This window comes from Mus musculus, chromosome X (assembly GCF_000001635.26).
Source record: "Mus musculus strain C57BL/6J chromosome X, GRCm38.p6 C57BL/6J".
Classification (NCBI taxonomy): domain Eukaryota; kingdom Metazoa; phylum Chordata; class Mammalia; order Rodentia; family Muridae; genus Mus; species Mus musculus.
In genome coordinates, this window is record NC_000086.7 from 101,776,923 (window position 1) to 101,838,905 (window position 61,983).

General features: G+C 44.8%; 2 protein-coding genes, 1 non-coding gene and 3 pseudogenes across 13 annotated transcripts; 3 read left to right on the top strand and 3 right to left on the bottom strand.

Moving 5' to 3' along the window:
- On the top strand, positions 10,844-11,720 carry Gm9095 (predicted gene 9095; annotated as a pseudogene).
- Gm4779 (predicted gene 4779) lies at positions 13,410-17,546 on the bottom strand. Of its 7 annotated transcripts, none has more exons than NR_164367.1 (7): positions 16,015-17,523; positions 15,259-15,415; positions 14,639-14,721; positions 14,317-14,362; positions 13,922-13,976; positions 13,685-13,726; positions 13,427-13,601 (listed from the first exon to the last, which is right to left on the bottom strand). NR_164367.1 is itself a non-coding variant. In NM_001374240.1 (6 exons), the coding sequence occupies exons 1-5, from the start codon at positions 17,371-17,373 to the stop codon at positions 13,686-13,688; spliced, it is 1,686 nt and encodes a 561-aa protein (NP_001361169.1). In that variant the 5' UTR covers positions 17,374-17,523; the 3' UTR covers positions 13,427-13,601; position 13,685. The 7 variants fall into 7 exon arrangements, 1 of the variants encoding a protein (NP_001361169.1); NR_164366.1 differs by having other exon boundaries at positions 13,913-13,976; XR_387015.4 differs by having other exon boundaries at positions 13,410-13,601; positions 13,685-13,976; positions 16,015-17,546.
- Positions 17,547-17,631: 85 nt separating this feature from the next.
- On the top strand, positions 17,632-21,736 carry 8030474K03Rik (RIKEN cDNA 8030474K03 gene). Of its 5 annotated transcripts, none has more exons than XM_017318680.2 (7): positions 17,632-19,166; positions 19,756-19,915; positions 20,438-20,520; positions 20,794-20,839; positions 21,180-21,261; positions 21,420-21,461; positions 21,545-21,736. In XM_017318680.2, exons 1-5 carry the CDS (start codon positions 17,832-17,834, stop codon positions 21,194-21,196), a joined length of 1,641 nt encoding a protein of 546 aa, XP_017174169.1. In that variant the 5' UTR covers positions 17,632-17,831; the 3' UTR covers positions 21,197-21,261; positions 21,420-21,461; positions 21,545-21,736. The 5 variants fall into 5 exon arrangements, with proteins under 5 accessions (XP_017174169.1, XP_006528430.1, XP_030107236.1 ...); XM_006528367.3 differs by having other exon boundaries at positions 21,180-21,243; XM_006528368.4 differs by having other exon boundaries at positions 17,640-17,844; positions 18,832-19,166; positions 21,180-21,461.
- Positions 23,492-24,368, bottom strand: Gm9097 (predicted gene 9097; annotated as a pseudogene).
- Positions 41,274-44,894, bottom strand: Gm3858. Its single transcript, XR_387012.2, has 5 exons — positions 43,623-44,894; positions 42,818-43,004; positions 42,270-42,352; positions 41,961-42,006; positions 41,274-41,529 (listed from the first exon to the last, which is right to left on the bottom strand). It is a non-coding gene; the product is annotated as a predicted gene 3858 (transcript).
- On the top strand, positions 47,503-48,365 carry H3f3a-ps1 (H3.3 histone A, pseudogene 1; annotated as a pseudogene).

Consider the following 61,983-nt stretch of genomic DNA (forward strand, 5'->3'; position numbering starts at 1 on the left):
ATGCATATCAATTAGGAGTAATTATCTGGCTAAACGTTCATCAGCTGTCACCAGCTCTGCAGGTTCATGAAGAGTTAAAAACCATAACTTCTCTAAGTATTTAGTGAAGTTTTGAATAGATAAACCCAGTCAATATTTTATCTTCTGTCCTTGTACCTATAGTAAATCCTTAGTTCCCTTTTATGACCTTTGGTTAATAGTTTTACAACCTCTTGGAATGTGCTCTGAGTAGTAGTTGCCTGCTTGTTTTCTCAGAAACAATTAAGTTATGACACTAAAGACTGGCAGAATTCTCATTGCAGTTTTGACTATTAGGAAGCAGTGTTATTAAAAGAGCTTAATAATTATAATTTTAGGAATTATTATAGTATCATCATTAAGGATTAAGAAATCATCTATTTGTCTATATCCCATCACTACAAGACAGTATATCTTCGTTATTCTGCAGAGATCTGCTTAAAAGGGTGGGATAATACCTAGTGATTGTTTTTTCTTTTTCTTTCTCTTTTTCTTTTCTTTTATTTTTTTCCTTTTCTTTTCTTTTCTCTTCTTTTTTTGGTTTTTTGAGACAGGGTTTCTCTGTGTAGTCCTGGATATCCTGGAACTCACTCTGTAGACCAGGCTGGCCTCAAACTCAGAGATCCGCCTGCCTCTGCCTCCCAAGTGCTGGGATTAAAGGCGTGCGCCACCACTGCCTGGCATGATTGTTATATATATTTAATAATAACAGGAAAAGCATATTAATATCAGGAATCTTTCCTAAAATGAACTTCTCTTGGGATTTGTGTATTGGAGCAAATACATTGTGGATTATAACCCAAGGCAGACCTATCTCAGGAAGATCGCCTGCTAGTTTATTGGCTCCTGACAAACTGTAAGCCATTGTTGCCTTCTCTGATGATGAGACACAGACTCACAGATACCCGGAAACATTTTTGTGTCTTATCCTCTGTCAGAAGAATATCTCCTAGCTAAATGTTCTGCTTACAATCAAAAGGTACAAAGATTTCCAGGGGTCTGGGCAGAAACAAACCCCTATACGACTGGCCCAACATCAAGCTTGTATAATTGTTTAACTAACCAGTTCAGCTACTTCCACCCAGATGGAACAATACACAATGATCTTGGAAACAAAAAGGTAAATTGCCTGTCTTAAAGAGATAAGCATGCTAATGCCCTGTCAGTCATTGTGGAATATGCCTTTCTTCTTCTGCCAGTGAATAAACCTAGGACTCTGATTCTCATGAGTCTGGTTCTTTCAGAGAAACAGGTGTACAATGTCTTGGACCTAAAAGATGCCTTCTTTAGCCTCCTATTGGCAGAGGTGAACCAACCCACATTTGCTTTTAAATGTACAGTCCCAGAGGAAGGTTACAGCAGGTAATTTCTATGGGCCAAGTTGTCCAAAGATTTAAATGCTGACCTCCTGCCCTTCCACCAGAGGTTTCCCTGGAAAATAGATTATAAAGCAGCCACTGAAGGGCTGCTGCCAGAGTTACAGACCTTGGGCTACAGAGTGTCAGCTAAGAAAGCCCAGCTTTGTAGAAGGCTACCTTTCTTGGCTGCCAGCTGAAGGGAGGCAAAAGGAGCCTGTTTCAGAGTAGGATTGCTGCCATCACCCTTCAGATCCCAACTCCAAAGGCTAAGAGACAGGTTTGGGAGTTCCTAGGTACATCTAGGTATTGCTGCTTCTGGATACTAGTGTTTGTGGCAATAGGAAGGCCTGTATATACCAACACAAAGTGTGGGACACTGAGCCCCTAATCTGGAATGAGACTAAACAAAAGGCATTTGAGGTTTTAAAAAACAGCTTTGACTTCATCTCCAGGCTGTTGCAAAACTTTTTTATCTCTTTGTCCACAATACAAAAGACATAGGGGGTTTGTACCCCAAACTTTATGGCCATGGAAATGCCCTGTGACATACCTGTCCAAACAATTGTACCCTGTAGCTACAGGATGGCCCACCTGTCTAAGCTGTGGTGGCAACTGCTAGTCTAGTGAAAAAACCAACAACAAACAAGTAACTTTGGGTCAAGATCTTGTACTCACAGCACCCCATGCCTTTGAGGCTCTCCTCCAAAGAACACTAGACCACTGGCTGTCTAATGCCTGTGTGACTCAGTACCAGGCCCTACTTCTGGACCACTGCCATCAATCCTGCTACCCTTTTGCCTGATGATGACCCACAGGTTCTCATCCATGACTGTTACAAGAAACCAGGTATGTGGGAGCTGCAGTAGTCCCTTTATTTCTAATGTTACCCAAGCCAGGTGCCTCAGCCCAAAATGCAGAACTGATGGATATAATCAAGACTCTCAGATGAGAAAAAGAAAAGTACGCAACATTATGCATGGACAGTCACTATGTTTTTATACTACTGTGCATGTCCATGATATGATCTATAAAAAAAAAAAGACTTCTCAAGAAAAAAAAAGTCTTAGCCTTCCTAGAGGTTATTTGGCTTCTCCTTTGAATTGCTGTCCTCTACTGCCAGGCTGTTTATGGGCCTGCGTACCAGAGGCTTTCCATGGAGATCTCTGGCCAGGCCTGGTGTGAGAGTTCCAGTGAAGGGAAGCAAATGCCAGCAGGGAGGGGAAGTCGCTTCCCCGCTTCCCTTGTGCCGGTCAGCCGTGCTGTAATTCTGTGCCACCCTGCACTGAGTCAGGTCAGGCTGGGTCAACAAGAAGCCAACTAGCCAGTGAGGAGTGTGGCAGAGCCTCAGGCGGCTTCAGGAGAGATCGGGAGAGCCCAAGTGTTACAGCCAGGGCCAAGAAGTGGGAGAGGGTGGGTAGAGGAGCAGGGTAGAGGAGCAGGGAGGTGGGGAGGGTATAGGGAACTTTCAGGATAGTATTTGAAATGTAAATAAAGAAAAACTGAGTATCCTTACCCAGGAAGGGGTTGAAGTGAGAGACCAACACTCCAGTGAACTCTGTGAAAACTGGCTTCATCAAGATCTGGCCTGGTTGGGGAGGATAAAAGCATTTGCTAGTTTTTTTTTTTTAAAGATTTATTTATTTATAATAAGTATGTAAGTACACTGTAGCTGTCTTCAGACACACCAGAAGAGGGCATCAGACACCATTATGAATGGTTGCTGGGAATTGAACTCAGGACCTTCAGAAAAGCAGAAAAGCAGTCAGTGCTCTCAACTGCTGAGCTAGCCCGTATTTGCAAGTTTTTAAATATACCTTTTCCTGGTGGGTAGAAGCATTTCCCACCTGGACTAAAACTGCTCAAATAGCAGCTAAAAAGTTTCTCTGGTCTCCTGATTTGGCCTCCCCCTAGCAATGGGACCAACTTTCATAGCCAAAACTTCTTAATTAATAGCTCAGATATTAATTAATGTATTAAACATGGATTGAGAACATTATTGTGCCTATAAACCTCAGAGTTCTGGTCAGGTAAAAAGAATAAACAGGGCATTAAAAGAAACAAACAAACCAAAAAACTCTCATTAGAATCCAGCAAAGGATGGCTAGGCCTCCTTCCTTTTCTTTGACCTATTGCATACCACATAGGGAAGGAATTACCCTTCTATGAGATTATGATTGGAAGACCTCCTCCACTGCTTCCTAGTCTCAGAGACCAGCAGTTGGCAGAACTCTTTATCCCATTCCTTTTTTAAATCACTGAATGCTCTCCAGTTTTTCATACAGGGTATCCATTGGACTATCTGAGAGACCCAGCTGTCAACCTCTGATTCCACCACCAGTGATACCATCTGGGCCAAGTGAGTAGCCAAAGGGGCCCTGGAATTAACCTGGAAAGGACTGTACAAGGTGGTTCTCTCTGCTTGCGTAGAGGTTAAGGTAGCTGGTATTACACCATGGATCCGCCACACCCAGGTCAGGAAAGCAGAAGTCACAGATACTGCTGCCAAACAGACTGTTTCTGGATTATGAACCCATTGAAAGTAAGGTTTCATTGTGCTTTGGGCCCTTGCACTCCCTGCCCCTCTACCTCGTCCTGAGTCTTGTGTTTTGCCCATGAATACAGGGTCATGGTCCAACCTCAATTTCTCCTTAGGTCTGGCCTGGAAACTGAGAAATACAGATGCAGGGAAAGTATTAGCTAGAGGGACTACAGACCAGTCACCCATATTCATCTTGACCTTTGTTCACTGATGCCCACTTTAACTGTTTGGTTGGAAAAAGGAAAAATGTCCAAGTTCATCTTTTGAGGTAGGAATAAAGACTTTACAATTCTATGCATACCCTGGGGCTGGGCCCTCTAATTGCCAGGAATAGGATAGTTTCCATTGCAAAAACTGAGATTATAAAACAGATGCTTCCTAAAAACACATAGATGTATATATAGAAAGAAAGCCCCTCCCAAGAAACACACAATAGGAAAATGTAATGGCCACAGAATTAAAAATCTGGAAATTCCTTTAAAAATATTCTGACCTTTTGGAAATAGGGAAACCCAGTGGAATCAGACTCTGTGTCACAAGATGGGACCCCGGGGATAGAGTTAATCATTCCAGCCAGAAGTTCCTAATTGTACTAACTTTGCCTTTTGCCTCTGTAGTTTATGCTTCTGGCTAGCTGTTTTGTTCATTGAAGTATGTCAATCCAGGATATTTTTATTTTGTTTTGTTTTTTTGAGACAGGGTTTCTCTATGTAGTTCTTGCTGCCCTGGAACTCACTCTATAGACCAGCGTGGCCTCTAATTCAGAGAGCTGCCCACCTCTGCCTCCTGAATGCTGGGAGGTGTGCACTATTAGTGCTTGGCCAGAATATGGTTTGTGTGCTTAAACGCTCACTCTGAGAAAGGCTCAGGGCTATACTACGATCCCAAATACCCAGCATAGTTGCCAGACAGCTAATAAAGATTTCTATTAGATTGAACCAATGTTCAAGCAGTTTTCTCTGGTGAATCCTACAACACCTCCACCTCTGAGAGTAAGTAGATAGGAAAATGCAAATCTTTTTTAAAGTTACTGTTTTCAGGTGCAACGTTTTTGTAAGTTTTCAGCACAAAATCATAATTACATTCTGAATGAAAATGTACCACCCGAAGGGGAAATACTTATTGAAAACTGAAGTTGATATTGCAGTATGTAGGTATCATTCTCATTTTTCTTTACACATTTTGAAGTATCTGAAAACAGAGCCAGTCCTGTTGCTCACATGTTTGTAGTACCAGTACTCGGGAGGCAGAGCTCAAGGCCAGTTGCAGTTGCATAGTCAGTTTAAGGCTAGCCTGAGATGTAGTGTGGAGTGACACATCTCTCTCTCTCTCTCTCTCTCTCTCTCTCTCTCTCTCTCACACACACACACACACACACACACACAGAGCAAACAAAAAAAAAAGAAGAAAATTAAGCTATATCTACAAATGACACAGCATTTCTTATCTCAATAGGATCTTCTATGAAGAAGGTCATTTTAGTGATGCTTTGGGTTATGAAATACACATAATATTTTTACAGGGGTGTTGTTTACCTTAGCACCACTTCTCTCATTATTATTTCTCCTTCTGTGTATATGTATGTGTGTGCCATAACGCACATGTAGAGGCCAGAGAACAACTTTCAGGAGTCAGTTTTCTGCTTTCATTATGTGCATCCCAGGATTGAATTCAGGTGCCCAGGCTTGGCAGTAAGTGCCTTTGTCCTTTTGAGCCACCTCACTGGCTCCTCATTGTCATTCTCATGAGGCAAACATTATAACCACTATGCTATGAAAATGGCCCTTCCCAATGGTCTTTTAGATTGATTCCTGTTGCTCTATGGGAGGGTACTTTATCTATCTCCATCACTGATGGAGCATCTCATTGAATGGATGCACTATGACATACGAACACAGTCCTACAGGAATGGAGATTTGCCTCAAGTGCAGCCGAAACGCTTGCTCGTTGGAGTTGATGACTTTTAGCAGCCAAGCAGCCCTCTTAGTAGTCCTTTGTTTCCTCATTAATTTAAATTTAATGACAAGTTAGAAAAAGAGCAACAAGGCCAAGAACTAGCTCAATGGTAGAATGTACCTGCTCCATGTGGTGACCTCTGAGCTTGGTCCCTAATATCACAAACACAGGAAAGAAAGAAAGAAAGAAAGAAAGAACGAGAGAGAGAGAGAGAGAGAGGGAGGGAGGGAGGGAGGGAGGGAGAGGGAGGGAGGGAGGGAGGGAGGAAGGAAGGAAGGAAGGAAGAAAGAAAGAAAGAAAGAAAGAAAGAAAGAAAGAAAGAAAGAAAGAAAGAAAGGAAGGAAGGAAGAAAGAAAGAAAGAAAGAAAGACAGCAAGCTAGCATAAGCTCAGGTAGGAAAGGAGGGAGGAAAGTACTATTGCCGAGTGTGGAAACAAGTTCAAACCTTAAAGGAATGCAAGCACTTTTGGCTGTTGTTAGCCTGGAATGGTGCTTCCTGCTTCTAACCCAGTACTGGTGAGGCTGAGGCAGAAGGATCACTTTTCTCATCATCTCAGTAGTATCTCTAATTTTCTAGAAGTCCTCTTTCCAATGCAAGGCCGTGCATTTGCATTACCTCTGAGTGCCGCGCCTCTTCAGTAACTTTTAAACTAGAACAGTGCTCATGACAACTTCACCTTGCGGCACAGGAACAGTGTGCAGACCGAAGCCCCTCCTAGTGTGTAAGTGTAAGTGCTCTGTCAGGAGCAGGTTGGGCATTCCCCATGGGTTCTGGATAACAGAGTAAAACGAACAAAAAATAAGAAAGGAGAAATCGGTTGCTTGGACAAAAAATGAAACTGGTAAAAGGTTTGGTGAGATACATTAAAAAATAAAAACAAGCAAATTAGGTGGGCATGTTAAAGCACAGCTATAATCCCAGAACATGAGGGGAGCGGGTGAAGTCAGGGGTTAGGGATAAAAAGCTCAAAGGTATTTTGGGCTACATAGTAAACTTGAGGCCAGCTTAGCCTATGTTAGACTTAGCATTAAAACAACAAGACAGAACACACACACACACACACACACACACACACACACACACACACAAGTTAAAATGGAAAAGAAAGTGAGAGCCAAAAGCAACAGCAGGAAATGAAAGGCCATAAAAAATTACCACAAAGCATGCCGATATTAAACTCAACAGGACATCAGGAGGGAACTGGATGTTCACACAGTATCTACACAAAATACAGCTGTCGCATCTTTAAATACAAAGGGAAAACAATTCCTTTACAAGGACGTGAGCTGGGCATGCTCCTGGATCACTTACATAGTAAAAGTTAACAGCACCTGGGATCAGGCAAAATTCTGGTGTCAGGCAGGCGGCAGGAGAACATGCTAGCCATGGGGAATGCCCAACCTGCTCCTGACAGAGCACTTACACTCACACACTAGGAGGGGCTTCGGTCTGCACACTGTTCCTGTGCCGCAAGGTGAAGTTGTCATGAGCACTGTTCTAGTTTAAAAGTTACTGAAGAGGCGCGGCACTCAGAGGTAATGCAAATGCACGGCCTTGCATTGGAAAGAGGACTTCTAGAAAATTAGAGATACTACTGAGATGATGAGAAAATGTTTCCCGTGACCAGAAAGGAGGTAAGTGGACGGTCTCAATGTTAAGTAGTCAGTGGGGTAAGTGCATGATAAGGCTTTGTAGGAAAACATCCTTTTTCTTGGGAGATAGATGCTGCCACATTTAGAAATGATGGATCACAATGTCTTCAGGTACACAGAGAACTCACCAGAATGATTACATGTACACACACACAAAGCTGAGTGCAAGGGAATTTACCTGCAGTCCAAGTTACTTGAAGAGACGAGGGAAGAGCATCGTGCAGCTCACAAGTTTGAGGTAAGATCCTCAGAGCTAAAACAAACACAAAATGGAAAGAGATACAATGAAAACACACCCCAAGGGCTGGAAAGCTGACTCAGTAGTTAAGAGCATATACTGCTCTCGCAGAGGATCAGAGTTCGAGTCTCACCATTCACATCTGGAGGGCCACAATCGACAGTAACTCCAGCTCTATGGGGATCGATCCTACATTTCTGGTCTCTGATACACCTGTGCACACACCCCCTAAGGATTCCCTGTCAAGTTTTTCTCCACTTAATTCTGACATATGACCCAGGAATACATAAGTTTACCCCATACAAACTGCTGCTGGAGAAACTTAGAAAGGAGGGGGTCACTCCCCAGCTCAAGTTCTTAGATGGGAATTTCCAGGGTACCGAAAGCTGGTGAGGGCAGTTTGAGATACGCCCCAAGGTAATTGTACACTCACAAAGCATCACAGAGACTGGAAGCAACCTGAATCCTACAAGATACCTTAGGGAAAAATCCCAATGGACTTGGGGTCATTCTAGGAATACAAAACCTTCCTTCAGAAATCAAATATCTGTGCACATTTCCATGCTTAAAACAAAACCACACAATTCACATTCAAGAAAAGTTAGGTAGGACACTCAATATTTATTTAAGATATATTGCTTACAGTTTTTTTAAAAGTCAAAATGTGGAGGTAAAATTTGTTTACAGGCTGATGAGGCTTTGACACTTTAAAAAAATGTTGATATTTCTGTGTTTGGGTGTTTTGTCTGCATGTATGAGGACTACATGCGTGTCCTCAGAGGCCAGAAGAATCCCCTGGACTGAGAGTTATAGAAAACAGTGAGTCATTCTGCAGGCACTGGGAATTGAGCCCAGGCCCTCTTAACAGTAGAGTCCAGCCCCTGAGTTTTTTTTTTTCTTTCTTTTTGTTTTCTTTTTTAAAAACACAGATCTTCCCAGTACTTGGGAGGCAGAGGCAGGCAGATTTCTGAGTTCGAGGCCAGCCTGGTCTACAAAGGAAGTTCCAGGACAGCCAGGGCTATACAGAGAAACCCTGTGTCGAAAAACCAAAAACCCATAACCAACCAAACAAAACCCCAAACAACAACAACAACAACAACAACAACAACAACAACAACAACAAAACACAGATCTTATGTACTCAGGCTGCCTTGAACTCACCCAATAATTGAAGATGAGTTGGAACTTCTCCTGCTTTTATTTCCTGAATGCTGAGATTACAGGTGTGTATCACTACAGTTGGTTTATGAAGTTGTGGGACACAGACCCAGGGCCTCCCTGCATGCAAGGTAAGCACTCCAGTAACTGAGTTACGTATTCGGCACTGGATTGCTTGCTTTGGTGCCCCCCCAAACTCTGTGTGTGTGTGTGTTTATGTGCATGCATGTATAGGTGAGTACTCCTATGGAGGCTAGAAGTCAGTTTTTCCTTGATCATTTTCCACTTTATATTATTTTTTAATAAATAAGTTGAATTTTTACTATTTTTAAGTATGTGTATATGTCTAGCGATGGGATTTCACTTATACAATGTGTGTGTTTGTGTGTGTGTGTGTGTGTGTGTGTGTGTGTGTGTATGTGTGTGTGTATATGAGAGAGAGAGAGAGAGAGAGACAGAGAAACCAGAGGTGTCAGATTCCCTGGAGCTGGAGTTATAGGCAGTTATGAGCTTGTGATGTGGAACAACAGTGAACAACTGAACAACAGCAGTATATGCTCTTATCCATGGAACCATTTCTCCACCCCTTCCATGGTATTTTTTTCAATACTGGGTCTCTTACTGAACCTAGAGCTTGCCAATTAAGTTAGGCTAGAAAGCCAGAAAGACCTTGGAATACGTCTGTATTCACCTGCCTCCACCTGAGCACTGGGATTACAGACGATTCTTGCCAACTCCTGGCGCTGGGGATCCAAACGTAGCTCCTCATGCAAGCACAGTACACATTTTACGCACTGAGCCTTCAGCCCAGTTTACTTTGCATGATTTTTAAAGATAGGTTTTCTGCCTGGGATATAGTTCAATCAGGAGAGTACTTACATATCATTCCAGAAGCACTGGATTCCATTCCCTGCATTCAGTGAACTAGGCATGGTGTTCTACAGAGGAGAGATCAGCACTTAGTATGCTTAGAAACTCATTGTCACCCTTAGCTACATGCTAAGTTTGACACTAGCCTGCAATACATGAGATACTGAATAAACAAGCAAGCAAGGAAAAAAACGAAAGAGACGGTTTAGCAGTTGGGGGCACATACTGCTCTTGCAGAGAATCTGACTTCTTAGCCGCAGCAATCATACCTGGCAGCTCACAACTGCTTGTTAACTCCAAAGCTCGAGGAGATAGAAAGCCCCTGGCACCCTAATGCACTTGCATTTCACATGCGCACACCAACCTAAAATAATTTAAAAATAAATAACAAAATATTTCATTTTATAGATTAAACAACCCATAAAATCACGATCCTCCTGCCTCAGACTCCTGAGCGCAGATTATAAGCCTGCACTATTAAAGTCTGTAAATTTTTAAAGTTCATACACGGAAAGAAATACAAGAACATCACCTTGTGTGCACTGGATCCATCACAGGCTGAGGTCTCACCTCATGCTGCCAGTCACTGAGTCAGAGCTTTCCACACCAAGTGTAATCAGAGATTCACAGCACACACAGCCAGGGCAAGGGACAGACTCCATGGCCCCATATGATTTGGCATCACCAGCCCCCAACACGAAAAGTGAAAAGCCCTACCTCTCAGGATTGAGGGCTGGCAGAACCCACACCTGCTGATCCCGCAACCTCAGATCCTGCCTGGCACTTGATCCCTGCTCCAGGCTAGAAGCCATCCAGTCTGCCAGGATGTGGAGCCCTAGAGGTAGTAGGGAAGATGGACCTGGGACATACAAGTACCACATTTGGAAACATTTGTGACATGTGGGAAGGGTAAAGAGAGACCTGTGGAAGACCTTCCACACATGTGTGGACACATCACCTTCAAAACCAGATGCAGCTTTCCACACTACCCGGGGACGGATCCATATGACATTGTTCTTGGTTCCCATCGTAGCTTAAAGGGAAACTTACACAATGCCTGGAGCCCTTGATGTCCTGCAGATGAAGAAGGAGGATGTCCTTAAATGCCTTGTGGTAGGAACGCATTTAGATGGCACCAACCTTGACTCTCAGAAGGAGCAGTACATCTAAAAAGGAAAAGGGACAATATCTACATCATAAATCTGAAGGGGACCTGGGAGAGGATGCTGCTTACAGCTCCAGCTCTTGTTGCCACTGAGAACCCTGCTGACGTCAGCGTCATCTCCTCCAGGAACACAGGCCAGCGAGCTGTGCTGAACTTTGCTGCTGCCACAGGAGCCACTCCAATCGCTGGCCGCTTCACACGTGGGACCTTCACTAACCAGATCCAAGCAGCCTTCAGGGAGCCACGGCTTCTAGGGGTGACTGATCCCAGGGCTGACCACCAGTAACTCACAGTGGCCTCTTATGTCAATCTGCCCACCATTGCTCTGTGTAGCACAGATTCTCCCCTGCGCTATGTGGACATTGCCATGCCATGCAACAAGGGAGCTCACTCAGTGGGTCTGATGTGGTGGATGCTGGCCCGGGAAGTACTCCTCATGCCAGGTTCTATCTCCCATTGAGCACCCATGGGAGGTCATGCCTGATCTTTTCTTCCACAGAGACCCAGAGGAGATTGAGGAGGGGCAGCCTGCTGAGAAGGCTATGACCAAGGAGGAATTTTAGGGCTAACGGACCACACCAGCTCCTGAGTTCACTGCTGCTCAGCCTGAGGTGGCCGACTGGTCTGAGGGTGTGCAGGTTCCCTCTGTGCCTATCCAGCAGTTCCCCCGCGGAAGCCTGGAGAGCACAGCCAGCCACTGAGGACTGGTCAGCAGCTCCCACAGAACAGGCCACCGAGTGGGTTGGAGCCACCACTGAGTGGTCCTGAACTCCTCTGCTCAGGAGACACCTGAACAATGGAGGAGAGGTGGAAGGAAAATAAAGTTCCTAGACGTCAAAAGAAAAAAAAAAAGAACCCATATGCACAGGCTAGCATGATGGTTCAAGCCTGAAAACCTGAGTTCACACTTTGGAATCCACTTAAAAAATCCGGCTGGACAGATGGCTCAGGGGATAAGAGCACTGACTGCTCTTCCAGAGGAGTGAGTTGAATTTACAGCAACCACATGGTGGCTAACAACAATCTGTAATGGGATCTGATGCCCTCTTCTGGTGTGTCTGAAGGCAGCAACTTGGTACTCACATAAAATAAATAAATCTTTTTAAAAATAAACTCTGGATGCAGGGTAGGAGAGATTCCCCAGGTGTTAACAGTGTGACGCTCTTCCATAGTTCAGGCTCCCCGTCTCCCTCCCTTTCCTCTCCCTCAGCCCTCTCCTCTCTGTCTCTCTCTCCCTCTCCTCTCTGTCTCTGTCTCTCTCTCTCTCTCACACACACAGACACACACCAAACTTTTGAAAACCAGAACTTTTCAGATGGAGATGAGAACACTTGTCAGGCCAGGACCTGGAAGATGTGGACATTCAGGCCCTAGACCCTCACTTCCACTGCCATGGGAAGGTTCCCCGTGTTGGCTCACAGAAGCACTAAAGACTCACTTCACCAACACCAAGCCAGAGACAAGTAGGCACTCTTCTATGCTCCCTACACCCTGTGTGCACAGTGTGTGTGGCTTCACGTTCTCTACAACCCATGTAGGTGCAATCTTGGTGCCTTCTCTACACCTCTAGTGCCATGGTCCAGGGCTGGCCAGGGGACTTGGAAACTCATTTCAAAGGGGAGGACTATGCAGAGGCCTAACGATGTAGTACAAATTCTAGTCCGGTCCTCCCCGAGTGCAGTGCCTCCCAGAGAGAGGCTGATCCGGAAGGGCAGAGACTGGGATAGGGGAAGACTTGGAGAGGAGAAAGGATTGCTGCATGCAGGGAACAGGAGACAAAAATGGGCTGTATGAGACTGTCCCAGAGAAGACAGGAGTCAGGGCAAGGGCAGGGTCTTCGGCAAAGGTGGGAAATGCTGGCTGCTGTCAGGCCTGGCCCCTAAGAATCCAGGCCCGGAACAGCTGGCTAAGCTTGGGTGCATGGTGCCTGCTCAGAAGCTGCCCCACGTCCCACTAAGGGACTACTGCTCTTTTTGTTCTTTTCCAAAAAATCACATTATTTCCTTTTTGAGAAGTTCATCCATGAGAACCATATTTGGGGGAGATAGACTGCATTGTAGGTGAGGACTAGTGTTCCTAGAGGGGCAGGAAAAGAACACCCTGTTGTTGCACCTCATCACCCACCAAAAGGAAAAGGGCTGAACATAGGACAAAAGGACTCAGAGCCGGGCGTGATGGCGCACGCCTTTAATCCCAGCACTCGGGAGGCAGAGGCAGAGGCAGAGGCAGAGGCAGAGGTAGGCAGATATCTGAGGTCGAGGCCAGCCTGGTCTACAGAGTGAGTTCCAGGACAGCCAAAGTACTCAATGTGAAACAGCTGTCACCAGGGGCAGGCTTGGGGTAAAAACAGGGGCACAGCTCAGCTCTGACTGACTGTAGAGCAGACGCTCTCAATCTGTGGGTAGCAACTCCCACAGGCTCACACATCAGACAGTACACGATGATAAACAACAGTTGCAAAAGTACAGCTGTGAAGTAACAATGAAATAGCTTTATGGTAGAGGGTTAACATCACAAAATGAAGCCCATGAGCAGGCCATAGCATTAGGAAGGTGGGAACCACTGCTGTCGAAGAAAACTGGAAGGAAGCAGGATCCACAGGTGGTAGTTTGGCCTCTTCTGTGGGGAGAAACTCTTGAGTCCAACCTGCCAAGCAAAAACAGAGTCAGGCCAGCTCTTGCTTCCTGAGCAGTCAGGAGTGTGGCAAGGGCTGTCGATAGGACACTCACTTCAAGGATCCTGGAACTTTTCTTTGAAGACTTGCATGATTGCTGAAACACAGAGGTAAAAATGGGTATTCCAGACATAGACACACAGGACAGGAACCCACCCGCCTGAGACCCATGCTCTGCTCCACAGGAACTTCCAGACAGCCGCCTCACTGCCCTCCAGCCCCCATCCAAGCAGACAGAGTTGGGACACACTCCCCCACCCATCACCGAGCGCTATGTGCAAACGTTTTCTACAGGAGAACAGCATGGATAGGCAGTCCTCAAACGCTGGGTCACAGCAGTGCCAGCCCTACTTGTGAAACAAACAAACAAACAAACAAACAAACATGTGTCAACAGACACCCAAAAATTCCAGGTGCCAGGACTTCAAGGGAAAGCTAAGGAGGAACATCTGAATGTCCAGAGAGAAGAGGCTGGGGGGACTCATCTGTACAGCACATGGGAGAACAGAGAGCCTCTTGGTGCAAGTTCCAGAAGTCAAGGCACACAGGGCTCCCAGCCTGGCCTGATTCATGTCACCTTCCCCATGAGGGCCTGCCCCACCACCCACTGTAACCACCTGCACCCAAACACTAAGCTCCCCCCTCTGCCCCTGTCCCAATATCTTTCCTGCCCGGGGTAGGCCATACCGAGTTGTTCCTTGAGTTCATCTATTTCCTTCTGTAACATCTCACACTAGCCCAGCAGGCATGAAAGAAAAAGAGAGATTAATATTCAGTGTCCTGGCTTCTTCTCTGCTCCATCCACACGTGCCCTTTATCATTACACCTCCCACTATCCACAGTCCTGGGATAAGACTGGCAAAAACCTTGAAGAGCAAGCAGGTGCCCCCCCCCCCCCGTGCAATTTGGGACAGGAGTTGGCACAGGAGGTTAATTGTCAGGTTAACTTTGACAGTCAGCTCAGGGTCTACCTGAGGCTAGCATTTCAGAGAGCTGATAAAAGTTTTACCTGTTGGCAGCCCCCTATGGCTTGTATTTGATGCTGCCTATCGCCAACTGGGAATGGCAGACGTAGAGGTAATTCCTGGTCACCTGAAACATACAAACACACACAGACACACACAGGAGTGGGGATGAGAAACAGGATTATATAAGTTGGAAGGGACTAATGGGGTCCAAAATGAGGCCGCAGTGCCCTCTGCTGGCAGCACCTTGTACCTGGTAAGTCTTCACCTCTATCTAGCTCTATTCTTGCCCTTACTGCAGCCCAGAGGCAGCATAAAGGTGCTGTGAGCCCCTAAGACAGTGGCACTGAGTGTATGCTAGCAGGACTACCACCATGGCTAGAAGCTAGGAGCTCAGTGCATGTATAGGGCTCAGCAGCAAAATCTGTCGTGTTCAAGATGGAACTCATATTGCCCTACCTTTAAAGTCATGCATCCCACAATCTCACTCATTTCCCAACGTGACCTGAGGTCAGCCCTGACCATACCCAGTCTCCTGTGGACTCCCTACCTACCTCATCAGAGAAGCCTAAGAAGCAAGGCTGCAATCCTCAAAAGAACAGAGCCCCAGGTTGCTTCCCTCTCCCCAGCCTCCCCCACTGTTCTCCAAGCCCCAAAGTCTCACCAGCAGGTGCAGGTGGTGCTCTGGGTCTGGCACATCTCTGGATCAAGAAGAACTGTGGGTTTGCTGGAACTTGAGGGGCTCTGGTGTTGGAGTCTCCACTGCTCATTTCTCCACGATGCATGCACACGGAAGGCTGCTCTGCCCTGTGTAGTGGAACCTCACACACAAAATACTTATCACTGAGTATATGTTGTTGAGGGGCTGAGGGAAAGGGGGTAACAAAATGGAGGCTTGGGAGGCTCATCCCTTCTGCACCTCCTGTCCTCAGTCACCCTCAGCTCAGGAGGCAGAGCTCAGCCAGGAAGGAGCCCACAGACACTGAAAAGCCTCAGGTCCTGGCCTGGCTTCCTTGGGGAGGAGCCAGGGAGGAGCCAGGAGGCCCTCAGGACTGGCTATATGCTCAAGTTGTTCAGCCCACACTGTAGGGGCTCTCTGGACAGCAACCACCCAAACTGACAGCCAGACACATTTCCCTCCCCAGACCTGGTTAGAGAGAGGAAATGCACAGGGAAGGGAACAGGAAGCAACCCCTAACTGAGGCTCCCTTGATATCCACCCTTATTTACCACCAGGACTCCACACTAGACATCCTAATCAGGATGAGTGTCCACTGACAACTTCCCAAGCCAAGGCATGGGCAGGGGCAGGGGCAGGGGCAGGGGCAGGGGCAGGGGCAGGGGCAGGGGGAGCAGCACAAACGTATGTGCCGGGAAGGGGAAGGGCAGGGTGACAGGAGAGAGGGCATGGTCTACTCACTTGGGCCTGCAGACCAGGATCTCTCGGTGAGTTATCTTCTTTGGGCCCTGCCTGTGGCTCCCTTGTCTTCTTTGCTATGGATTTCTTCCCAGTGCAGACGGACTTGAACTCTTTGGGCCCTGAAGGCAGTGAGCATTTACTTGCCTTCCCTAGCAGAGCAACCCCTGAGATTGGGGGGAAAGTGGCTGGTTCTACAGTAGCTGATTTGAGTCTCTGTCCCCATGGTGGGAAGATTCTCGCCACGGGTCCTCTTGAGGTGTCCCACTGAGATGGCTTTTCCTGGGCTGGCTTCTTTCTTGGACTTATCTTGTATAAGCCAGCAGAAGCAACAGCAACAGGGGCAGGGGCAACAGTAGAGGCAGTGGCAGTGGCAGTGGCAGAGGCAGAGGCAGAGGCAGAGGCAGAGGCAGTGGCATTGGCAGTGGCAGAGGCAGAGGCAGAGGCAGAGGCAGTGGCAGTGGCAGCTGCTGCTGCTGCTGCAGTAGCTCCTTGGTGGCTGGGCCTGCCCCCTTCTTTGCTCCAAACCATAGTTTGTTTTTTCTTAGCTGAAGAGCTTTCCAGCTCTCCCGAAGCCTGCTTTTCGATGGCTGAACCGAGTCCTCTTGGAGTAGAGGCCAGCATAGAGGGAGGCACATGGACAAAACTTTCCCTGCCATGGACATTCGTGTGTCTAGCTGGATCTTCCTGCTCAGTGAGGCCAGCGGACTTGGGCTGGTTTCCTTCTTTGAGACAAATGGTTACCCTCATCATCTGTGTCTCACTGAACTCATCAGAAGACTCAGGGCTGGAGGAGGGACATTGAATGTCATCACTGGTTACTACCCTACTCATGGCACTTCTTCTTGGGGTCATCCAGGCCCTGCCTCGCCCCGGACCTCTGGGGTGCAGTTGGGTAGCTGTGACCTGCTTCCCTTCCGTTGAGGTCTGAGGCCGCATGCTTCTTCTGAGCGTGCTTGCGTCTGAGTCTCCCCAAATGCTAATGGGCTCAGCAGCACAGCTTGGGGGGGATTGATGTCCGTGGATCCCCCAGGCCTCCCGGTTGGCTATGTGCTGCCCGAAGCTTGTACCCTCGATGGCTAGCTGCTGTACAAAGTCCAGATTGTCCCCTCTGTCATCCACTGGGGTGCCGGGCCGCCCCTCGCAGCCCCAAATGACTGACCTTCCGTCCATCTCCTCCCTGTCTAACCACGAGTCGTACTGGGGAGGCCTGGAGACCTGAAGGCACACCTTCTCCTCGGGGCCGGGGCCGGGGCCGTGTCCCCGCGGGAATCCATGGGCAAACCGGCGTCTCTCTGTGTGCTCCCCACTTTCCGGCCCCCAATTGGTCCCCCGAAAAGACACCTCATCAGGAGAACTCATGGTTCCAGCCCTGCAGGCGCTGTCTGTCTGTCCGAGGGAGACCTGCCGCTGCCACCGCTGCCGCTGCCGCCGCCGTTCACCGCACTGCTGGCTACGCCTGGGCGAAGGCAACCGTCACCTCCGCCGCGGCTGCAGGTGCCATCCGCTTCCGGTCAAGTCTCGCGAGACTTCGCGCAGCAGTGTGCCCCCCCCCCCCAGGGCCTAGTCTCGCCGTTCTCATTGGTCTGCCACTCCACTAGCCACCAACCAGGGCGCCTATTGTTGGGCCGTTCCTCGAAGCCCCATCCAATAGAGACAAGGACTCTTAAGGAAAGGGCGGGGCCTGGGGACCTTTCCTGAGTGAGGCGGTTTCGAGACTTCGAAGGCTCGCCAAGTTCTCGGAGAAGCTTGCCCTAGCTGTGACGAAAGGCCGTGGTGAGGAGCGGGGAGACTCTTCCTCCGTATCGCATGCTGCCGACATGAGCTCTTTGGGTAAGGCGGCAGTCCCCACAGCCTGTGATGATGAGGACACCCTTCTTACCGGAGATGCGAACTCCCAGCATCAGGTGTCTGGTTCTGAAGCTGGCTTGAGCCAGGAGGGCAGGGAGCGGTTAGGGGACCCTGTGATCAGCCCAGGAGTTGCAGAGGGTCCGAGCCCCCTCCAAGGGCCTCTGGAGATCAGAGAGGGTGAGGCCAGCCTCCCGGGCCCCGAGAGCAGTGACTTAGGGTCTGGGTCTAAGATGGAGGCAACAGAGGACACAGGCAGCATGCTTAGGGATCCGGAAGGCGGGGCCACTTCTCCCGTAGACCAAGAAGAAGAAGTTGACATGGATTTCTTGCCCCAGCTCAGTATTGAGGCCATGACTGTCATGCGAGAGCTGACCAACCTACAGCTCCGAAAAGTCTGCAGGTACCCGTCCCCACGAACTTGTGCGGCTGAACTGGCTGCCCTCTGGGGAAACGTAGATGAAGGCTCCAACAGAGGGGCACTGTCTCCGAGCTCTGTGAGAGGGAAACAGGGCCCCGAAGGTGCACTGTACCCCAGAGGCCTGGGGCGAGGCAGAGCCTGGGGGACCCCAAGAAGACACACCATAGGTAGGATGGTGAGCAGTGAAGGTGTCCACTATCCCTCCTCAAACCCTGTGTCTTCTGATGAGTTCAGTGACACTCATGTGATGAAAGGAACCGCTGGCCTCAAAGAAGACCAGGCCAGGTCCAGTGGCCTCACTGAGCTGGATAACATAGCCAGACACACAAATGTCCGTGGCAGAGGAAATTTTGTCCATATTCCCCCTTCTGTACTGTCCAGTGCTACCTGGGGAGTCAGCTCAGGCATGGAAAGGCAGGCTTCAGGAGAACAGGAAAGCTCTTTGGCTAAGAAAAAGCCAAATATGGTCTGGGGCAAAGAAGGGAGCAGGCCCAGCCACCATGGAGTGACTGCAGCTGCTGCCACCGCCTCTGCTGCTGCCCCTGCCTCAGCTTCTACAGCTTCAGGTGCCCTGCCCAAGACCAGTCCCAAAAAGAAGCAAGCTCAAGAGAAGACCTCCTCCTCAGATGTCTCAAGAGGATACCAGGGGAAAAACTTGCCAACATGGGGACAGAGACTCAAATCAGCATTTGAGGGGCCAACGACTCTACCCCCAATCTCAGGGGTTGCTCTGCTAGGGAAGGCAAGTAAATGCTCACTGCCTTCAGGGCCCAAAGAGTTCAAGTCCATCTGCACTGGGAAGAAATCCATAGCAAAGAAGACAAGGGAGCCACAGGCAGGGCCCAAAGAAGATAACTCACCGAGAGATCCTGGTCTGCAGGCCCAAGTGAGTAGACCATGTCCTCTCTCCTGTCACCCTGCCCTTCCCCTTCCCGGCACATACATTTGTGCTGCTCCTCCTGCCCCTGCCCCTGCCCATGCCCCTGCCCATGCCCATGCCCATGCCTTGGCTTGGGAAGTTGTCAGTGGACACTCATCCTGATTAGGATGTCTAGCGTGGAGTCCTGGTGGTAAATAAGGGTGGATATCAAGGGAGCCTCAGTTAGGGGTTGCTTCCTGTTCCCTTCCCTGTGCATTTCCTCTCTCTAACCAGGTCTGGGGAGGGAAATGTGTCTGGCTGTCAGTTTGGGTGGTTGCTGTCCAGAGAGCCCCTACAGTGTGGGCTGAACAACTTGAGCATGTAGCCAGTCCTGAGGGCCTCCTGGCTCCTCCCTGGCTCCTCCCCAAGGAAGCCAGGCCAGGACCTGAGGCTTTTCAGTGTCTGTGGGCTCCTTCCTGGCTGAGCTCTGCCTCCTGAGCTGAGGCTGAGGACAGGAGGTGCAGAAGGGATGAGCCTCCCAAGCCTCCATTTTGTTACCCCCTTTCCCTCAGCCCCTCAACAACATATACTCAGTGATAAGTATTTTGTGTGTGAGGTTCCACCACACAGGGCAGAGCAGCCTTCCGTGTGCATGTATCGTGGAGAAATGAGCAGGGGAGACTTCAACATCAGAGCCCCTCAAGTTCCAGCAAACCCGCAGTTCTTCTCCTTGAGCCAGAGATGTGCCAGACCCAGAGCACCACCTGCACCTGCTGGTGAGACTTTGGGGCTTGGAGAACAGTGGGGGAGGCTGCACCTGCTGGTGAGACTTTGGGGCTTGGAGAACAGTGGGGGAGGCTGGGGAGAGGGAAGCAACCTGGGGCTCTGTTCTTTTGAGTATTGCAGCCTTGCTTCTTAGGCTTCTCTGATGAGGTAGGTAGGGAGTCCACAGGAGACTGGGTGTGGTCAGGGTTTGCCTCAGGTCACATTGGGAAATGAGTGGGATTGTGGGATGCATGACTTTGAAGGGTAGGGCAACATCAACTCCATAACGCGTCTTTTAGCTCACTAGAGTTTTTGCTTGGTGTGCCCTCCTGCAAACTGACCTCCTCTCAGATGCTGGATTAGGTTGTACCAAGCAAGGAGCAACAGGAAAGCAAGGCTCAAAGCTTCCTGAGCTGATGACCCAACAGATACCAGTTTCTAACAGCAGAGGGATGTGTGGGCTCGTTTTAGATTTCCCCAGTCCCATCACATCTATACCCCAAGCCTAGATGTTACATAATTTTTTTTTTTAGGTGAACAGAATCAACTTATGGATCCCATATTCCCTAATGAAGAAAGTCAGCAAGTAATACATGGGACACCAGGTTGTGCACAGGTAAAGAGTGTCAGCTCTCAGAAATGCCAGCCTCAGGTAGACCCTGAGCTGACTGTCAAAGTTAACCTGACAATTAACCTCCTGTGCCAACCCCTGTCCCAAATTGCACGGGGGGAGGGGGTGCCTGCTTGCTCTTCAAGGTTTTTGCCAGTCTTATCCCAGGACTGTGGATAGTGGGAGGTATAATGATAAAGGGCACGTGTGGATGGAGCAGAGAAGAAGCCAGGACACTGAATATTAATCTCTCTTTTTCTTTCATGCCTGCTGGGCTAGTGTGAGATGTTACAGAAGGAAATAGATGAACTCAAGGAACAACTCGGTATGGCCTACCCCGGGCAGGAAAGATATTGGGACAGGGGCAGAGGGGGGAGCTTAGTGTTTGGGTGCAGGTGGTTACAGTGGGTGGTGGGGCAGGCCCTCATGGGGAAGGTGACATGAATCAGGCCAGGCTGGGAGCCCTGTGTGCCTTGACTTCTGGAACTTGCACCAAGAGGCTCTCTGCTCTCCCATGTGCTGTACAGATGAGTCCCCCCAGCCTCTTCTCTCTGGACATTCAGATGTTCCTCCTTAGCTTTCCCTTGAAGTCCTGGCACCTGGAATTTTTGGGTGTCTGTTGACACATGTTTGTTTGTTTGTTTGTTTGTTTGTTTCACAAGTAGGGCTGGCACTGCTGTGACCCAGCGTTTGAGGACTGCCTATCCATGCTGTTCTCCTGTAGAAAACGTTTGCACATAGCGCTCGGTGATGGGTGGGGGAGTGTGTCCCAACTCTGTCTGCTTGGGTGGGGGCTGGGGGGCAGTGAGGCGGCTGTCTGGAATTTCCCCTGAAATATGGGTCTCAGGTGGGTGGGTTCCTATGTGTCTGTTTCTGGAATACCCATTTGTACTTTTGTGTTTCAGCGGTCATGCAGGCCCTCAGTGAAACGTTCCAGGATCCTTGAAGTGAGTGTCCTATCGACAGCCCTTGCCACACTCCTGACTGCTCAGGAAGCAAGAGCTGGCCTGACTCTGTTTTTGCTTGGCAGGTTGGACTCAAGAGTTTCTCCCCACAGAAGAGGCCAAACTACCACCTGTGGATCCTGCTTCCTTCCAGTTTTCTTCGACAGCAGTGGTTCCCACCTTCCTAATGCTATGGCCTGCTCATGGGCTTCATTTTGTGATGTTAACCCTCTACCATAAAGCTATTTCATTGTTACTTCACAGCTGTACTTTTGCAACTGTTGTTTATCATCGTGTACTGTCTGATGTGTGAGCCTGTGGGAGTTGCTACCCACAGATTGAGAGCGTCTGCTCTACAGTCAGTCAGAGCTGAGCTGTGCCCCTGTTTTTACCCCAAGCCTGCCCCTGGTGACAGCTGTTTCACATTGAGTACTTTGGCTGTCCTGGAACTCACTCTGTAGACCAGGCTGGCCTCGACCTCAGATATCTGCCTACCTCTGCCTCTGCCTCTGCCTCTGCCTCTGCCTCTGCCTCTGCCTCTGCCTCTGCCTCTGCCTCTGCCTCTGCCTCTGCCTCTGCCTCTGCCTCTGCCTCCCGAGTGCTGGGATTAAAGGCGTGCGCCATCACGCCCGGCTCTGAGTCCTTTTGTCCTATGTTCAGCCCTTTTCCTTTTGGTGGGTGATGAGGTGCAACAACAGGGTGTTCTTTTCCTGCCCCTCTAGGAACACTAGTCCTCACCTACAATGCAGTCTATCTCCCCCAAATATGGTTCTCATGGATGAACTTCTCAAAAAGGAAATAATGTGATTTTTTGGAAAAGAACAAAAAGAGCAGTAGTCCCTTAGTGGGACGTGGGGCAGCTTCTGAGCAGGCACCATGCACCCAAGCTTAGCCAGCTGTTCCGGGCCTGGATTCTTAGGGGCCAGGCCTGACAGCAGCCAGCATTTCCCACCTTTGCCGAAGACCCTGCCCTTGCCCTGACTCCTGTCTTCTCTGGGACAGTCTCATACAGCCCATTTTTGTCTCCTGTTCCCTGCATGCAGCAATCCTTTCTCCTCTCCAAGTCTTCCCCTATCCCAGTCTCTGCCCTTCCGGATCAGCCTCTCTCTGGGAGGCACTGCACTCGGGGAGGACCGGACTAGAATTTGTACTACATCGTTAGGCCTCTGCATAGTCCTCCCCTTTGAAATGAGTTTCCAAGTCCCCTGGCCAGCCCTGGACCATGGCACTAGAGGTGTAGAGAAGGCACCAAGATTGCACCTACATGGGTTGTAGAGAACGTGAAGCCACACACACTGTGCACACAGGGTGTAGGGAGCATAGAAGAGTGCCTACTTGTCTCTGGCTTGGTGTTGGTGAAGTGAGTCTTTAGTGCTTCTGTGAGCCAACACGGGGAACCTTCCCATGGCAGTGGAAGTGAGGGTCTAGGGCCTGAATGTCCACATCTTCCAGGTCCTGGCCTGACAAGTGTTCTCATCTCCATCTGAAAAGTTCTGGTTTTCAAAAGTTTGGTGTGTGTCTGTGTGTGTGAGAGAGAGAGAGAGACAGAGACAGAGAGGAGAGGGAGAGAGAGACAGAGAGGAGAGGGCTGAGGGAGAGGAAAGGGAGGGAGACGGGGAGCCTGAACTATGGAAGAGCGTCACACTGTTAACACCTGGGGAATCTCTCCTACCCTGCATCCAGAGTTTATTTTTAAAAAGATTTATTTATTTTATGTGAGTACCAAGTTGCTGCCTTCAGACACACCAGAAGAGGGCATCAGATCCCATTACAGATTGTTGTTAGCCACCATGTGGTTGCTGTAAATTCAACTCACTCCTCTGGAAGAGCAGTCAGTGCTCTTATCCCCTGAGCCATCTGTCCAGCCGGATTTTTTAAGTGGATTCCAAAGTGTGAACTCAGGTTTTCAGGCTTGAACCATCATGCTAGCCTGTGCATATGGGTTCTTTTTTTTTTTCTTTTGACGTCTAGGAACTTTATTTTCCTTCCACCTCTCCTCCATTGTTCAGGTGTCTCCTGAGCAGAGGAGTTCAGGACCACTCAGTGGTGGCTCCAACCCACTCGGTGGCCTGTTCTGTGGGAGCTGCTGACCAGTCCTCAGTGGCTGGCTGTGCTCTCCAGGCTTCCGCGGGGGAACTGCTGGATAGGCACAGAGGGAACCTGCACACCCTCAGACCAGTCGGCCACCTCAGGCTGAGCAGCAGTGAACTCAGGAGCTGGTGTGGTCCGTTAGCCCTAAAATTCCTCCTTGGTCATAGCCTTCTCAGCAGGCTGCCCCTCCTCAATCTCCTCTGGGTCTCTGTGGAAGAAAAGATCAGGCATGACCTCCCATGGGTGCTCAATGGGAGATAGAACCTGGCATGAGGAGTACTTCCCGGGCCAGCATCCACCACATCAGACCCACTGAGTGAGCTCCCTTGTTGCATGGCATGGCAATGTCCACATAGCGCAGGGGAGAATCTGTGCTACACAGAGCAATGGTGGGCAGATTGACATAAGAGGCCACTGTGAGTTACTGGTGGTCAGCCCTGGGATCAGTCACCCCTAGAAGCCGTGGCTCCCTGAAGGCTGCTTGGATCTGGTTAGTGAAGGTCCCACGTGTGAAGCGGCCAGCGATTGGAGTGGCTCCTGTGGCAGCAGCAAAGTTCAGCACAGCTCGCTGGCCTGTGTTCCTGGAGGAGATGACGCTGACGTCAGCAGGGTTCTCAGTGGCAACAAGAGCTGGAGCTGTAAGCAGCATCCTCTCCCAGGTCCCCTTCAGATTTATGATGTAGATATTGTCCCTTTTCCTTTTTAGATGTACTGCTCCTTCTGAGAGTCAAGGTTGGTGCCATCTAAGTGCGTTCCTACCACAAGGCATTTAAGGACATCCTCCTTCTTCATCTGCAGGACATCAAGGGCTCCAGGCATTGTGTAAGTTTCCCTTTAAGCTACGATGGGAACCAAGAACAATGTCATATGGATCCGTCCCCGGGTAGTGTGGAAAGCTGCATCTGGTTTTGAAGGTGATGTGTCCACACATGTGTGGAAGGTCTTCCACAGGTCTCTCTTTACCCTTCCCACATGTCACAAATGTTTCCAAATGTGGTACTTGTATGTCCCAGGTCCATCTTCCCTACTACCTCTAGGGCTCCACATCCTGGCAGACTGGATGGCTTCTAGCCTGGAGCAGGGATCAAGTGCCAGGCAGGATCTGAGGTTGCGGGATCAGCAGGTGTGGGTTCTGCCAGCCCTCAATCCTGAGAGGTAGGGCTTTTCACTTTTCGTGTTGGGGGCTGGTGATGCCAAATCATATGGGGCCATGGAGTCTGTCCCTTGCCCTGGCTGTGTGTGCTGGTAATCTCTGATTACACTTGGTGTGGAAAGCTCTGACTCAGTGACTGGCAGCATGAGGTGAGACCTCAGCCTGTGACCGACACAATGTACAGTGTGCTTGGTTGGTTTTAACCTTTCATTAAAAGTGTTTTTTTTTTTTTTTGAAAGTCATACCACAGGAAGGCATGGAGTGTTTGGAAGTGCAAGACACAAAAGTCACTGATCAGAGCTCTCAAAAAATAGTTGCCTAAGTAGTCTCTGGATCGTGCCCTAGGGTATATTCTCAGCAAATCTACCCTGAGTTCCTGAAGATAGATGGCTTAGTAGTTAAAAGGAGTGGTTGCTATTCCAGAGGACCTAGCTTTGAGTCTCAGATCCCCCATCCAGCTCACATCTTTTTATAACTCCAGTTTCTGGAGAATCAGAGACCCTTTTCTGGATTCCTCCTGCACTAAGCACACAATACACATGGTCCATAGACACACATGCAGACAAACTACTCATAAACAATGAAAATAAAAGTGTTTCAAGATCCTTCTTGGTGAGAGAGTGATATGCAAGCTTCATTTCTCAGATTAGCTGGCTGGTGCCTATCTCTGAAGCAGCAGCTCTCCCAGGAGCTGGCCAGGAGTGATCTGTGCTGTCAGAGTGCACACTGCAAGTTGAGAATGGGTACGGTCTGGCTGTACTCTGCCCCACAGCCTCAGGGTGTCCCCTCTGGGCTGTCCCCATAGGTTGAGATTTCGTGAGACAGCACATAATACATATAGTAGGACCATCATAGACCTCAGAGCCTGAATAGACAGTGAGGACTCAAACCCTCATCTACTTGGAACCTCTCCCTGAGAGGATGGATGCTCTTGGTTCGTCCAGATGTGGCTCTCATTCTGAGCTACATTGGCTAAGTTTGCCAGGCCTAAGAGCTGAGTGAAGTCTGACAGATTCTGTACCTGGGTTTTTGGCAGCTTGCACAAGTCAGTCAGGCCTGGCTGTGGTGCATTCCTGCACCAGGCACTGTTCTTGCACGCTCAGGGCCATTGTCACCAGTGCGGCTGCATGTATGCACAAAACCTTCTTCCTCTTCATCCAGGCCTACTGCTGCCCAATGGTGTGTTGCTGATCCCGCTGCCTCTAGGGGAGGAAGTGGCAGGTTCCCAGGCTCAGTTCTGACAAATAAAATTGGGCCCCACTGGAAAGGAGGAGTTAGGAGGGTTCCTTTCCTTCCACCCCACCCCCCACTCTTTCTCAGCCTCCTTCTCAGCCAGGAGAGGTGTGCCCTGGAGAATACCCAAGCTCTGTCCTGCCTCCTGCTACAAGTCAGCTCAGTGACGGCCTTGGAAGGTGGCTGAGCTGTGTGCCTGCCCCTGATGCACTGGCACTAGGGGGTGCCTTAGCAACATTCCCCTGGGACTGGGAGCCAGGATTCCTCTGAGATTCTTCACAAACATGACCTGTACCTTACTGAAAGATACAGTGTCCTCTGAGGGACTAAGCCAGCTTTCCTTAGCCTTCCTAAGTCTATGACACTTTAATACAGCTCCTCATGTTGTGGTGACATCTAACCATAAAATTATTTCCTTTGCTATTTCATAACTGTGATTTTGCTACTGTTATGAGTCATAATGTAAATATTTGTTTCTTAAATGACCCCTGTGAGAAGTCAAGAATGTTGCAACTGGCAGGTTAAATGCCACTGGTCTAATCTAAGATATTGACACCTGCTGAGAAATTGGTGTCCACAGCATTGTATTGCTAAGAGTGGAGTGTAACAAAATTAATGAAGAGCGTAAGTAGACATTTGTGAATGGATGGGATCTGGGTGGGAGGAGAAGTAGAGGGAGAGCAAACTGTAATCAGGATATGTCACAGGAGGAAACTAATGCTATTTTCAATAAGAGGAAAATAATGTGTAACCATAAAAAAGGAGCTCCCACATTCCTGTGCCTCTAGCTTTTGAAAGCCACCATCCTCTCTTCTGTTCCTCTGAGTTTGACTCTTTGGGATTCTTCATCCAAGTAAAAGCATGCAACATTTTACTGTTTAAAATTTTAGGTGGGCATGCATTTGTCACATTGTGTAGCTATGCCTGCCTATGTGTACATGGGAGCCACGAGGGGATTGTATCCCTTGGAACTGGAGATACAGGCATCTTCAGGATGCCTGGCTTGCGGCATACTTATTGGGATCCAAATTCCAGTCCTTATGACTGCACAGCAAGTGCCCTTAACCACAGAACAATTTCTCCAGCCTTAGTATTTGATGTTTTGAGAGACTAGATCCCTATCGTCATGTCCTCAAGGTCCCTCCATGTTTATGGGATGCATAGGAAATTCCTTCTTAAGTACAAATAAAATTTCATCTTAAGACGAAAGAATAGACCACACTTTGTTTCCTTCCTCACCCATGGATGTTTTGCTTGCTTTTCTCTCTCAGCTCTCTCAGAGGATGCTATTGGAAACATGCTATACGAACAACTAATTTTGAAACTCTCTTTTAAAAACATTTACCTTTATCTTCATTTTAATATTTGTGTTATATCTTTCTGTGTGCATGTTACATGTGTTCAGATTCCTTTGTAGGTCGGAAGAGGGTGCTGAGTCCCCTGGAATTGTTACAGGTGTTTGTGGGCTGCTGTGTGGGTGCTGGGAACCAAACTCAGGTCCTCTGGAAGATCAGCAAGTGCTCTTACCTCTGAGTCATTTCTTTATCCCAGAAACTTTGCTTTTTAAAAATAAATAATTAAAAGCAGAATTTTTACACCAATATGGGAACCTCATACATTTACAAGTATTTTTAGTTTTATTTATTTTTATTTTGTGTGCATGGATGTTTTGCCAGCATGTTTGTTGACCCCATGAATGCCTGGTGCCTTCAGAGGTCAGTAGGTGGTTTTGGATTCTCTGGAACCAGAGTGACAGACAGTTCTGAGCAGTCATGTGGGTGCTGGGAATCAAACTTAGGTCCTCTGTAAGAGCAACAAGTGCTCTTAACCACCGAGGTAACTCTCTGGTCCCACACACCAATATTTTTGGACAAAGAAATCTTTTTTTTTTTTTTTTTTTTTTTTTTTTTTGTCGACAGGGCTTCACTCTGTTATCCAGACTAGCCCGAATCTCACTCTGTAGCCCACCCAGTCTTGCCTTGAACCTCAAACATATGGTAACCCTCTTGATTCAGCTTTCGGAGTACTTGGATTAGAGCCACCACAGCCACCATATTCTACCTTTGTTTTTTAAGACAAGGACTCGTAGTGTAGCCTGTCTGGTTGGCCTGGAACTCAGGAGACCTGGCTGCTTGCGTCTCTCCTGAATCCTCAACTGAAAGGCATATAGTACCATGCCTAGCATATTTTTTATTTTGAATATTTTTAAAAAGATTTATTTATTTATTTTATGCATATGAGTACACTATAGCTGTACAGATGGTTGTGAGCCTTCATGTAGTTGTTGGGAATTGATTGTTGGGACCTCTGCTTACTCCAGTCGGCCCCACTTGCTCAGTCCCTGCTAGCTTAGGCCCAAAGGTTTATTTATTATTATATATAAGTACACTGTAGCTGACTTCAGATGCACCAGAAGAGGGTGTCAGATCTCATTATGTGTGGTTATGAGCCACCATGTAGTTGTGGGATTTGAACTCAGGACTTCGGAAGAGCAGTCAGTGGTCTTACCCACTGAGCCATCTCGCCAGCCCCTTGAATATTTGTTTTTAATTTAAATTTATTTTATGTGTTTGGGTGTTTTGCCTGCATGTATGTCTGTGCATCATGTATTGCACATGGTGCTTGCAGGGACCAAAGAGATCAACAGATTCCCTGCAATTGTAATTACAGACAGTTGTGAGCTACCATGTGGCTGCCTGGTATTGAACATCAGTGCACTGGAAGAGCAGCCAGTCCTCTTAACCATAGGGCTATCCTATTTTTTCCTATTTTTTAATTGTGTATGTTTATGAACTTGTGTGAGTTTTTGTGCACATATGCATGCAGGACTCCTCAGAGGCCATAAGAGGGCATCAGACCCCTTCAAAATGGATGTAGGTACTAGGACCTAAACCCTTATCTCCAAAAGAGCAGTAAGTGCCCTTAACTGCTGAAGAGTTCTCTCCAGCCCCTACATTTTACTTTTTAAACGCAAATATTGTACATATTATATGTAATATCATGTTCTGAAATATGTACACCCTGTGGAATTGCTAAATCGAGTTAATTGACATATGTATTAGCATAAGACATCTTTTTAAAAAAATGTATTCATTTATTTACTTACTCACTTTACATCCTGATCACTGCCTCCCTCCTGGTCACCCCTTACCCCCCTTCTTCCCTCTCCCCTCCCTTTCTCCTCTGAGCAGGTGGGGCCCACCTGGGCATCCCCTCGCCCTGGCACTTCAATGGTGGGAAAACTTAAAGTCTCTCTTAGCAATTTTTGTCTTTTTATTAAAAATTTAAACTGATACACAAAACAAAGGTTATACATATTAATACGATACCATGAGATTTTCAATACCTATATACATTTTGTAATTTGTGAATCAGATTAGAAATACTGATTTATTCAAATAATTTTCTCATAATGAAAATATTCAAAATCCTTTCTTTCCTTTAGCTTTTTAAAATCCACATGACAATTTTTATTGTGAATGTTTTCAAAATTATTCCTTCAGTATCTCCCTACAGAGACAAAAACAAATTTGTTATTTAATACACTGGAAGTTGAAAAGTTGATCACTGCCTAGAGAAGGGAAAACTGTCTTGAAAACACACTTCCCCAGGAGGCCAGTTCATCACAGACCTCCAATAACATGGGCATGACCATGACAGATGTACTGTCCTCGATCTGAACCTTTATTCACTACCATTTGGTAATCATCTTCAGGCCCAGATCAATACACATTTCTCAGCAGTAATCATTAGCTGTCCAAGAAGACTTTCATCAGCATTTTCTGCAATGTCAGGAATCTAGAGTCTGTGTTTCTTGGGTATCACCAGAAAAAAGGGCTTGCACTTGAAAGGAAAGCCCATAGAAAGCATGACACTCAAAGCATCCTCAAAAACTGATTTTGCTTACAAGTTCCTTGCAGGTGACCTTCCCACACGTTGTGTTGTCACCCAGGCCAGGCAACCTAACACTTGCTATTATTGTCAGTTATCTCAGGCTTCCTTCTTTGCAGGAACCAGGAATGAAGTCCTCTTTCAGCTGTTGAGATAGACCACACAAAAGTTGCCGGTAGTCACCTTACTGTGTAATAATACAGCAGAACTTACTACTTCTAAGCATAGCTTAGTACACATTTGTGCTTGCCAGTGATTTTATTTTCTTGTGACAGATACCATAAATCCTTTATAGGAGGGAAGACTGATTTTGCTTTATGATTTTTGAAGTTCCCTGCACTAGTGGCTAGCTCTATTGTTTCTGGGTTGTGGTGAGCCCAAGCATTGTACTGGGAGGGAGCTGAAGGGCAGAGCTGCTTGCCCAATAGCAGTCATGACGCTTGTGTTTGCGGGGGCGGTTGGGGGCAGGAAAAAGGATGACAACTGTATAGTTCCTGACTTAGTTAGGGTTTTACTGCTGTGACCAGACACCATGGCCAAGGCAAGTCTTATAAAAAACAACATTTAATTGGGGCTGGCTTACAGATTCAGAGGTTCAGTCCATTATCATCAAGGTGGGAGTATGGCAGTATCCAGGCAGGCATGGCACAGGAGGAGCTGAGAGTTCTATGTCTTCATCCAAAGGCTGCTAGTGGAAGACTGACTTCCAGGCAATTAGGGTGAGGATCTTAAGCCCACACCCACAGTGACACACCTACTCCAACCAGGTCACACCTATTCCAACAAGGCCACACCTCCAGATGGTGCCACTCCCTGGCCCAAGAATATATAAACCATCACAGTCCCCAAGAACAGGACCCCAGCAACCTACCTCTAAATATGGCTGGCTTCCAAAGAATTCTCCCACTTCAAATAAAGCCATCAAATTATTAATCCATTAATTATTAATCCATATTAATTTTATATATTCATATATAATTATTTTGCCAAGTTTTTAAACAGTAAAATTAAACTTTATTCAGCAAATAGGGATTTAATGCTCAAACAATATGCTCACTTCTTCCTAATTAAATTCCGATTTTTTCCTCTTCAACTGTGACAGTATCTTCAGTCCACACCAGTCTCACTGAAATACTAGTTTTTAGTTCCCACGTGTATTATGGTTGGGCTTAGGGATTTGTTTCTCTTAGTACAGATCCTCTCAGCATTAAAAATCTTAACTTAAAATCAGCTAGTATGAAATATCTTGAAAACTATCTTTACAATTTCCTAGTAGGAAATAGATGGATACTCTTTCGGCTGAGCTCAGTTATACTTCCTGAAATGTTCCCAAAACTAATGACAGGATCAGAAACCTGAGCCCCACCCTTATAGAGGGGCAGTTTTCCCTGGGGAGTTACTAGTTTAGATTATTGCACAGAGGAAAGGGAAAGCAGCCAGCATTCTTCCACAGCCAAGTATTCCATGCCAGTGTTCCCAAAGAAGAGAAGTACCTGGGGTACAGTAAAAGTGGGTGAGCAATACCAGGAACCATTTTGCCAATTTTGTTACTCTAGAGAACTCTGCCTGACATAGGCATGTCATATCTAAACCATAACACTATTATTTTAAAATTATATATATAATTTTTTGACACAGTGTTCCTCTGTGTAGAACTTGGCTTTCCTGGAACTTGCTCTGTAGACCAGGCTAAACTGTAACTGGGGATAAAGGTGTGTTCGACCAAGCCCAACTTAAATTACATATTTGAATTAGCTTACAATGTTGTGGTTTCCCATAGGGTTCTTCATACATCCTTAGCTTGAGTTTACCCAGTTCTGCCCCCTGCTCTTCCCTGTCTCACTGTTCCCACCCCCACTTAAACCTTGAACCCCCAGTATCCCACTTTCCTATCACATGTGTCCTACCCCTTAGGCCTCTTCCCCTTTCTAGCTCATGGGCCCTTTCTAGCTTTTGCTTCTAATGCTATTTAAAAATTAAAGACACAAATCCAAACAATTTGGATAAATTTTTTACTTTTCCATATCTTTGCCAGTATTGTCATTTGGCTTTTTCTATGATAGCCATTCTGACTGGGATGAGATGAAATTTCAAAGTAGCTTTAACTTGCATTTCTCTTTATAGTTAATGATGTCCAACACTTAAAATGTTATCTATTCATATTTCTTGTTTTGAGAACTCTGTTCAGTTCCATGGCAATTTTTGTTATGCTTTTTGTTTTCTTGAGTTCTTTGTATATTCTAGATACTAATTCTGTAGGGTATATAGATGGCAAAGAATTCCTTCCATTCTCTAGGCTGCCTCTTCACTCGACTGACAATTTCCTTTGCTTTTTAGTTCCACAAGATTCCATTAGATAATTATTAGCTGTAGCTCTGAGTGATTAAAGTCTTAATTCAGAAATGTCTCCCCTTTAAGTTTTATTCAATTTCAAATCTTTATAATGAGGTCCTTGATCCATTTGGAGTTGATACTCTTGAAGGGTAAAAAAAAAAAAAGATTTAGTTTCACTACTATGCATGTAGATACTTGGTTTTCCCAGCTCCAGTTGTTGAAGATGTTGTCTTTTCTCCAGTCTGTATTTTTGACATCTCTAAGAAAAATCAGACAAGTTTGCATGTGTATCTGCCCTATTGTATCTAGAAACACTATTTACTTGGTGTTGTCAATTACATATGGCTCTTAGACTGTCTTCCTCCTCTTTCTTGAAGATTCCTAAGCCTTGGGAGGAGGAACGTGAGGAGGAGTGTGAGGTGAAGAATTGGGGTATGAATATATTCAAAATATATGACATGAAAATTTGAAAGAATTAAAAATATTGCTTAAAGAATTTAGGTAACTGTAGTTGTGTTGCCTTGTATCTGGGTCCTATAGTCTACTCCATTAATCTCAGTGTCTGTTTTTGTGCTGGCCTGTATGAGTTCTCCAGTAGTATTCCTTTTCTCAGGATTGCTTTTGCTAGTCAGGTTTCTTTTCTTCCATATGAACTTTAAGGTTGATTTGTTTTCTGTGAAGAACGTCACTAAAATTTGCAGACTGCTTTTGTTAACATAGTCATTGTTGCAATACTGATTCTCCCAACCCATAAGCATAGGAGGTCATTCTATCTGATAGTATTTTCCTGAATTTCTTTTTTCAGTGTTATATAGTTTTCATTGTAGAGGTTTTTCAAATCCTTTGTTAGGTTTCTTCCAAACCTTTTTGGTTTGGTTTAGTTTTGAGGCTATTGTGAATGGGCTTGTATCTTAGTTTCTTTTGTAGTTTGTCAGTGGTATGTATAAAAAAAGCCAATGGGTTTTTTTCATGTTAATCTTGTATCTTGCCTCATTGTGGAAAGTGTTTATAGATTCTAGAAGTTCTCTGGTGGAGTCTTTAGGGTCTCTTATGTATAGAATTATAGCATCTGTACATAGAGCTACTTTCACTTCTTCATTTTGTATTTGTATCCCTTTTTATTTACCCTTCTTGCCTTACTACTCTAGCTAAGATGTCTAGTACTATACCGAGTGAGACTTGAGAAAGTATATACCCTTCCTTGTCCTGTACTTGGTTTTCATAGACATATTCTGAGTTTCCCCCCCTATTTAATATAATGGTGGCTGTACATTTGTCAAATATAATGCTTGTAATTCTGGGATGTATTCTTTCTATTCTGAGTTTATTCAGGACTTTTGAAGCACTAATTTGGATTTTGTCAAAACCCTTGTCTCTGTGTATTGAGATGACCATACCCTTTTTGTCCTTCAGTCCACTTACATAATTTTTAACATTTATTGATTTGTATATATTGAAACCATCCTAGTATCTCTGGAATAGCCACAGCTATCACAGTGAATCATCTTTTAATGTGTTATTGAATTCCATTTGTAAGTATTTTGTTGAGAATTTTTTTATCTATTTTTTTTAAATTTTATTTAGGGAGATTGGTCTGTAATTTTCTTTTGTGCTGAATTTTTATCTGTTCTTGGTAATGTTACTTTCAGAAAAAGAGTTTAGTAATGTCTCTTCCTTTTCTATTTTATAGAGTAGTTTCAGAAGCATTCTTGTCAGTGCTTCTTTGAGGGTCTGGTAAAATTCACCAACCAATCTCTCTGAACCTGACCTTTTTTTAGTTGGGGGATTTTACAATCACTGATTGCTAGAGATATGTTTAAAAATGTTTATCAATCTTGGTTTAATTTTGGCAGGTCATATGCATCTAGAAATTGATCAATTTCTTTTAGATTTTTCAATTTAATGGAATTTATGTATTTAAGGTAAGATCTAATGATTTTCTGAATGTCATTTGGTATCTGTTATAGTGTTTCACTTTTCATTTCTAATTTTATTTATCTGAACCTTCTTTTTCTTTTGGTTAGTTTGGCCAAGGGTTGCTCAGTTTTTCTTTTTGTTTAAGTTAATTCTTTGGGAATTTAATACAATATGTTTTGATCATAGTTACCCATTCTATTTCTCTCAGGTCCACTTCTTCTCTATCCACCCAACCTTGTGTTCTCTTTAAAACAAACAAACAAACAACAACAACAACAACAACAAAACCCCTCCAAAAACATTGAGTACAGTTTGTGCTCCTCATGTATTCTTGGATATATGGCCTTCCACTGGAGCATGGCTGACTTACCAGGGGCCATACCTTTAAAGAAAATCAACACTCCTTTCCCCAGCAGCTATCAATTGCCAATATCTCCTTAGGTAGGTGTAGGAATTCAAGTTCACCTTCCTTCCCCATCCCGGGTTTTGTTGGGCTTGTACTCATGTAGGTTATGTGTATGCTGTCTAAATTGCTGTGAGTTCATATATGCAGCTTCCTTGTTGTATCCAGAAAATACAATTTCCTTGAAGTCACCCACTGCCTTGGATCTGATAATCTTCCCACACCCTTTTCTACAATAATCTATGAGCTTTGGAAGGAGAGGTATATGATATAAACATTCAACTTAGGACTGAGCACGGCACAATCTCTTAATCTCTCCATGTTCGTCATATGTGTATTTTTGTGGAAGGAGAGGTCACTTCCCAAAACAATGTAAACAAAAACTTGCTAATCAACCCCAGTATAATAAAATCCTTTCTAAAATATGCCCAATATGTAAAAAGAATTTTTGGGCCAGTCAACATCAATCTAGCAGCGATGACAAATACAACCCAATTATGAGAGCCCAGAGAATGAGTAAAGCAGGCTCTTTTACTTTCATTTCTAGCTTGGAATCCACTGGTTGGACCGCTGCAGTTCCTCAGCAGGAACACAGCTTGGTTTTATATAGACTCTGACTCCGTCCTGTAGCAAGCCACCCAGCTCTATTCTTAACCCTCAAACAATGAGAGACTGCATTACTACTAAGAGCAATTCAAAATTAAACTCATCTATAATTAAAGATATATAATTAGATGTAATAAGAGCAGTAAAGAGATTCCCCCACAAATCTACAGGGACCTCTTTCTAACAAGGTGTTTTGGTATTGTTGGATTTTAATCTCCTTTTGCCTCCCTCCTTTAAAGATTCTGTGCAATTCTATTCCTTACCATATAGGTCTTCCACCCCCTCCATAAGTACATGTCCTATTTGTAATGTGCTATCTTTTTTAGTTAGAGCCAGTAGATCAGGCAAAGAAACTGAGATGCTGTTGGAATATGACACTCTCTTATCATCTGTGAAGCAACCATTACCCCAGAGAACTTCTGGTTGTCTTTTCTGCCTTTAAATAATTCCCAGATTTGATCCTTTGATTTACTAACTGATTCTCACTATGTGGCTCAGGCCACCAACCATTGTTTCAAGCCTTCCTGGAGCATGCTTCAGAGCCTTTCATGTTATCAGTATTTACCTCCATTCAAAGCCTCCTCATTCTGTTTTTATTTGGCACATTTGAGTTCACCCAGAATTACCTGGCCCCATCACAGAAAGAAATCATCATACTAACCACCTTGTCGTGTCCTTTTTTCAAGAGGCTACTGCTTCTCATTCCTTTTTTTCGTGAAGGAGCTGAAGCTTTACCAAAACAATCCCAGTAATCAAGGGTACAAACTCAACAAACTGTCCAGTCACTGACCAACTGCCAGTTGCTGGGTCCTACCATCCCAAGGAGTTAACCCCCATGCTCTTCATCCTAATGATCTTTGACAAACGGAGGTGACTTGCATACATGCCTTTGGTAATTTTAAATCTGCTCATGTTTGTGTTGATTCCCTCTCAGGCTTTATTTAAACTACTGCTCAGTGTTTCAAAACACAGGAGCCTGCTCCAGCTGCTCAAACACATGAGTCTGCTTGAGCTGTTTGCAGATACATACTGACTGTTTTCTCTATAATGGGAGTCCCAAAATAGATGAAAACAGACAGTGATCCTGATTATGTATCTAAAACATTTATCATTTCCTGTCAGCATTGGGAAATTCATATCACTTGTGGAATTCTCTATAACTCCCAAGTATAAGCCTTAATTGAACTAATTAATTTGATTTATTACTCAAGAATCAAATACATAAACAAAAAAGGGGGTAAAGTATCAACTGTTCAGGAGCAAGTTGCCAAAACAATTTATACTTAAGACTTTTAAAACTGTTCCTCTTAATTCCACCTCATGCCTTCCCAACACCTGAAGAAAAAAGCAAGAAGCAACATCACAAGAAGCAAGAAGTTTTTACCCCAACCTGTGATTTTATATAAAATTTCTCAAGGGCCCAACCAATGGCTGGGTCCTGTTCCCTTCATTATTGGGGCCAAGGCTCCACATCTATGCTTTCTCCTCCAGACCCTCCCTGGATCCCAGCATTACTCATAAAGCTGTACAATGAGGTGGCCCCAGAAGACAACAACTGAACAACAGAAGAGGGACCCAGGCCCTCTCCTGAACTTCAACCTCATGTTGAAAACTCCATTGCCAGGGATTTACTTCTGCAAGATGATGTGAATACTACCAATAACTTCAGCCTCCTACCCGCTATTGATATGGACAAGTGTCCAAAACCTGATCAGTGTATCAGAAATTTCAGAACAGTGGGTCTGAAAAAAATCCTGGAAAGATCTTTTTTTTTTTTTTTTTTTTGCTACGATTGCTACAACCTCTCTCAATTCCATAAGGTAATCCACTGAACTCTCTTTACTTTCCTGTCTCCTCTTGCTTTAGCTTTACACAGATACTGGGGCCCTATGGCTAAAATCCCTTCCCAGGGGAGAAGTAAGTAAAGTCTACTCCTCCTTCAAAGGCCCCAACAGCAAACTAAGGCTCGATTCCCCCATGTTCACTCTGGGGGAACTGTGGTGGTTTGAGTGACAATGGCTCCAAAATGCTCATATGTTTGAGTCCTTGGTCCTCAGTTGGTGGAACTATTTGGGAAAGATTGGGAGGAAGTATGTCCCTGGGGGCAGACTTTGAGGTTTCAAAAGACTCAAATCATTTTTAGTTTGTCATTTTCTCTCTCTGCCTGCTACATGTGCATCAAAATGTAAACTCTCAGCTCTTCTAGCCCTCATGCCTTTGTTCCAACAATCATGGACTGCACCTCTCTGAAATAGTAAGCCCCAAATGGATCCTTTCTTCTTTATGTTGCCTTGGTCTTAGCATATTATGAAAGCAATAGAAGAATAACAATAACAGGAGGCAATGGGTTATTAGGCTTCCTTTCAGAGCATATGTGAGAGGTTACTTAAGGTGGTGTGGGTACTCTTCACCTAAAGGCTAACCCAGAAAGAATGAGGGCTTTCCCATAGCCACAAAAATGAAGCCCTGGCCTTTGTATACACTGTCCCCTCCTCCAGGCCATGTTTGGAGTTATCAATTTGTAGGGAACAGTTGGATACTGGGTTGGGGGACAAACTGTCAAGAAGCACAGCTGGGGTGATCTTGTGCAAGGGGACATAGCTGAATGTCTCCAAATGACACTTGCTCATCTCAGAGGACAATCACATATGACAGGCCCAATATTAGACCAATGATCTAGCCTGAACTTGAAACTCTGCTAAACACAGTGGCCACTGGAAATACTATCTTTTTCCATATGGCCCCCTTATCCAGTTACAAGATTATTTACAGGTTCCTCTAAACAAATTCCATGGGTTCCCTTGGGAAAAAAATAGGTATATTTTACTCTACAGATGTCCCTATGTGTCTTCCTACCATATCAAGTCTGTTTTGCACTTATGGGTAACCACAATGGAATATGAATCTCCTATATCAAAATAAATCCTAAGACCAGATGATAGATATAATCCATCTATACTTTAGTCAGGCAATTAGGTTCCCTGGTTACCCCAGTTCCATAAAAACAAAGCCTAAATGCCTTCACTCAATCCTAAAAGAGCACTCTTATCCTATTCCTGTTTTGGATATTTGTACTCACCTAACTATGAATAAGAAATATTACCTGAAGAAGTGTTAGAGCCAGGTGGTGGTGGCACACACCTTTAATCCCAGCACTAAGGAGGCAGAAGCAGAGACAGAAGCAGAGGCAGAGACAAGCAAATCTCTTAGTTCAAGGACAGCATGGTCTATAGAGTAAGTTCTAGGATAGCCAGGGCTACACAGAGAAAGCCTGTCTTGAAAAACAAAAGAACAAACAAACAAAAAGTGTTAGAAAATTGGCAGCCTGGTAATCTAAATTTGATTCCTTCTAGTGTTAAATCACGGGAGTATGCCATGCCTTAACATGCTACATTGGGAGCCAGGGTTTGCTGGACCTATGCACCATCCCCACAAAACCTTTCTACTATTCTACTCAAATCTGCCCTGGTGTTTGACACTTCCTCTTTTTCCTAGGTTGCTAGAGAAGGGAACGTACTAGCCCTCTAAAATGGGGGCACAGCTGGCTATGGGAACAAAAGTGAGACTCATGTTATGATCTATACTTCCAAACCTTATATTCTAGCTGTCACTTCTAATTCTCACCCCACTTACCAAACTTCTCATTATACTGTGACTCTGTCCCTTAGATGACTCACACCTTGCCTAACTCAACACAATGTCACAAAGTTGAAAATTTCTTCTATATTAATTCTTAGGCAGCAAGTCCCTGCCTAGATTCTTGTTAATCTGGCTCACCCATGTCATGGGGGATCTACTTTATAATAATAATGTAATTATGCCCTTGGATATATATGTACAAAAAGTCATTGGAATGATGATTGTCACTATTATATCTGCCATAGCCATTGTTGCAATGCTGCCACACAGCAGTGGGCCTATTCAAACTGCAATAACTATAAATTCCTATCTTTAAAATACTGTTAGTGAGTTACAAAAACAAACCCATACTGATTGTCTTAATTAGGATTTCTATTGCTGTGAGGAGATACCATGACTAAGGCAACTCTTATAAAGGAAAGAATTTAATTAAGACTGGCTTACAATTCAGATATTTAGTCCATTATCATCATGGCAGGATCATGGCAGCATACAGGCTGCAATGTGCTGGAGAGGTAGCTTAGAGTTCTACATCTGGATCAGCAGGTAGCAGGAAGAATGAGTGACAGTGGGCCTGGCTGGTGCTTCTAAAACCTTAAAGCCTCCCTCCACCAGTGACATACTTCCTCCAACAAGGCCACACCTACTCCAACAAAGCCACACCTCCCAATAGTACCACTGCTTGTGAGCCTGTGGGGGCCATTTTCAATCAAACCACCATACTGAACAATAAATCTTTAAAAGAGGGCTGAGTATGGTGGCCCACAGCTTCAATTATAGCATTTGGGAGGCAGAGACAGGTGGCTGTGAGGTTGGGGCCAGCCTGGTCTACATATTGAGTTCCAAGACAGCCAAAGTAAATAGTAACACCCTGTCTAAACAAACAAACAAACAAACAAACAAACAACAAAACCTTTAAAGATTAGATGCCCTTAAATCTGCTGTCTTGTGGCTAGAAAATATCAAGTAGTTCTTTGGCTCCACAAGCAGCTTCAATGTCACACAGGTTTTCACTGTGTGTGTGTCACACCCTTCCTTCCATGTTAACTATACTGAGAGATAGAATAACATCTATAAAACACCTTGAAATAATATTCAATATCCGTTAGAATAAGACGGTAGGAGGAAAAGGACCCAAGAACAGGCAAAACAGTCAGAGACAGCCCCACTCCCACTGTTAGGTGTTACACAAGGACACCAAGCTATACAACATACAGGCAGATGATCTAGCTCAGATTCATGCAGCTTCCCTGATTGTTACTTCAGTGTCTATGAGTCCCTATGAACTTAGTTGGTTCTGTGGGCTGTGTTCTCCAGATATCCTCAGCCTCTCTGATTCCTATAATCCTTCCTCCCCGCTGCCTGTCCCTCTTCTGTGCAGTTCCTGGAGCCCAACCTAAAGTTTGACTGTGATAAAGCCTCTCTGATGACGGTTGGGTTCGTCATTAATCTATGCGTATAGCAGAATATAATTAGGAATCATTTTATTGACTATTTCTTTTCCAGTCATGTTTGTTTCTATCCTAGGTCTCTGGGCCATTCAGGCAGTGTCAGGCATGGTCTCCCTCTCCTGGTGTTGGTCTTGCCTGGTTTTGGGACCTGGCTCAAGGCACAAAAACCTCCCAACTGTCTGTGATGGTAACTTCAGAACATGGGGCTCAGGTAGAGGTCCTGTGACCTCAAGTGGCAGACCTGGGGATAAGTATCACCTCCAGAAAAACTTGTACCACACAGGAAGTCAAAAGCTGCATGCGGCTGCCATCGTTGCATGAGTGGATGCATCGTCTTAGCAATCAATGAGAGCAGGAGAAAGGCAGTTGGCTGGTCAGGATGAGAGGATGTGGTGGCTCTGGTCCCTGACCCTCCATTAAGCTGCTAGTGAGCAGTCCCTCCAGGTTGGCTCAGTGGAGCCACTTACAGACTCCCACCACCATCTTCAGCTCCAGAGGTGAACAGGTGAACTTGTTTCCCTCCAACCCATGTCCCCATAGTGCGTTCCTCCAGCTCTGTTGTGCTCCTCTGCCCACCAGGGTGATTTTGGATCAGGGATAATCAGAGGATATGGAAACTATGCAGCAGCCTAAGAATAATGTGCAAATGTTGGGTCCTCCCCTAGTGTGATGCTAAGAGAGGATGAGCCAGAAAGGATGGAGCCCAGGGAAGAGATAAGATCAATCCAAATGATACCTTAATGTCTGCTGAAATGATCCATAAGATAAGACACCCCTTTTAGTCCTAAGTAAGGGCTCAGAAGTTCCTGTTGAATTCAAGGAACAGCAGGCAAAAATGGGTCCTATGACTGTCCCAGAGAAGGAGAGCAGTCAGGGAAGGGACAGAGACAGTGTGGAAGGGTGGAAATGTTGGGTGGGCCAGGCCTCACCTCACAGAATCCAAACCCAGTGCACAGGGCTAAACTTGAGTGCAAGGCACCTGCTCAGAAGCAGAAGTGCTTAGCCCAGGTTAAAGGAACAGTTCCCCATCCATTTCTGTACCCCAGCTTCCACAAAAGCAGAAAGAACAAAACACAGGGAAACTACTTTTACGTGCAATATCTGTTACCGGGACACATGGGGCAAAAACAGGGGCATAAAGGTGGCTCTGGCTGTAGAATAAGGAAAAGGAATAAGCAGGGACAGCTTTGGGATCCTGGGTCGGAGTAGTCTGTCCTCTCCTTAAGGGATTCTGGGTCCAAGCATTCAGGCAGAATAGTCAGGCCAGGCCCAGGTTTCCGTGGAAAGGACTGTGGATAGCAGAACATTCGCTTCAAAGATTCTGGAACCTTTTGTTGAGGGCCCGAATGACCGCTGAAACACAGGAGGCACAAATGGGTATTCCAGACACACACACACACACACACACACACACACACACACACACACACACAGAGGATTCAACCACCCTTCCCACTTCTAACCACAGAGAATCCCTAACCAGCAATTTGCCTCTCAGCCCATTTCCAAAAAGCCCTGGAATTGATGCCTCCACCCATTACTGAACTCCATGTGGAAATGTCCTCTACAGGACAACAGTGTGGGCAGGCACTTGGCAGAGCATGTGGGAGAGCAGACATACACAGTTCTTGGTGCATGCCCTAACTGTCAATGTACAGAGGACTCATGGTCTGACTTGCTTGGCATTGCCTTCCCACAGGTAGGCTAGTCTTCCCTAGGTCCCAGTACCCGAATACCTCCCTCTGCCCCTGCCCTCACCCATCCCTGCCCAAGGTCAGCTGTACCTAGTTGTTTTCTCAGCCTGCATGCTTCTTTCTCAAGCAAAGTACACTAACCCAGAAGACAAAGGAGGGGGAAAAAGATTAGCATTCAATGTCTTGGCCTCCTCTCTGCTCCATTTACATTCTTCCCCGTCCTTATAGATCCCACCCCCACAGTCCTGTGGCAAGACTAACTCAGAATCCTGAGCAAAAAGGAGGTACCCTCTCTCTTTGGAGTGTGGGGAGTGAGTGGGCACAGGAGCAAAGCTAGTTTGGGCACTCGGCTTATTATCTATCTAGGGCTGTCATTTCTAGGAGCTAAGGAAGCTTTACCTGCTGACATCCCAGTATCCCTGGTGCTTGATGCTGCTTCTCCCCAACAGGGAGTGGGGGAACCACAGATCGATCTTGGTCACCTGAAAGAGAACACAGTATGCAGCACCCAGGCCTGGGATCCAGGTGGGAAGGGTCTGGGGAGGTCTAAAATGAGGCAATATCACCCTCTGCTGGAAGCAACTTGTATTTCTTGGTTCCTCAGCTCCACCTAGCTCTGGCTTTCCTGTTGGCCAGAGAAGGAGGCTCTGTGGGCCCTAGCAATTTGGCCCTGGGTTGGCATTAGTAGGGCCATACCCACAGCCAGGACCTGAGAGGAGCCCAGCACCAGAAAAGGATTTGGGTGCTGTAAGTCAGCTTCTAAGAGTTAAGAGTTGTCCCACTGTTTAAAGCACAATCCCACTTTTTGAGAACATGGCCTGCCTATGCCCAGTCTCCTGTGGGCTGTGCCTAGAGAGGGAAGGCCAGAAACAAGGCTCCAAATCCCCAGCGACAGAACCTGAAGTGTCTCTCCTCTCCCCCACTGCTCTCAAACCCCAAAGACTCACCATGGGGTGCAGATGCTCTGGGGCTGGGGCTGGGGCTGGGGCTGGGGCTGGTGCCGGTGCCTCCCTGGCTCGGGGCCACAAGCTGGGAATCTGCTGGAACTTGAGGGGCTCTGGTGTTGGAGTCTCCACTGCTCATTTCTCCACGATGCATGCACACGGAAGGCTGCTCTGCCCTGTGTGGTGGAACCTCACACACAAAATACTTATCACTGAGTATATGTTGTTGAGGGGCTGAGGGAAAGGGGGTAACAAAATGGAGGCTTGGGAGGCTCATCCCTTCTGCACCTCCTGTCCTCAGTCACCCTCAGCTCAGGAGGCAGAGCTCAGCCAGGAAGGAGCCCACAGACACTGAAAAGCCTCAGGTCCTGGCCTGGCTTCCTTGGGGAGGAGCCAGGGAGGAGCCAGGAGGCCCTCAGGACTGGCTACATGCTCAAGTTGTTCAGCCCACACTGTAGGGGCTCTCTGGACAGCAACCACCCAAACTGACAGCCAGACACATTTCCCTCCCCAGACCTGGTTAGAGAGAGGAAATGCACAGGGAAGGGAACAGGAAGCAACCCCTAACTGAGGCTCCCTTGATATCCACCCTTACTTACCACCAGGACTCCACACTAGACATCCTAATCAGGATGAGTGTCCACTGACAACTTCCCAAGCCAAGGCATGGGCATGGGCAGGGGCAGGGGCAGGGGCAGGGGCAGGGGCAGGGGCAGGGGCAGGGGCAGGGGCAGGGGCAGCAGTGAAAATGTATATGCTGGGGAGGGAAAGGCCAGGGTGAGAGGAGGAAGAAGGTTAGTCTACTTACTTGGGCATGGTCAATTTCCTTAACCTTGGAGGACTCTGATGTTTGGGTCATCACTGTCGAATTCTTCATGGTGTCTTTACACTCAAGGCCCCTGTCTTCTCTGGCCACTGGCAGGGTTTCCCTTGTATTCTTTGCTACTGCTCTCTTTCTGGATGTACCATGTGTAAATTCGGTGGCCTCTAGGGGTGTTGTGTCATGCTTCTTAGAACTCTCAAGTGTAGGGACGCTGTTTATTGGAGGAAAGGTGGGTACTTCCACAGGAGCTGCCTTGGGTCTCTGCCCCCACAGTGGGACAGGTCTTCGCCCAGTGGCTCTTGGGATATCCTGTAGGGGTTTCTTCTCCTGGGCTGATTTCTTTTTAGGACTGGCCTTCCTCAGCACACCCACAGCAGCTCCTGGGTAAGGAGGCCTACTCTGTTCCTTGCCTCTGAACACAGATGCTTTTCTGTTAGAACAAGAGGCCCCTAGCTTTCCTATGCCCAACATATGGCCCTTGGGAGCAGACATACGCAGAGAGCCAGTCATATGATGAAAATTGCCCCTGAGTTGGACATTTCTTTTTCTGGTTTTGTCTTCAGGAGCCATAGCATTGCCAGTTATGATATGTCCTCCATTCTTGAAGCAAATGGTCACCCTCATCACATGCATCTCATTATATTCATCTGATGATGAGTCGGGGTCAGACGCTGGGTCTTGGATATCCTCAGGGATTGTTTTCTTACTCTTGATGACTTTCTTTTTCTTTTTTGTCCTGCAGGCCCTGCCTCCTTTGGGCCCACAGTGTTGGACTGGGGCCATAGAAGCCTGCTTTACATCTCCCAACCTCTTGCCCAGCCTGTTTCTTCTGCTGCAGTCTGCCACTGTATCTGCCCAAGTAGTAGACTGTTGGGTGGCACAGCTTTTTGGGGATGAGTGGCTTCTAACATCCTGGCTCATTTGGTCGGTTGGCTGTTGCACCTTATCCTCAACCTTGTTACTGTCAGGAGGCAAGCAGTCCATAAGATCCCCTTCGTCTCTGGCTGACGAGACGGGCTGCTCTCCGTGATCCTGGAGGTCCACCATTCCCGATTCTAGTGCCTGTAGCTTGGACCCTGAGTCAAACTCAGAGTTGTCCTCAGTCTTGACCTCATTCTCACTTATGTGAGATCCCATATCAGGGTCCAGGTTGAGATCCTGCAGTGAGCAGGGGCCATCCAAACAGGTGTTAGTAGCTTCCCCATCCTCAGGGTCTAAACTTACTTCTTCAACTGCCCCCTCCTTATTGCAGCTCATATTTTCAGTGCTAGTCTACATGGTCTGGCCTGTAGGTTCAAGGGATACCCTAGTCTCACCTAGACTAGCTGGGCCTTCAGAGATACCGTCACTATAGACACCACCCACACTAGCTCTAAACACAAACAAGGAGAACCTTCTAGTGCCTTGGTGTCCTCATGTGGCCTTCTCATTGGCCTATCCTCAACCAATCAGATCGATCCTTGTTGGGCCATCTTACAGACCCTAGCCAATAAGAATAAGGATTCTTGGTTGTTTGGAATTCTTATCCTGGCTAGTCTAAGCCTATGGATGGGTGTGGGGGCATTGGGGGTGTGAGGAAATGGGATTGGGTGGGAGGTGTGGTTATGTGGGTGGAACCTTGAGGTTGTGGTTCAGTCTGCCTCCTCTGGCCAGACACCTACCATGGAAGGAGACCTGCACCCTCTGAGACTCTTCCCCATGTAAAAGTGCAAAGTGGAGAAAATAACCACACATAGGCCACGGACTTGTGAAGATTCAGTGTCATGACACCTGTGGAGCATTCAACATAGAAAGGGTTTGGGAACCTTTGTTCCATAGACAGACCTCCTGCTCAACAGGACATTGGGCAGAGAAGCCCATGGCCACTGATCAGTGCTCCGAAGAAGGGGCAGAAACATAGAAGATTGTGAGCCACAGGCTACAGAGATGGCAACTATGATTGTAAGCAGCCATGTACCCATAACACTGTGTTGGGAGGTTGCAATTTTCCCACTTCTACCAGACCCCATCCCACCCTCACCCCGAGTTAAGACAGTGAGGAGGGAATCTCCTTGGTATAGAACCAAAACATTTAGTGTCACTGATTGTGAAGCTTCAAACTGAAGTCAGTGTTCACATACCAGGTTTGCAAACACAAAACAGCTTTAACGGGTAGGTGAGGCTCAAGCTTGTAGTCTGCCCTCTTCTGAGGTGGGAGGCGAAGCTAGAAGAGGGCAGTGCCTTGGGTGGGTAAGTTAGCAGGATCAGAGGAACACAAATCACATCACATTCACTAGATGCCTTACAATTTTCTAAGCACTCAGATAAAACTTACATCCATGTCAAGACATCTCTTAGGTTTCGGTAACTACTTATTGCTGCTTGCTTGCTCTCTCTCTCTCTCTCTCCCTCCCTCCCTTTCTCTCTCTCTCTCTCTCTCTCTCTCTCTCTCTCTTTCTTTCTTTCTTCCTTCCTTTCTTTCTTTCTATAAATAAATTCAATAAAACATTTCAAATGCTTTAAATATAAATAAATTCAATAAAACATTTCAAATGTTTTCCCCTTTCCATGTCTCCCCCCTCAGAAGCCCCCTCCTCCCCGTGTCTCTATGAAAGTGCTCCCCCACACACTCACTCCCATCTTCCTGCTCTGGTATTCCCCTACACTGGGACATCGTACCCCCTCAGGCTCAAGAGCCTCTCCTTCCATGATGCCGGACTAGGCCATCCTTTGCCACATATGTGGCTGGAGCCATGGGTCCCTCCATGTGTATTCTTTGTTTGGTGGTCCAGTTCCCGGGAGCTCTGGGAGTGGAGGGGCGGTCTGGCCTGTTGACACTGTTCCTTCCCTCCATGGGACTTCAACCCCCTTCAGCTCCTTTAGTCACTTCTCCAACTCCTCCATTGGGGACCTCTGAGCTCAGTCCAATGGTTGGCTTTGAGCTTCTGCCTCTGTATTTGTCAGGCTCTACCAGAGCCTCTCAGGAGACAGCCATATCAGCCTTCCATCAGCAAGCATTTCCCAGCATCCACAATAATGTCCCGGTTTGGTGGCTGTATATGGGGTGGATCCCCAGGTGGGGCAGTCTCTGAAACGGCCTTTCCTTCAGTTTCTGCTCCACACTTTGTCTCCATATTTCCTCCTGTGAGTATTTTGTTCACCTTTCTAAGAAGCACTGAAGCATCTTGGTCTTCCTTCTTCTTAGGCTTTCCTTCTTTTTAGGTCTGTGAATTGAATCTTGGGTATTCCGAACTCTTGGGCTAATATCCACTTATCAGTGAGTACATACTGTGTTTGTTCCTTTGTGACTGAGTTACCTCACTCAAGATATTTTCAAGTTCCATCCATTTGCCTGTGAATTTCATGAAGTCATTGTTTTAATAGCTGAGTAGTACTCCATTGTGTAAATGTGCCACATTTTCTATATCCATTCCTCTGTTGAGGGGCATCTGGGTTCTTTCCAGCTTCTGGCTATTATAAATATGGAGGCTATGAACATAGTGAAGCATGTGTCCTTAGTACATGTTGGAGTATCTTCTGGGTATATGCCCAGGAGTGGTATTGCTGGATCTTCTAGTCGAACTATGTCCAATTTTCTGAGGAAACTCCAAACTGATTTCCACATTGGTTGTACCAGCTTGCAATCCCACCAGCAATGGAGGAGTGTTCCTCTTTCTCCACATCCTTGCCAGCACCTGCTGTCACCTGAGTTTTTGATTTTAGCCATTCTGACTGGTGTGAGATGGAATTTCAGGGTCGTTTTGATTTGCATTTCCCTGATACTAAGGATATTGCACATTTCTTTAGGTGCTTCTCAGCTCTTTGAGTTTCCTCATTTGAGAATTTACTGTTTAGCTGTGTTCCCCATTTTAAAAATAGGGTTATGGCCGCCACCGCTCTCCAACGCCAGCGCCGCCTCTCGCTTGCCGAGCTCCAGCCGAAGGAGAAGGGGGGTAAGTAAGGAGGTGTCCATACCATGGCTCGTACAAAGCAGACTGCCCACAAATCCACCGGTGGTAAAGCACCCAGGAAAAAACTGGCTACAAAAGCCGCTCGCAAGAGTGCGCCCTCTACTGGAGGGGTGAAGAAACCTCATCGTTACAGGCCTGGTACTGTGGCACTCCGTGAAATCAGACGCTATCAGAAGTCCACTGAACTTCTGATCCGCAAGCTTCCCTTTCAGCGTCTGGTGCGAGAAATTGCTCAGGACTTCAAAACAGATCTGCGCTTCCAGAGTGCAGCTATTGGTGCTTTGCAGGAGGCAAGTGAGGCCTATCTGGTTGGTCTTTTTGAAGATACCAATCTGTGTGCTATCCATGCCAAACGTGTAACAATTATGCCAAAAGATATCCAGCTAGCATGCCGCATACGCAGAGAACGTGCTTAAGAGTCCACTATGAGGGGAAACATTTCATTCTCAAAAAAATTTTTTTTTCCTCTTCTTCCTGTTATCAGTAGTTCTGAATGTTAGATATTTTTTCCATGGGGTCAAAGGTACCTAAGTATATGATTGCGAGTGGAAACATAGGGGACAGAATCAGGTATTGGCGTTTCTCCACGTTCATTTGTGTGTGAATTTTTAATATAAATGCAAGATGGAAAGCATTAATGCAAGCAAAATGTTTCAGTGAACACATTTCAACAGTTCAACTTTATAACAATTATAAATAAACCTGTTAAAATTTTCTGGACAATGCCAGCATTTGGATTTTTTAAAAATAAGTAAATTTCTTATTGACAGCAAAAAAAAAATAAAAATAAAAATAAAAATAGGGTTATTTGGTTCTCTGAAGTCTAACTTCTTGAGTTCTTTGTATATATTGAATATAAGTCTTCTATTGGATGTAGGATTGGTAAAGATCCTTTTCTAATCTGTTGGTTGCTGTTTTGTCCTATTGACAGTGTCCTTTGCCTTACAGAAGCTTTGCAGTTTTATGAGGTCCCATTTGTCAATTCTTGATTTTAGAGCATAAACCGTTGGTGTTCTGTTCAGGAAAATTTCCCCTGTGCCCATGTGTTTGAGACTTTCTCCTACATTCTCCTCTATTAGATTCAGTGTATCTGGATTTATATGGAGGACCTTGATCTGCATGGACTTGAGCTTTGTATAGGGAGATAAGAATGGATCAATTTCCATTCTTCTACATGTTGACAGCCAGTTGAACCAGCACCATTTGTTGAAAATGCTGTTTTTTTCCCGACTGGATGGTTTTAGCTCCTTTGTCAAAGATCAAGTGACCATAGGTGTGTGGATTCATTTCTGGGTCTTCAATTCTATTCCATTGATCTACCTGTCTGTAACTGTACCAGTACCATGTAGTTTTTATCACTATTGCTCTGTAGTACAGCTTGAGGTCAGGCATGGTGATTCCACCAGAAGTTCTTTTATTGTTGAGAATAGTTTTTGCTCCTTGTTTGTTTGGTTTTTTTTTTGTTATTCCAAATGAATTTGAGAATTGCTCTTTCTAACTCTATGAAGAATTGAGTTGGAATTTTCATGGGAATTGCATTGAATCTGTAGATTGCTTTCAGCAAGATAGCCATTTTGACTATATTAATCCTGCCAATCCATGAGTATGGGAGATCTTTCCATCTTCTGAGATCTTCGAATTCTTTCTTCAGAGACTTGGAAGTTCTTGTTATACAGATCTTTCACTTGTTTGGTTAGAATCACACCAAGATACTTTATATTATTTGTGACTATTGTGAAGGTTGTGGTTTCCCTAATTTCTTTCTCAGCCTGTTTTTCCTTCAAGTATAGGAAGGTGTACTGGCTGGTACTTGGATCAGTTTGGAAGAATTTTATTTAGTAGTTTTGCATGGATGTTCATAAGGGAAATTGGTCCAAAGTTCTCTTTCTTTGTTGGTTTCTTTGTGAGGTTTTGGTATCAGCGTGCCTGTGGCTTCATAGAACAAATTGGTTAGAGTACCTTCTGTTTCTATTTTGTGGGATAGTTTGAAGAGCATTGGTATTAGGTCTACTTTGAAGGTCTGAAAGAATTCTGCACTAAACCTGGGCTTTTTTTTTTGAGACTTTTAATGAAGGCTTCTATTTCTTTAGGGGTTATGGGACTCTTTAGATTGTTTATCTGATCCTGATTTAACTTTGGTATTTGATATCTATCTAGAAAATTGTCCATTTCATCAAGATTTTCCAAATGTGTTGAGTATAGGCTTTTGTAGTAGGGTCTGATGATTTTTTGAATTTCCTCATTTTCTGTTGTTATATTTCCTCTTTCATTTCTGATTTTGTTAATTTGGATATTGTCTCTGTGCCCTCTGGTTAGTCTGGCTAAGGGTTTATCTATATTGTTGATTTTCTCAATGAACCAGCTCCTGGTTTTGTTGATTCTTTGTATAGTGCTTTTCGTTTCTATTTGGTTGATTTCAGCCCTGAGTTTGATTATTTCCTGCCGTCTACTCCTCTTGAGTGTATTTGCTTCTTTTTGTTATAGAGCTTTCAGTTGTGCTGTCAAGCTGCTAGTGTATGCTCGCTCCAGTTTCTTTTTGGAGGTACTCAGAACTATGAGTTTTCCTCTTAGCACTGCTTTCATTGTGTTTCATAAGTTTGGATATGTTGTACGTTCATTTTCATTAAATTCTAAAGACTCTTTAGTTTCTTCCTTCCTTCCTTCCTTCCTTCCTTCCTTCCTTCCTTTCTTTCTTTCTTTCTTTCTTTCTTGTCTGTCTGTCTGTCTTCCTTGACCAAGTTATCATTGAGTAGAGAGTGTTGTTCAGCTTCCATTTTTATGTGGGCTTTCTGTTGTTCTTGTTGCTATTGAATAGCAGCCTTAACCCGTGGTGATCTGATAGGATGCATGTGATAATTTCAATCTTCTTGTATCTGTTGAGGTCTGTTTTGTGATCGATTATATGGTCAGTTTTGGAGAAGGTTCCATGGGTTGCTGAGAAGAAGGTATATTCTTTTGTTTAAGGACGAAATGTTCTATAGATATGTATGAAATGGACAATTTCCTAGATAGATATCAAATACCAAAGTTAAATCAGGATCAGATAAACAATCTAAAGAGTCCCATAACCCCTAAAGAAATAGAAGCCTTTATTAAAAGTCTCCAAAAAAAAAAAGCCTAGGTTTAGTGCAGAATTCTTTCAGACCTTCAAAGTAGACCTAATACCATTTGGTCCATAACTTCTGTTAGTTTCATTGTGTCTCTATTTAGTTGGTGTTTCCATGATCTGTCCATGTGTTCATTGGTTTTGAAGTCTTCCACTATTATTGTGTGAGGTGCAATGTGTGCTTTGAGCTTTAGTAAAGTTACTTTTATGAATGTGGGTGCCCTTGTATTTGGAGCATAGATGTTCAGAACTGAGAGTTTATCTTGGTAGATTTTTTTCTTTGTTGAGTATGAAGTGTTCTTCCTTATCTTTTCTGATGACTTTTGATTGAAAGTAGATTTTATCTGATATTAGAATGGCTACTCCAGCTTGTTTCTTGGGACCATTTTCTTGGAAAATTGTTTTCTAGACCTTTACTCTGAGGTAGTGTTTGTCTTTGACACTGAGGTACGTTTCCTATATACAGCAAAATGCTGGGACCTGTTTATGTATCCAGTCTATGTCTTTTGATTGGACAATTGAGTCCATTGATGTTAAGAGATATTAAGGAATAGTGATGGCTGCTTCCTGTTATTTTTGTTGTTAGAGGTGGAATTATGTTTGTGTGGGTTTGTTGAAAGATTACTTTCTTGCTTCTTCTAGGGTGTAGTTTCACTCCTTGTGTTGTGTTTTCCACCTATTATTGTTTGTAGGACTAGATTTGTGGAAAGATATTGCATAAAATTGGTTTTATTATGGAATATCTTGGTTTCTGTCTGTGGTGATTGAGAGTTTTGCTGGGTTTGGTAGCCTGGGCTGGCATTTGTGTTCTCTTAGGGTCTATATGAGATCTGCCCAGTATCTTCTAGCTTTCATAGTCTCTGGTGAGAAGTCTGATGTAATTCTGATATATCTGCCTTTATATGTTATTTGACCTTTTCCCCTTACTGCTTTTAATATTCTTTCTTTGTTTTGTGCATTTGGTGTTTTGACAGGAGGAATTTCTTTTCTGGTCCAATCTATTTGGAGTTCTGTAGGCTTCTTGTATGTTCATGGGCATCTGTTTCTTTAGGTTGGGGAAGTTGTGTTCTATAATTTTGTTGAAGATATTTACTGGCCCTTTAAGTTGGGAATCTTCACTCTCTTCTAATTATCCTTAGGTTTGGTCTTCCCATTGTCTCCTGGATTTTCTGGATGTTTTGGGTTAAGATCTTTTTGCATTTTGCATATTCTTTGACTGTTGTGTCAATGTTTTCTTTGGTATCTTCTGCACCTAAGATTCTCTTTTCTATTTCTTGTGTTCTGTCGGTGATGCTTGTGTCTATGACTCCTGATCTCTTTCCTAGGTTTTCTATCTCCAGGGTTGTCTCTCTTTGTGATTTCTTCATTGTTTCTATTTCCATTTTTAGATCCTGGATGGTTTTGTTCAGTTCTTTCACCTGTTTGGTTCTGTTTTCCTGTAATTCTTTAAGAGATTTTTGTGTTTCCCCATTAAGGGGTTCTAGCTGTTTACCTGTGTTCTATTGTATTTCTTTAAGAGAGTTATTTATGCCCTTCTTAAATTCCTCTATCATCATCATGAGATGTGATTTTAAATCAGAGTCTTGCATTTCTGGTGTGTTGGGGTAACCAGGGCTCACTGTGGTGGGAGAACTGGGTTCTGATGAAGCGAACTGGGTTCTGATGAAGCCAAGTAGCCTTGGTTCCTGTTATGTTCTTGCTCTTGCATTTTGCCATCTGGTTATCTCTGGTGTTCTCTGGCCTTGCTGTCTCTAACTGTGGTTTGTCCCTCCTGCAAGCCTCTATGTTAGTACTTCTGGGAGACCAGTTCTTTCTGGGAAGTATTTAGGTATGGAGAGCTGTGGTAAAGGATCAGCTCTGGGCTGCAGACAAAAACCAGAAGGATCCTGTCCCCAGCTGTTCCTTGGTTCCTGTGTTCTGATGGCACTGGGAGGTTCCGTCTTGGGCCAGGAATTTGAAGAGAAGTGGTGGTCTTACCTGTGCTCACAGGTGTGTCGGCACTTCTGGGAGACCAGCTCTCTTCTGGCGGTATTTGGGTATGGACCCCTGTGGCACAGGCTCCAGGCACAGATGGAAATCAGAAGGCCACTCCTCTGTTCCCGTGTCCTGAAGGTTCCAGGCAGGTCCCTCTGAGCAGAAGTGGTCTCTGCTGCTCTTCATGAGTGAACAAACCATTACCATGAGGGCAAGGACACATTGTCAAAGGTGTTGATGAAGACAACCCTTGGGAAACACTGAAGTCCCCTGGGTAAGGTAATGCATGAATGTAGACTGGTCCATGCACCCAGCAGATTATGTAGAGGCATTCCACACCCCCCAGTGTTGTGTTTAGCATACTTCAAAAGCAAACATGACTGCATAAACCAAGTTCCAGAATATTTCATAGATTTGGATACACATTTGTGAATTAAAAATGCAAACCAGGCATCTGTGATATTGAGAGCACATATAAGCATACAGAGGAGTATACTCTAAGGATCCAGACTGGAAACACATGGAAGGCCTTGTAGGGTTGATGAGGCACCACTGTTGTCATACTCTGCCTGAAGACTGTCTGTACCCAGCTTTGCCTAGCAGAAATTGGGGAGTAGTTTCTTCCTTGGTTTCTAGAAGGTTTTAGAGTGCTAGCATTTTCCCTCACTTTCCAGGGAAATAGAGAGCCAACTTACTACAATTCTCGCTGGCTCAAGTATTTGTCAGTCTAATGATCCATAGAGCTAGCTTCATGAACATTTTGTTAAAAGCACTTTGCTCATTCTATAGTTTTGGCTTATGACCATAGGCTTGATGGGAAACAGCTTTCTAACCCTTGTCTGAACAGAGCTTATCACACATGTCTGTGCCTGTGTAAGGCACCTCCAAGCTGTCTTCTGTGGAAGAACTCCAGACATCAGCACTTGGGGCCATATTTAAGGGGAAATCACCAGGAGAGCACAAAAATGTGAACTATGTGATGCTAAGAGAAAGATACTTGATTGTAGCTTAAAAGGGAAGAATGTCCACAGTTTTTACCCCAGTTGAGAACACACTTGGCCTTTGAGTGACTTTAGTTTTTAATTCCATTTGCACATGGTCACTGATGGCCCCAAAAGTACACCTATACTGACATTGAGGTGGAAATCAAGTTTAGTCAGTAGTTGAATTAGCAACCATGGATTCGGTGCAATCATACACCAATTTAATATCAATCTGTATGCCTTTCCATGCCTTTGGTTTTTAAAATATTTATTTCTATCTTAAGTGTATGTATGAATGCCTGCATCTATGTTGGGCATGATGTGTCTGGTGCCTATGAAGGCCAGAAGAGGGTGATGGATCCCCTGGAACTGATCAGTAGATGCCTGATGTGGGTGCTGGTAAACAAATTTGAATCCTCTGTAAGAGCAGCAAGTGCTCTTAGCTGCTGAGCTGTCTTTCCAGCACCCTCACCCTTATTGTTTTTTAAAGATGGGGTCTGTGTTACTGTATAGCCCATACTAGGGTATTGAGCTCCTGATCCTCCTGCTTCAGTGTCCCATGTGCTGGGACTACAGGCGAGCACCACCGTGCCAGTGTGCACCTTACTGCTGGAGGCATTTTGGTTGTTTCCAACTTCGGAGATAATACACCTAGGGGGGGCTACAAAGTGTTCTGGGCCGTGTTTCATGGTATCCGTGGCAGAGCTTTCCGACTTTTGAGATCATTATCCCTAAGGGTAGCCAGTGCCTCCTGGATGTGTTGGACCTGGCCCCGAACAGCCTTGTTATCTTACTCCTATGAGCCACACAAATATTATTTTCTGTGAGATAAAATGTCGGGTAAATTATGATTATATCTAGGAATGTGGCTACTGACTTGAAAGATGTCAAACGTTCTCAGATTTTCCTCAAGCAACTGTTCTTTCCCACAAGGACCGGTCCTTATCCACACTCCTGTAGGGGCACACCACCATCTCAGCTCTTCTGCAACTGAATCAACATTTATTACTATGAAACCACCAAATTTTTGCCTCTGGTGATATATGTTATCTCATTTTACTGTTGTTTTGTTTATATTGAGTCACAAAGGAACTCAATCTAGCCTCAAACTCTTACTCATCCTGCCGTTGCCTCCTGAGTGTTGGGATTGAGATCACACACACAAGCCATCACTCCTGGAAGCCTCTTGATTTTAATTTTAGCTTTAGTTTTTCCAGACACTGTCTCACTGTGCAGCTCTGGCTGGCCTGAAACTTGCTATATACACCAGGCTGGTCTTGAACTCTCAGTGATCTGTTTTGAACTGCTTCCCAAGTGATGGGTTTAAAGGCATGCTCCACCATACCTGGCTTTAATTTTAATCTAGAATTCCTTGATTAGTAGTAAGGATGAGATTGGTTATATATGTATTGGCCTTTGGGACTTTATTCTCTGTGGTGCACACTGTGCCTAATTACTGTCTTGCGTGCATCTCCCTCTTGGTTGTGTACATGTGTGACTTCTTCCTGTATTTTAGACTTCAATTCTTTGATAGTTTCCTATGACACAAATATCTTCCCATAGGTACTTTACCTTATTCTATTTTTACTGTGTCTTTTAATGAAAGGAAATAGCTTTTTAACATTGTTTTTCCTTTTAAATGAAAAATCTTTCCCTTTTTTCTTGTTTTCAAGACAGGATTTCTTTATGTAACCCTTGGCTGTCCTCAAACTCACAACTGTAGACCAGGGTGGCCTCAAACTCATAGAAATCCACCTGTCTCTGCCTCTTAAGTGCTGAGATTAAAGGCCTGTGCTGCCATGCCTAGGTTTTTTGAGAACTGTATGCTTGAGTACTGAATTTATATGATTTCCACCCTTCCTTCTCTTCTTCTAACTCTGTCTGTGTTCCTTCACTCCCCCTGAAATTCATGACTTCTATTTGTTTGTTTATTGTTTTTTGTTTGTTTTGAGACAGGCTCTCACTTTATAGCCTTGGCTGTCCTGGAACTCACACTGAAGACCAAAGCTGGCCTCAAACACACAGAGAATCGCCTGCCTCTGTCTTATGAGTACTAGGATTAAAGGTGTGGGCCACCACCACATGGCCATGACTTCTTTTTAAATTAGTACTGTTAAATAATACTGGGTTCATTGCTCATATACATGTGTTTGGGTTTGACAATCCAGTGTTGTATTCCTTTTTTCAGAATCTCTCTCTTTTTAATTGTTCCTTCATATCCCATATTGTCTGCCTTTATTCATTTATCTGTTTATTTGTATCCTTTTGAATTCACTGTTAATTTTAAGTCAATCTTTGAGTCATTTGTCCACTTCAGTATCTTTGGATTCAATTACTGGAGGCATAAACCTTGCTTCTGTGTCTGGATGGAATGGAAGTCTCTTCAATTTTCATGCGTCTCCCTTGTGAACAGCTTTCTTTTAGGGGCTCGATCATTAAGACTGTTCAAAGAGGAGAAAAGAAATCACAGCAACAACAAGAACAACACATAACCAAGTCCAACATGGTGGTACATGTCTGTACTCCTAGAACTTGGGAGACTGAGGCAGAGGATAAGTCTAGGGGTGGTGTATGTTATGTAGCAAGATTCTATTTCAGAAATCAAAAAGGGCTAAGGATGTAGTTCAGTGGAGAAACAATTTGTTTAACAGTCATGAAGCCTTGGGTTTTATACTCAGTATTACAAAACAAAACCAATAACATAAAATAAATTACCCTAAATTTAATTAAAAACAACTGCACCACCAAAGCAATAGAAAAAAAAAAAGGAGGAAATAATGCAGATCAAACTAAAAGGCTAAAAGTAAATGAATAATAGAAGACTGGAAAAGGGAGCATAGAAAAGGAAAAAAAGATTTTTTTTAAATGGAAAAATATGAAGGAAAGAAGTTTTAAAAATCCAATTAAAGAATAAACTAAGCAAATAGAATTACATAAAAATGAGAAAAATGGAAAGAAAAATGAAAAAAAAAAAAGAATAACAAGTCTAAAAGTTGTCCTTGCTGTGGCACTTGGGTTGGAAAGTCTCTCTAGGCTCTCTATTGGAAATCCCCAGGAGTGGGTGGGGTTAGTGAATCCTAGCTGAGGCCTATTGCAATGAGTCTCAGCTTCTGTTAAATAGTTTGGTGCTGTACTAGTCTGAGCTCTGCTTCACATTTCCCACTAGTTCTGTTAAGTGTGGCTCATCTGCAGTACGAGTAGATTCATTCTAGAAGCTGTGCATGCTTGCATGTGCGCATGCGTGTGCAAATCTAGAGGATGATGGATAAGCTCAGATGTCATCACCATAAAAATTTTTTGAGATACGGTCTGCCACTGGCCTGAAACTTGTCAACTAGGCTAGGCTAGGTGACTAGTGAGCCTCAGGGAGCCTTCTGTTTCTACATCCTCAATGCTGAGATCACATGCATATAATTCCATATAGGCCACCATAGTTGGCCTTTTTTTTGAGATAGGGTCTCAATGTGTAACACTGGCTGTCCTGAAACTACTATGTAGACCAGGACAGCCTTGAATTCACAGAAATCCACCTACTTGTGCATCCCAGGTGCTAGGATTATACGGGCATGCCTCATGCCTGGCTTTGGGGAGGAGTATGGCCTCTGGGGATCAAACTTAGGTTGTTGTGCTTGGAAGGGAAGTGCTTAATCAACCAGACTATCTCTCCAGATAATTTTATATGTGCACCTAGAGCAACCAGCAGCCCTGACAAAATTCAGTTAGTGGGGCTCCAAAAGCCCTGTTTGTAGGCGGCCAACAAAACGTAGATCCCAATAAGGCCCCAGTCTGTACCCAGGGATGTGGCAAATGTTTAAGCCATGATGTTGTGGTTTATAGGTGCAATGTCGCCCATCGGCACATGCGTTTGGACACTTAATCCCCAGATTGTGGCACTGCTTAGGAAGGTTGTAGAACCTTTCGGATGTGGAGCTTTGTTGGAGGTTTCATGGCCCAGTTTCACTTCCTGCTCTCTACTTCTTGACTGCAGAGGCAGTGTAACCAGCTGGCCTTTTGCTCCAGTCACTATGCCTATCCTGCCATGATGAACTGGATCCCTTGAACTGTGAGCCAGAATAAGTCATTTCCTTAAGCTGCCTCTTGTCAGATATTTTGTCACCTCAATGATGAAAGTAACAAACATTGTGCATTTCCAAATGCTTCAGAATATAGGAGATGCAAACAGACCATTCATTTTCTGTAGTGGAAAGAGGGTGCTGCAGGGATTGAGAAATCCACGGGCCTGTCTCCACGCTGTTCAATGTCTCCAAGATCACTTGAAACTAGTCGTGTACCTCTACATAGAAGCTAGAAGACAGCAATCACTATATGTGAATCACTTCACAGCCTGCAACCTTCACTGCCTAAAGTTTTCAGTTTATGGCAGACTCCCACTTTCCCATGAGCTTCTCCTCGTGTCCATATCCAGTTTGGCACTTACAACAAGGGTTCCCTTGAACTGTGATTGATCTGTTGTTTGATCCCTAGAGCAGTTTAGTTCCAAACAAGAAGACTCTTCTCAAGATAGCTCAAGATAGCACTCAGAGGTGGTGGGCAATATCATGAGTTTCTATTCTAAAGTTATGCAGGAGGATAGATTATAGAAGTCAACCAACTTTCCTGAATGACCAACAACCACAAGCCACACATTTCTTGAGGCCCTAGCATTTATATTCCCTCTGAAAAGTTACCAGAATTCCAAACATCACACAATCACAGAAACAATCTGCAGCTGGCAAAGCCATACTTGTGTGAGAGGGGAATCACAGTCAGCAGCGGGGACAGGCTGAAGCAACCCCACATCCCTCCACCTGGGACTAAAATGAGAACACATTTCCATACGTTTATTTTTTCAAAGAAACAAAAGTTTCAGAATTCTCAAAAAAATATCACTACATAAGTCTTCTTTTAAAATATAAGCATTTATGGGCTCCAGAGATGGCTAAGCAGTTAAGAATTCTGGCTGCTCTTCCAAAGGACCTGGGTTTGATTCCCAGCACTCACTAGAATGGCAGCAGCTCACAATTATCTATAACTCCAGTCACAGATAATCTGACCCTCTCTTCTGGCCTCAGTGGCATTCACACGATACACAGTCATACATGCAAAAAACACCCCCACCTATACAAATTAAAAACATATAAGCAATATAAGCATTTAATGTTATAAATTCCTAGGTATGCCTCTACCTACCATCTCACAAATGTTTTCATTTTCATTCATGAAAAATAATTCCCCTTTTCTTCACCATGTCTGCTTTCACTCATTGTTTATTAAGAAATGTATTGTATAATTTATCACTGTTTGAGGATTATACCAGATGTTATTCTGCTATTGATTTGTAGTTTAATTCCACTGTGGTCCAAAGACATATTTTGTATGACTTAAATTATTTTAAAAATTTGAGGTTAGTTTTGTGGTCCAGACATAGTCTATCCTGTTAAATGATTTTTCCTTGCAAAGAACTCTTCCCCTGCTGGTGACAGTCAGGGAGTTCCATCAATGTCAAAATGCTGGTGACAGTCCATCAATGTCAAAATGCTGGTGACAGTCCATCAATGTCAAAAGATGTGAACTTGGTTGATGGTGCTATTCTGATTCCTTCTCCCTTACTGATTTCCTGTCTCCTTATTTTATTGGTTACTGAGAGAGAAATGCTGATGTTTCCAAGTATTATTGCAGAATTGACAGCCACTCCTTTCGAGTATATTAGTTTGACTTGTTCAAGAGGTTTGAAGCTCTGCTACTAGGTTCACATTAAATTTGAATTCAAATGTTTTGTTTCCCGTTCCAACTCCTTGAATCTAACCTAACAACCCAGGGAATACTCCTGGAGTCTACTTTCTCAAATCATTGCTCCAACTGTGCTGGTTGTCTTTGGGTTAGTGATGTCATGGCAAAGCCTTTTCTTTTAGATTTAATCCATTCACATTATATTTAAAGTAGGTTTCCTATGGGCAGATTAGAATTTGGTTTGCTTTTTATAAGTTGTCAAATTCTGTCTTTTTTAATTTATTATGGAACTCCAGCTCCCGGGAAGTTCCTACGCCCTCTTCTGGCCTTTCTTTCTTTCTTTCTTTCTTTTTTTTTTTTTTTTTTTTTTTACTTTAAAAGGCTTTTTTTTCCATTTTTTATTAGGTATTTAGCTCATTTACATTTTCAATGCTATACCAAAAGTCCCCCATACCCACCCACCCCCACTCCCTCTTCTGGCCTTTCTAAGCACTTGCACTTACACACACATCCTAACCACCATATACTCATGAATAAGAATAAATATTTAAAATAATGACGTAGCTCTTGTTTCTTACCAATTTTGTTTCAGCAAATGTGACTCTCTGTTTTAACATACTGAAGATAATTATATGACAACCTTAATAAATGTATAAAAAGTTCTAAAAAATATTATCCATTTGTGATAGAAATCTTCCTAGAAAACAAGAATTAAAGAGAAATTTTTTCAAGTTAGGGCAGCTATAGAGAACACAAGCCAGGAATGGAAACATATGCCTGTAATCTCATCACCACTTTGGAGGCAGAAGCAGGAGGAATGCCAAGAGTTCAAAGCTGACTAGATCCACTTACTTAGAAAGACTTCTTAAAACCAAAACCAATCAAATAAGTAAAAAATAAAAGAAAAACTACAAATGACATATTGCTGGGGAGACTATATACTTTTCTTCTGTAATAGGAGACAGGATGGTACATCCATTATGACTATTTCTATTCAGTACAGTATGAGATATCTTAGCTGTACCACGAGGCATGAAAAAGTAGAAAATTCACTCAGATAAGAAGTAAAACTGCAGCCGGGCATGGTGGTTGCACGCCTTTGATCCCAGCACTCGGGAGGCAGTGAATTCGAGGCCAGCCTGGTCTACAAAGTGAGTTCCAGGACAGCCAGGGCTACACAGAGAAACCCTGTCTCGAAAAAACAAAAAACAAAAAACAAACAAAAAAAAAACCCAAAAAAAAAAAAAAAAGCAGTCAGGAGAAACTAGTGTCCATTAGGGTAGTAAATGGTGCATATGGTAGAGGCTTTAAATAAACTAATGAAAGTATTTTCAAGGAACTAAAGGAAACATATTCAAAGATGCCTGCAAAGTAAGAATTAACGAAGACATGAAAAGTGAGGATCAACAACAAAAAAAATCAACAAAAACAAGAAAGCTATTTTAAAGCTTTTAAAATGTCCTGGAGTTAAAAAGTGCCGTAAATTTGGGTGTGGTGGTCCACATACCTTTAATCCTAGAAGATTAGATTTAATCCTGTGAGTTCAGACCAGCTAGGTGTGGGCTTTTGAAACTTCAAAGCTCAGACCCAGTGAAACACTTCCTCCAACAAAGCCACACCTACTAATTCTTCCCAAACAGGTCCACCAACTGGGCACACAGCATTCAAATCCATGAGCATGTGGGAGTCGTTCGCATTCAAACCACCACATATGTATTATTAAATGATTCCAAATTTGGTGTTTTTTCCTTCCTCCCTCAGGCTTTATATGCAAAGTAGTCTACCCTGGTATTGGTTTTTCTGTGACTTATGGAATGAGAATGGTTTTGCATTATTAAGCATTTGGGGAAAAAATCACACTAAGAAAGATACTTTGTGAGATGCAGATTTTAGTATCCACAAAATACAAACAAACAAAAATTGGAATATAATTTACTCTTTCCTTAATGTACATCAACAGAGCATTCATGCTACAGTGACAGAGCTGAGTAGCTGTAACAACCTGTATGCCCTATGAAGCTTCAAGTATTTCCTCTCTGGTTCTTTGCATGTAACAATTACCGAGCTGGGCATGGTGGAGAATACCTCTGGAGGTGGAGGCAGAAGGATCAGGAGTTAAGGACAGCCTCAGCTTCAGGATGAGTTTGAGGCCAGCCTAAGCTACATGTAATCTTCTCTCACAAAAATAACAGTAACAAAAGGTTAGTATATAGTCTTTATGGAAAACACTACAGAGGTACTTTGATAAAATAAAAACAGGACCACCAGATGAGCACAGCAACCCTGCTTCTGGGTATTTTTATTCGAAAAAAGGTATCTGTATGCCTATATCCATTGCAACCTTATTTATAAGAGTCAAAAATGGGCCAGCCTATATGCCAAGTGACAGATGAATGGATAAATAAAGTGTGCTATGTACATGTAAGTGTTACCCTTAAAAAGGAGGAGATCCTATTATTCATGACAACATGCTTAAACTTGGAGGCCATTATACCAAGTGAAATAAGCCAGCAATAGAATGACAGATACTCCATGGTCTCATTCATATGTGGATCTAACATTGCCAAATGCAACCAAGACCTGGAGTTTGGAAAACGTGGGAC

Coding starts and splice junctions, on each gene's coding strand:
- Gm4779 (NM_001374240.1), bottom strand. CDS start 17,373: ATGAGTTCTCCTGATGAGGTGTCTTTTCGGGGGACCAATTGGGGGCCG. Junction 14,722..15,258: donor AGCACCACCTGCACCTGCTG/GTGAGACTTTGG, acceptor TGTATGTTTCAG/GTGACCAGGAATTACCTCTA. Junction 13,727..14,316: donor TGAACTCAAGGAACAACTCG/GTATGGCCTACC, acceptor TCTGTGTTTCAG/CAATCATGCAAGTCTTCAAA.
- 8030474K03Rik (XM_030251376.1), top strand. CDS start 17,832: ATGAGCTCTTTGGGTAAGGCGGCAGTCCCCACAGCCTGTGATGATGAG. Junction 19,916..20,437: donor AGCACCACCTGCACCTGCTG/GTGAGACTTTGG, acceptor TTTTTTTTTTAG/GTGAACAGAATCAACTTATG. Junction 20,521..20,793: donor GGACACCAGGTTGTGCACAG/GTAAAGAGTGTC, acceptor CTGCTGGGCTAG/TGTGAGATGTTACAGAAGGA.